This window comes from Gadus morhua, chromosome 21, assembly GCF_902167405.1.
Source record: "Gadus morhua chromosome 21, gadMor3.0, whole genome shotgun sequence".
Lineage (NCBI taxonomy): Eukaryota > Metazoa > Chordata > Actinopteri > Gadiformes > Gadidae > Gadus > Gadus morhua.
In genome coordinates, this window is record NC_044068.1 from 2,400,600 (window position 1) to 2,471,281 (window position 70,682).

Here is a 70,682-nt window from a genome sequence, read left to right on the forward strand (position 1 = left end):
AATCGACGTTCAGAAGACCGTCCTTACTTAACCACCTCAGATGACCTGAATCAAATGACGTGTCAATAACCTACCGGCCGGGCGCCGTTAATAAATATTAGAAATAAATATATAAACGTCACATTTAACGTCACAGTACACCTTCAACCTAAGGATTTGCGGTGAAATGTTAAAACAATTATTAAACAATTATTAAAAGCACTGCTGCTGCGGCTCCCCGTTTAGCGCCATTGCTTCCACTGTTCTTTTGAATAGACGCAGTGCATTCTGGGGCAGTTGAGTACGTCTAGTAAGCTAGCGATGCTTACTCAAAATCTTTCCGGAAGTAGAAGACATTCGGATACTACTCGCTTACCTAAACTCGCTTACTAAGTTCTCGCTTACTCAATTTGACGTCATAGTTAGTAGGAGTAGTAAGCAAGTACGCGGTTTCGAACACACCCCTTATATATCCATGCAGCAAACAGACAGGTCTGTCGGCCAATAAGGTCATTCGGTCCGAAGAATTTTATTGGTTGAAGTTTTCACTAAATATTATGAGAGTAAAATAATTGTTTGTTTTTACTCCTGGTTGGTCTGTCTTGCATATTAGAGTGTTATTACCTTATTAATACCAATTTAACCTTATCCAAAAAAAGTGTAAAAATGCAACAAAGGTAAGAGTCCCTTTAAGGTAATGCTATAATGAAAACTGCTGGCAACAGATTTCAAATGCAAGACTGTTTATTCAAGTACCTAAGAAACAACAACCAAAAAAGTCAAATAAAAAGGGAGCCCTCTTTCTTAAGTAAACTTGCTTCAATGGCTCATCAGCATCAAAATAATTGCACTTTTGTAAAAAAAAAACAAAAAAAATATTATAAAAAAAAACAAAAAAAAAAAAACGCAGCTTTGACGATCCCAAAATCGTAATGCCTGAGATCGCGATTTTCGGTCGAAAACGATAGATCGTTCAGCCCTATCAGAAACCCACTCATATTTTTGAATGGTCGTGCATCATTCCCTTATTTTGTGGAGAGATCCGTATCGATCTCCAACACTTCCTGTTTAAGAGGACGCAATATGACGATTTTTGCGTAGAAGTAAATAGGAAGTGTAAGAGGGGAGGATTCTCGTAAGACTACAACAACTAGTCCCACCCCACTATAGGGGGTGGGACCCACTGACTCTACCGACCTATTAGAGCAGTGCCAGTGGGTGGGACTTCACCAGCAGAAACTAACCTCCACAGCGTCTGAAGCTAAGCTAACGGAGGCTGTTGATAAAACTGAAGTACAATGGCGGAGGGAACTGGATCTTACATAGAAGATGGCACCATGCAAAAGTTCACCATATCGAAAGAAATTCAAACGAGGACTACCGTATTTTACGCACTATAAAGGTGCGGCCACACCAGACGCGTAACTATGTTACTATTTCCACACAGAATAAAGAATGATGTCGGCCGTATGCTTCTGTCCAAGCTCACTACTCTCTGCCAGTGACGTCGGGTCAAGCTCAACGCTGATTGGGCAACGCGTGTTAAGGGAGCTGGAGGTACAAGCAGGCAGGTAGGACCCAAACGCAGACGGTATTGAGGGAAACGGCACTTTAATCAAACCTAAAGGCTAAGGCACAGGAATCAGGGAACTCGGGAGACAACAGGGAACTCGAGAGGGAACAAGGAACACGGAACACGGAACACGCAGGACTAACAACCAACACTAACCACAGCAAACCACAATGACAGCACACCGAACAAAGGAAAGACGAGGGCTTAAATAACAAACACAACGAGGAACAGCTGAGACACATTAGGGGAGGGAACAGTAATCAACACAGGAGGGAAACACAGGGAGACAGCCACACCCTGACAGTACCCCCCCTTAAGGGTCGACTCCCAGGCGACCCACGACAAGCAAAAAACAAAGAAAGTCAAACCCAAAACGGGTGGGTGGAGGGGCGCCAGGAGGGGGAATCAAAAAAAATGGACTGCGGCAGAGAGGGACGTCAGGCGGGCGGCCAGAAAACTGCCCCAGGGCATGGCAGGGAGCCTCAGGCGGACGGCCTGGGGGCAAGCAGAGGCAGAGTGAAGGCGGAACCCTTCAGGAGGCCGGCGGCAAGGACGATGAGGGCTCAGTCCCTCAGGAGACCTGCAGTGGCACAGAACCCCCTCAGAAGGCCGGCAGCGGTGAAGGCGGAACCCTTCAGGAGGCCGGCGAAGGCGAGGTAGAGGGCGGGTCCCCTCAAGAGGAAGGCCAGGTAGAGGGCGGGTCCCCTCAGGAGGCAGGCCAGGTAGAGGGCGGGTCCCCTCAGGAGGCAGGCCAGGCAGAGGGCGGGTCCCCTCAGGAGGAGGGCCAGGCAGAGGGCGGGTCCCCTCTGGTGGAAGGCCAGGTAGGGGGCGGGTCCCCTCTGGTGGACAGGGTAGAGGGCGGGTCCCCTCTGGTGGAAGGCCAGGCAGAGGGCGGGTCCCCTCTGGTGGAAGGCCAGGTAGGGGGTGGGTCCCCTCTGGTGGACAGGGTAGAGGGCGGGTCCCCTCTGGTGGAAGGCCAGGCAGAGGGCGGGTCCCCTCTGGTGGAAGGCCAGGTAGGGGTGGGTCCCCTCTGGTGGACAGGGTAGAGGGCGGGTCCCCTCTGGTGGAAGGCCAGGTAGAGGGCGTGCCTCCCCTGGACGGTCTGGAGGGCGGATCCCCTCCGGTGGAAGCAGAGGCCGGTCCTCCTCTGGAAGGAGCAGGGGGCAGAACCCCTCAGGCAGGAGCGAAGACCGGTACCCCTCTGGAAGGAGCAGGGGGCGGGCCCCCTCAGGCAGGAGCGGAGGACGGACCACCTCAAGCAGGCGACGAGGCCGGTACCACTCTGGAAGGCGAGGAGTGGGCTCAGGAACCGGACAGGGCCCGGGGACCGGAGTCAGTGCGGGAGCTGGAGTACCAGGAGGAACCGGGTGGTTCCCCACACCCTCCCAGCGCTCCATTGTCTTATTTATTTTGGCTAGTAAATCCTCCAACTTACGGCTAAATTGAGCGTCCGCTGGGTCCAATAGGGGTGCTGTCATTCTGTTAAGGGAGCTGGAGGTGCAAGCAGGCAGGTAGGACCCAAACGCAGACGGTATTGAGGGAAACGGCACTTTAATCAAACCTAAAGGCTAAGGCACAGGAATCAGGGAACTCGGGAGACAACAGGGAACTCGAGAGGGAACAAGGAACACGGAACACAGAACACGCAACACGCAGGACTAACAACCAACACTAACCACAGCAAACCACAATGACAGCACACCGAACAAAGGAAAGACGAGGGCTTAAATAACAAACACAACGAGGAACAGCTGAGACACATTAGGGGAGGGAACAGTAATCAACACAGGAGGGAAACACAGGGAGACACCCACACCCTGACAACGCGGCTAATCGTCAGACGCGTATCTCGCGTACTTCGCGTAAAAAGTTCAATTTTTTGAACTCTTGAAATGTACGCGATATACGCGCGTATAGCGCGTATTGCGCGTAAATATACGCGCCACATACGCGCTATACGCGCGTAAAATGTTGCTTATACGCGTGAAACGCGTAATACGCGCGTAAACCAATGGTTCCCTATGGAAAAAATGGCGATTTTATACGCGAAGTACGCGAGATACGCGTCTGGTGTGGCCGCACCTTAAGGCGCACCGGATTATAAGGCACATAGAATAGAAGATACTGCAGTCAAACGTTTGACTGGGGTTGCGTTATGCATCGACTAGATGGAGCTGTGCTAAAGGGAATGTCAACAAAACAGTCAGATAAAGTCAAACTTTATAAGCGTTCTGACAACTCCGTTCACTCCCATGGTAACGATATTCAAACGTTAATGTGCATATTATTAACAATATCTCCCAGCCTTGTTCAGTTGTAAACACGTAAAAGAAACAGTCTGATACCGCTAATCCAAACGTTAGTGCATAACTCAACATTGTTCAGTTACGTATAACACGTAAAGCTCACTTTTTCAGTTCATTCCCCGTCCACAAATCCCTCGAATTCTTCTTCTTCAGTGTCCGAATTGAACAGTTCGGCGAGTACGGCATCCAACATGCCCGGCTCCCTCTCGTCATTATCCGAGTCAGTGTCGCTGCTGTTGCCTGGCAGTTCAGTGATTATTCCTGCCTTCGTGAAAGCTGGACCACAGTTGAGACTGATATATCAGCCCAGGCATTCACGATCCATTGGCAGATAGTGGCGTAAGTCGCCCGGCGCCGTCTCCCCGTGGTGAACGTGTGTTCGCCTTCTAAAGCCCCGTCCCCAAAGCCGATTTTTGGGTGAAACCGCATAAGTCTTGTCCGTTCGGCCGACCGTCCAGACGGAGCCGGCGAATCCGGTGCCCGAAACCGCACATTTCTGAAACCACCCCGGAGGTGGTTTCAAATCTATCCGGACCTATGCGGTTTCGTGTTAGGATTCGTGTGGACGTCTGAAACGCTTGATGGCAGTGGCTCCTCACCAGCTGGGGGACGTCAGAGTTGCGTTGAATTTTTTATTTATTATTTTATTTGTATTCTTTTTGTAGCTTTAAATAAAGCCCCTTGATAAATGTAATTACTAACTGTACATTAAAAAGTATTTCTGCTCAATTTAAAAGGTTGAATCTCCTCGTGACTAAAAGTTTGTATACAGCGCGCAGGCTTGATGCGCTCCACTTTTTTCCGTGGAGAACCGGCACCTTGAATATTTACTACAGCATTTCTACAGCTCGATGCGGTTTCGAAATGACTCCGTGTTTACGGAGATATCCCTGAACCGCATAAAACGAAATCGAATCGTTTTCACCCACTAATACTCTTCACTAGAAATGTTGTGTGAATTTGTGAAATGATTTTCAAGCAGTCTTGCCGTATCAGCTTGGTAGATAGAACAGCGAGGTGTCCGATAGGCGGGGATCTAGATCAGCGGGAGTGGCCAGCGAAGCTGTGCATCGTGGTGCATGGTGGGAGTTGTTGTCTTCAATCCACAAGCGCCAATAGGTCACTTTCTGCCTTTTCTCGGTCAAGACGGCACCAAATTAGAATTTTATTTTATTATTCGACGACATATAGGACCCGATTTCAATTCATGCCTCCACCGGTGAAATGCTCCTTTAAGAGGTTGACCCTCAATGTGCCAAATGGGGATGGTTTCCACTGCTTGGGGCACAGATCCAACACGCTCCCTCCGCTCCACTCACTCCAACCTCCTCCACACACCCAGAACCAAACTTAGGACCATGGGAGATACGGCCTTCAGTGCTGCCGCCCGACGCCTGTAGAACGCCCTCCCTGACACCTTGAGGGCACCACAATCCACTGATTGCTTTAAAAAAGGTCTTAAAAAAATTATTTTTAAAAAAACCTTTGTCTCCCACTCTTAGATGTTTGTAAACCCCCTTTTTATTTTATTTTTTGCTTTTTTTTTGTAGCCCTTTGAGATCTTCGGATGAAAAGGGCACTATAAATTAAATGTATTATTATTATTATTATCCCCTACGCTGGTACCGTCCACGGAGGGTAAATCCACCACACCCCAAACAGTCTGGGTGAACCGATCGGGGACGTAACCGACAGTACGTCCATATTTTTTGCACTCCACGTTATACAAAATATGGGCCTAGCATCGGAGATATCTCCGTAGCGAAACAGGAGACAAGGCGTAACTGTGGTCTCACCTCAGGAGTCCTGTCGTAGCGTATTATGACTGCTGGGACAACATTAGTTCACTTTCAGCAGTTTTAAACTTATCTGATGCTAGTTATCATCCATCTGGTAAAGGTGAGCACTTATCTAATGCTTTGATGGTACCTGGTAGCACTTATAGGTAGATTTATATGAATGCTAGTTAGCTATCTGATGCGATTTATGACTTAGCTGATGCTAGTTAGCTATATGTTGCTAGTTATGACTTTTGATATTGATTAGTCATATGATGCTAGTTACCCAAGTGTTATATTTCACACATCACCGGGAGAGAGAATAGATAGTTTATTAATCTCCAAAGGGAAATTACGTTGTAACAGCAGCACAGATTCTAAAATAAAATATAAATAAAAACGTATATATAAAAAGGTAATAATCAAGAATATGATTAAATTCAATTTGACTGTGTTGCCATGGCGACGTCAGTTGGGTGTGGCCGTGGCAACTTCAGGTGGGTGTTGCCTTGGTGACGTCAGGTGCGTGTGCTGTGTTGACGTCATTGGGTGTTGCTGTGGCGACGTCAGGTGGGTGTTGCAGTGGTGACGTCAGGTCGGTGTTGCCGTGGTGTTGTCAGGTGGGTGTTTCGATGGCAACGTCAGCTGGGTGTTGCCATGGTGACGTCAGGTGGTTCTTGCCAATGTCATTACAGTGGCAACGTTGAGGGTTTTTTTTCACGTTTCAATTAATTTATCCAAAGTTAATATCGAGGTGACTGACAGTGAGTTCAGATCCAGGAAGTGGTCAGGGGCCCTCATCGATCAGGGGGCCTCACCCTCTACAGGTGAGGGGGCCTCACCCTCTACAGGTGAGGGGCCCTCACCCTCCAGGGAGGCTCCGCTCTCCAGCCCCCGCTCTGCCTCTGAGCCCTCTGTGGAGGGGGGTGTCGGTGAGTTAAGGGTCCCAGTCTGGTCCTGACTCCACCGACACCAGAACCGGTCCCTGATCGGTCCGTAGAGCGGGTCCTCGGTGGGGGGTGGGCGGCCCCCGGGGAGTCACCACCCCGGGGTCTCGCGGCTCTACTTGTCGAAGGAGAAGTGCTGGTACTTCTCGGTGGTGACCTGCTGCAGGGTGAGCCCGCCGCCGTCGGAGCTCAGCTCCAGCGCGCAGCAGCACGTCGAACAGCAGCAGGTACAGCACCGCCAACACCGTGATGCTCAGCGCTGCGCCCACACGCACGTAGCCCGGGACCCCTGTGGCCGGGGGGGGGGACCCCACCCCGGGCACCAGCGGGGGGGCGCTGGGCCCTGCCCCTTCGCTGGTGCCCGGGGTGGGGTCGGTGGGTTTGGCGTAGTCATAGTCTAACCGGACGCACAGCGGGGGAGCGCTTTGCTCGTCGTCGACGACATAGCCCATCGGGCAGCGACACTGGGACCGCCCCTTGGCGTCCATCACGCAGTGGGCGGGGCAATCGGGCCTGTCGCAGTGGGGGTCGCAGCGGGTGGCGTTCTCCTGGGACACCACGAACCCGTCCATGCACGAGCAGTCGGACCCGCCCCCGTCCAGCCGCTCCCGGCACTGCACGTGCTCCCCCGTGCAGTCCGCGGTGTCGGAGCATTCGCGCTCGTCGACGCACGTGACGTTGTTTGCGTGCAGCTTCAGTCCGTCGGGGCACGTGCAGATGCTGTTCACGCAGGTGTGGGAGCAGCCGCCAGTCTCCACCTCGCAGAACCACGGCGCGCGCCACCACTTGCCGTGCCCGCACAGCCATTTGGAGTCGATGTAGCGCGAGCCCTTCTCCCCTCGGGTTGTCCACAGGGTTCCACCTGGGGTCCTCTGCGCGTGCGTTGAACCGTTTAACGCGGAGTGCTCTCCCGGTTCGGCCGGCCGGTCCGCGACGCGACACCAGCCGAACGGCGCGGAGCACAGGAACCCGTCCAGAGTCCCCTCGCACGACTCCTGCTGCCACGCGCCGTCCGTCGACACGGACACGCACTTGCGGTCACATCTGTCCGGGACCCCCGGCCAGTTTGAGGAGATTCCAGCGGCGGCCTCGGTCACCCACTCGTAGCCGTAATTTGCCGAGTCGTTGGTGGGACACCGGCCTTCCGCGAGGGTCAGGCCGATCCAGAACCTCCCGATGCCCGCGCGCAGCAGTAACTCCTGGACCCTGCGCGCCTCCGCCGCCGACGGCAGTGTCGCGAGAATGCCGCCCTCCGCACGGCAGGCGTCCCGAGCGTCCGCGAAGTCGTGCGCCCCGGGGAACAGGAGGAAGCAAGTGTTGTCGTCGCAGTCCTCCAGGTAAGCGAGCGGCGGTCTGCCTCCATGCGCGAGCCTGGCGGCCAACAGGGACAAGAGCGCAAGGAGGCGCGCAACACAGAAGAGAACTTCCTTCATCTCGGGTTGTGAACCACGGCGCGGAGATCTACCGTGGACGGTGGTGGTCGTCCTACTGGTGGTCGTACTGGCGGTGCTGGTGCTCGTAATGGTGGTGCTGGTCGTCTTTCTGGTGGTCCTGGTGGTCGTACTGGTACTGGTACTGGTCTGTGTGGCGTGGAAACCTCCTCAGGGTTTAAGAGGGTTTTGTTGCTGGACGTAAGTTCCCCCCGGCGGGGGGTTTATTCAACCTTATCTCGGGGTCTGTCCCCTTACGTGCACACGCATACGCGCGGGCACGCACACCCGGTTTGTAATAAAAACACAGAAATACTCGCGTAATTTACATCCTATAATTTCTTTCTCTAGAGCGCTTGATAAACTTTCTGAACCCATTCTCTCTCTCTCTCTCGCTCTCGCTCTCGCTCTCTCTCTCGGAAGGAGTTTGTCTGCGGAGCGCGTGTGAGAGCGATATTGTAGGTTTGTTCATAACTTTTTTTCTTAGTGTATTTGTATAATTGGGTTTAATGTAGGTGAAGCTGTTGTAAAGGTTTTGTTGTGGGGTTTTGTGTTATTTGCTCGGTGCGCCTGATGCATGGTGGCGATCTGAGCCGAATGCTCGGTTGAGGACTGCGGTTTGGCAGTAGGAGAGGCGGTCGGATAGCAGTATTATGTCCGCTGCTCGGATGAACGGAGCAGTCGTGATTTTTGTTGACAGCGTAGCGAAGGAAAACAAAGAAGTGGAGACCGGCATCGTGGTTAAGAATTCCTTTGTGTCAGTATCTCCGCTAACTACACCTGCGGCAAGTGTCACCATCTCCAACATCCCCCCGTTTATCGGGGAGGAAGTGTTGATCAGGGAGTTGTCAAGGCACGGGAAAATTGTGTCGGCTATAAGGAAGTTGCCGTCGGGTTTCAAGTCTCCTTTGATGATACATGTCGTGGGTTACAGGCGGCAGGTTCATATGATTTAAAAAAAAGAAAGATGCTGAACTGAATTTAGTTTTCAGTATAAAAGTGAATGATTTTGATTATGCAGTGTTTGTCAACTCTGGCACTCTGAAATGTTTTGGAGGCGGGAGGGAGGGGCATCTCGTGAGAACCCGTAGAAAACCCCTGGAAAACGGGCCGAGCATGATGACAGCAGGGACCTCAACCAATGTTAAAACGGTGGAAAAATCACATTTAAAGTGTTACAAATGTTGAAGGGAAAAAACAAAATGTTGAAGATGGAAAGGAGTGTGGTGAAAATCCTGGAGATACAATTCTGGGTGTTGAAAATGAAAGGCAGAGTGAATGTATTGTTCAGGAGGAGGGGAATAATGCCAAAGCCAAGAAATCAGCGGCTAGTAAGGCGGAGCAGACAGAGTCACTGTCAAATGAGGAAGAGCAGGTGAGAGTCTAGTGAGGAGGAGGAGATGTAGGACGGTGCCGCAGACAATCAGCCCCTCACACTCACCGCTGTTTTCTGCTTCTCAGTTGGATGAGTTGTACACAGTACGTAGTATACAAATGTTCCTTCAAAAAATATGAAGAATGTCCAGTTTGATGAGTATTTTGCAGATAAGAAAATTCTGTTGCTAACTTGCTATCAGTCAAGTCTCAGACGAGCATCAGAGGGTTAGGAGGGTTCTCTGAGCAAGAAGTCTACAGATTCAAGAAGAATGCTCTGAGACTCGAGAATCTAACGAGAGCTTAACAATGATGAAGACTCTGAATATTTGTAGAGCAGTTGGACTGCTGTTTCTTAGCATCTGTGTGCCTCTCCTCACATCAAAGGCAATTAGTTATTTTATGGTTTCCACTCTTAATTTAAACGGAGCTAGAGATGTGAGGAAGAGAGCTTGCCTGTTTGAAACTTTCAACCTTAAAAAAATTGATATAATGATGCTCCAGGAGACTCACAGTGATGTTTTTAATGAAACAGACGGGAGGAGGGAGTTTGAGGGCACTTATCCAATGTGGTGGAAGAGCGGGTGAAGGGGAGACCCTGGTAGTTAAGTGCAAAATATGGGTGTTTTAATATTGTATTTATTAATGTATCCGCTCCAAATTCAGGCCCTGACCGAGTTCAGTTTTTAAATTAACTTAGTTTGGTTTTAAGTCAGTGTGTGCCAGAAGATTATTTGTTTTTGGCAGGGGATTTTAACTGCACAGCTGATGATAACGACAGGAGTCACACAGAACCTCATGCACCCTCTCGGAAGGCAACGCTAACACTCATGGAAAATCACAGTTTGAGTTACGTATGGAGGAAAATCCACCACAATGTAAAACAATATACTTAGGTCCACAGCAGGGAACTTGTTTTATCTTTAGCTAGGTTAGTTTTATTCTTTTACGCATCATTTTAGCATTTTTAAAGGGAGTAATATATGTCCAGTAGGCTTCTCGGACCATTCAATGGTTATGTGCGAGGTTTTTATTGCAAATATGAAGAGTAAGTCTGCATATTGGCATTTTAACACCGCTTTGCTTTTGGATGCGCATTTTAGAGAGGTTTTTATTTATTTTTGGAAAGGGTTTAGGGAGAGGAAGGGGGATTTTATGTGTTTCAAACAATTGTGGGATCATGGCAAAATACAGACAAAGCAGCTTTGTCAACAGTACACTCTCAATAATAATAATAATAATACATTTAATTTAGAGGCGCCTTTCAAGACACCCAAGGTCACCTATTATGTCTCTCGTAACATCACCAGATCTATGCAAGATCTGGAGGTAGATATAGTGGAGCTCCAGAGTACTGCACAGTCCACAGGAAATGGAGGCTGTGTTGAGAACCTCAAATCTAAAAAAGACGTGCTGGCAGACCTGCTGGGCTCCAGAGCGCAAGGGGCGCTAGTCCGCTCACGTTTTCAGAGCGTTTCTTTAATGGATTCCCCGTCCAAGTTGTTCTTCAGTCTTGAGAAGAAGAACGGACAGAGTACAGACAGATCCATGCGCTGCGGTCAGAGGACGGACACCAGCTCACAGACATGGCAGAGATCAGGAACAGCGCGGTGGATTTTTATGTGAAGCTTTATAGCAGTGAGTACCAGGAGGATGATGCTGTTTTTGACTCGTTCTGTGAGAACCCGCACACAGTGTCAGAGGAGACCAACAGGGAGCTGGAGGGGCCCTTGACTGAGGAGGATGTGTTTGCAGAGTTTACAGGGGGGGCATCGATGGGTTGCCCTCTGAATTCCACAGAGTTTTCTGGGTTGAACTTAAGGAAGACATGCTGGGGGTTTTCTCAGAGAGCTTTGAGGACTCCTTTCTAGGGCTGTCGCAATAATCGCAAAAATGAAATATCGCGATATTTAGAGCACACCGCGGTAGATAATGGGCCATCGCGATCACCGCATATGACCTGGTGCGGGTTGCGCGTTCATGAAACTGACCGTGGAATTCTAGAATGAAACGTGCGTTGCCATGATACCCATTCATTAACGTTCATTCATTTAGTTACGCAGTGATGTTGCTAGGTACGCGTCCTGCGTCGCTGACGCATTACAATCTGAAAGGACGCACTAAACTCACTATCCATGCGTCCCGGGGACGCATCTCATTTTCCCCATGAAAAACGATACATTGTGAACATTAAACAACTCGTGTTTAATCACAGTAACTGGCCAAAGAAACCTTCTTGTGAGCAGACCGGACAAGCGCTGTTTCAACCCTCTGCGCATCTACTCGGCGCAGACGTGATCCCCTGTACAAAGTATCGCGACATGCTAATTTAGCCGCTACCAAAACAACTAGCTCGTCACCGCTGATTTCATTTCAACAATTAAAAATACGAACTTCATAGTAAATAAACCCACGTTTCCACTGCTTGATGCTGTGCTCATTCGTGTCGATTATGTTGTAACGTTTAGGGGACGTGCTGTAATGAAATAAATGAAACATAATCCGGTGGTGGTGATAACTACATTGAACGGCAGCCGCCATATTGTTATGCCCAAACGGCGCCTGCGCATACATCGCGCTTCTAACAAGATTTTTTAATAACCTTTTTTAAATTAAGCAATAAGCCCCAAGAGGCCGTGCTTTGCGCTGATTTTAGAACAGGTAAGGGGAGTTGTTCGGCACTACACAAAGTAAAGTAATATAAATATAAATTTAGTAACAAACGTACTGTTGGCAAAGTGGTGACGTATTCTCCATGGCAACTGGTTCCACACAAACCTTCAGCTCCGTTGTGTCCGAAAAGTTTGCTGACAAAACTCCGGTTACGGGTGTTTTTTGAATTTAAATGTGCATTATCTCGCTTAAACAGCATTTAAAAAAATTGTGCAATAATATTGCATACCGCGATATTGCGCCCCCTGTTTTCACCGCGGTGAAAATTCCTCAACCGTGACAGCCCTACTCCTTTCTCCCACAGAGCTGCAGGAGGGCTGTGCTCACTCTGCTGCCCAAGAAAGGAGACCTGCAGGAGATCAAGAACTGGGGGCCTGTCTCACTTCTGTGCGTAGATTATAAGCTGCTTTCAAAAGTCCTGTCCAACCGGCTGAAGAAGGTGATGGACCAGCTCATTCACCGGTCTCAGACTTACTGTGTGCCCGGCAGGTCCATTGTTGACAATGTGTCACTTATAAGAGATATTTTGGTAGTCTCCGGTTCTTTGGGTTTAGATACTGGTCTGGTTTCTTTAGACCAGGAAAAAGCTTTTGATCGGGTTGAGAACGCTACCTTTGGAAAGTCTTACAAAGGTACGGCCTCAGCCCGGGTCTGATAGCTAAGATGAAGGTCCTGTATGAGGACATTGAGAGTGTGCTAAAGATAAATGGTGGCCTGTGTAAGCCTTTTAAAACAGAAAGAGGTATTCGACAAGGCTGCTCCATGTCTGGTATGTTGTATTCACTGTCTATAGAACCCATGTTGCACAATGTTCGTGTTTTCATTGATGGCCTGTTTTTACCTGATATTAGTTCACATTTTATTTCATCAGCCTATGCAGATGACATCATCAATTTTATTACAAATCAGGAGGACATTAATAAGCGCAAGATTGTTGATACTTTTGGGAAGATCTCAGCTGCCAAAGTGAACTGGGCCAAGAGTGAAGCGCTGGCAGTTGGGAGGTGGTCTGCGGGTCTGCCCCAGCTGCCGGGGGGGGCTGAACTGGAAGAGGGGGGGGTTTAAATACCTGGGGGTTCATCTGGGGTTGAACAGAGTGAAAGGAAGAACTGGGAGGGTGTGTTGGAGAAGGTGGAGGGGAAGCTGGCTAAGTGGAGGTGGCTGCTTGCTTCCACGCATGTCCTACAGAGGAAGGCTCCTAATTATTAATAATCTTGTAGCGTCCACCTTGTGGCACAGACTGAAATGTTTAGAACCCCCTGCTGGGCTCTTGCAAAAAGTGCAAATGGTAATTTTAAACTTTTTATGGGATAAGTTGCATTGGGTTCCTCAGTGTGTATTATATCTTCCAAAAGAAGAGGGGGGCCAGGGGTTAATTCACCTGGGGAGCACAGCGGCGGCTTTCAGGCTGCAGTTCATCCAGTGGTACCTCTTGGGGCACGATGATGTCGTCTGGAGACAGGTAACAGGCATCATTTTAAGGAAGATGGCTGGCCTCTCTTTAGACAAACCTTTGTCTTCTCTCTTTTTTTTCGTGTGTGTAGTTTGCCTCCTTTTTATCATGGTGTTTTCAAAGCATGGACTCTATTTAAATGGGACAGACTGGGGCCCGCTGTGTCTCTGTTCTGGCTCCTGGAGGAGCCCCTGGTGTGCGGGGCTCAGCTAGACGTGCAAGATGGCAGCAGACCTGGCCTCACTCAGCGCCTGCGCTCCACTGGGGTGGTCAAGCTGAGGCTGGTGGTGGACGTGGCAGGGCCTGGGCTCCACAACACTGAGGCTGTGGCTTCTCTCCTGGGTCTGAGGTCTAGCTGGCACACCAGAGACATCATGAACCAATGGATTAGCAGACTGACCAGTGAGGGGCGAGAGATGCTGAGGGACTACTTCAGCGGGGCGGATGTACCAGACGAAGGGGATCCGTTTCCAGAGCTCGGACTGTCGGTGGACCAGACCGGACTGGCCCAAAAACCTTTGAGCCTTTCCAAGTCCAGGATGGATTTACAGTTACTTTCAGGGAAAAGCATATATAAGTACTGTGTGGTGGCTACACACAAACACAAACTGAGCAATAGGAGGGACACGGTCTGGAAGGAGAGGCTGCAGGGTCGTGTTCCTGTGTAGAGGCTCCTTTACAAGCCATCCCTAATCAAAAGAACAGGAAACCTGCAGTGGAGGATCCTGCAGGGGGCTCTGCACGATGTCCGAGAACTGTCCATTCTGTGAAAAAACTGAGACTAAAGTCCATTGCTATTTGGAATGTAACAGACTAAGAGCCCTTTTCCATATTTTAAAAACAGTGTTTTTGAATTGTTGAGAGGTTTGGTCAGAATCTGCTTTGATTATTTTTTTAGGTTACGATATGGAAAATGACAAAAAAATGGTGTTTGTTGAATTTTGTGGTCGGGCAAGCCAAAATGGCTGTTTACAAAAGCAGGAAGAACCAGGTAGAGGGGGAGGCAGGCCTTGGGCTGGCAGATATGTTTGGGGTCCTGGTGAAGGCCAGAGTCAGGGTGGACTTTAGGTACCTCTCATTAATGGGAACAATCGAAGAGTTCAGGGACTTATGGTGATTCGCCTCAGCAGTATACACTGTGCAGGACGGGAAGCTCCTTTTTAACTGAGTGTTTATTCATTTAATTAGGGGTCCAAGCCAACAGGTTGGATCCCTATTGTTTTTGTAAGGATTCTTCTTTTTATACTTCCCGCGCTAAAAGTGGGCCCACAGCCCAAACCGTAAATGGTGCACACGCGCCAATTACATGACTAGAACCAGGTCCGGCACCGCTACTCAGATAACCAAATCCAGACATGCCGGCCACTAGGTGGCGCTATACCAAGGAGAAACACGTTTGGGGCAATAGCTCCCACACCGAACCTCCCAGAGTCCAAAAACTTGTACACACAGATGCACTGGAGTCTGCTGCATCTTTTGGCCTAGGCCACGCCCATTTGCGTCTAGAAATTTTTTTCGCTAAATCGCAAAGACCGCAAAACTGTTTTTTCGCTACTCCTCCCACATTTCTCGACCAATCAACACCAAACTTTGCACACGACATCTTCAGACGCACACGCAAAGAATGCACGAAACACTTTTTTGATGCGACCTTTGACGACGAAACGGTAGCGTTTTGAATATTGGTTTATTAGCTAAATTAGACGTGGAATATCAAAAATCCAAAGAAATCCAAAATTAGACATCGGATCAAGCCCAAATTGTACACACATGTTGGTGTTAACCTTAACGTCGTTCGATAAAAAATTCGGAAAAATTCGCCTTTAGGGGGCGCAATAAACGAAGAAATTGTATATCGTCTGCAAAATTTCGCCGCGAAAACGCTACACTGACTTCTCGCTACTCCTACCACAGTCAAATCCTTTGTATCCACAGGTTCAGGGTAGCGTTTTCAACACATGCTTCGCGTTGTGCCGGCGAAACGCACATTTCTTGTCGCGTTGTGCCGGCGAAATGCACACTTCTTGGACCCCTGCATAACTGCTTGCAGTTCTAGTTTTTAATTATTGCTGTATAATCTAAAGGTTTTTTTCAAGTTTAAGTATCAAGCCGTTAACACCCTTTACCTTGAGTGACGAGGCGCCGCTCCTGTCACCTAGCAACCCTGACAGCTGCGGTTCAAGGCGGAGGTGTAATATGGAGCCGTTATATAATAATTAGATTAAATCGAACGTTAATTAGTTTATCGTCAGATGGCTCGTGTAAATGTCATTGAACTTTGACAATAAAGTTACAAATTTAAACTCAACTTAATTTTAATATAAATTGTCATTAGATATGTAATTTGCTGCAACTGCCGCTTCCACTCTCTCCCGACGCCATTTCTGAAAAAAATCCAACACGCAATGAATCTTGGGATACGTAGGGCCGTGAAGGATCCAGCCGGTGAACCCTTCAAAACTGGAAAAATTAAGGCTGTATTTCGAAATGGGACTGCCTTGACTCGCCTTGACAGCCTTTGAAGGATTCTCTTTCTGCCTGTGTGTGTGTGTGTGTGTGTGTGTGTGTGTGTGTGTGTGTGTGTGTGTGTGTGTGTGTGTGTGTGTGTGTGTGTGTGTGTGTGTGTGTGTGTGTGTGTGTGTGTGTGTTAGGGATGAGTCGGTCGCGACCGATTCGTTCACAACGAACGAATCCCGAACGTGAACGAAAAGAACTGGTTCCCCAAAACAAGAAGAACTGGTTCTTTGATTCTTTTCTTTTAACATTAAACAAAAATATGGTCACGTAAATAAAATATACAAACGAACAGAGCTTCGTCTCCCCGCGACTTATATTGATTGAGTCTACAACGTTCTCAAAGATTTCGGCCAATGAGAGGTAGCAATGGTGTTGCAATGGCACCTGGGTAAACAAATGACAAGGTGGTACCGTCGAATATGCGTGCTTTCTCTGTCTGACGTATCTTGGGTCATACCATTCGACGTGGGGCCACTCAAATATCCCCCTACATATCCGAAAATAGACTTGACCTCCATCTGTTTATTGGATAAACGCATTTCCCAATCCCAGGAGTCTTTGCTCCATTCTACGTCAATTCAAGAGCAAACAAAGAAATTAAACTGCAGTTCGTATTTTTTATTTATGACCATGAAAGTTCTGTAATGCCTGAATAATGAAGAATTAAATGTATAGTAAAAAAAAATTAGAAATATAAAACCATGAATGACATATAGAGAGTAAAGCAAGTGGTATAAATATTGGTGGGACGTTTGGTTACTACCGATATCTTGTCGATTTTCACGGGGGGTAGAGCCTAGAAGTCGCTTAAATTTAGCTCAGGGCCGTCTCGCGGCGGGGGGGGGGGGGGCAGACACCTGTGAGATTCCCTGTCAAATTACGTAATCTGACGTAACAAACTAATCAAAACGAACGAATCAAACAAACAAATCGTTATAGTGACCCGAACTGAAAGAACTAGTTCCCGGAAAATAGGATGGATGGATGCTGTGCACTAATGCACAGGCTCAAATGGGATAGTGAAATCGAGCGCAACCTTCCTGCAAGAATCTCTTACCTCTGATTGGTGGGTGGGCGTCTCCTGTTTGACAAAACCAAAAATGCAGCACGAGCGCACCTAACATGGTTTCTGCTGTTTTGTCTGTCAAAGAGGCTTGCTATCTGTCTTTATCAGGAAATCCACGATTTCCAGCTATGTTATAACATGACCAGGTAATAATAATAAGAATCATTTTAAAACCTTGACATAATCTGTCAGATGTCTATTATATGACAGTTGACCACAAGGCGATTTCTATCTATGCCTCTTCTTGAATTGCTTCATGTTTATTCGGCAGAGGCTTGTAAGTGGCAACTGGTCATTAGGGGCAAGTGGGGCTAGGCCCCACCTACTCTCACAAGAAAAAAATGAAAAAATAAAAATATAAAAAAGATTATATATGATTTTTTTAATGTGTATATATATATATATTTTTTTTTTTAAATCTCCCCAGAAAGTACCTTAAAATAATAAGTTTGGCGCTTTTAGTTCATTTTTAGTCAACCCTAGCTTGCTTCTTCAGACTGAGTTCGTCTGGAGGGGCAAGAGTGGTTCGAGCCCCACCAGCCCAATGTAATGGGCATTTGACTTGAAAAATTGAAATGCGCATGCTCAGAATGATGTTTGTCTGTTGAAGTGAACGGAGATTATTTTACTTCTGGTGGGGCTGGCCCCACAGGGACCGCCATGGACATATATGGTTCGTTCCACTACAGCGTAATTTCATTTTTCACCGTTCATTGGCTGTAGTGTGTGGCGTGATGAGTCATGACTCGAGTGACCTCCCACCTCACCTCACGTGCCGTGCGGGAGAAGTCCGGTAGCGGAGAAGAGAAGGAGAAGGATAACTTTGCTAACAAACATGTCGGAGGCACACAAACGAAAACGAGTCGACAACATGAATGAGGTAGATCATCTATTGGAGCACAGAGTTGAGACCCTTAGTCTGGAGGAAATATTAGAGGTAAAACGCCTTATGTCTTGTGCTTTTCAGTCTATTTGTGTTTTTCCCGTCTTATATGTTCCCATTCCTGGCCTGCACCTTGTCGTGGTGAGTGGGCTTTAAACCAAGACAGGCCATTCTGAATCTTTTCTTTCACAGCTATTATCTTTGATTTCTCCTCCAGGACACTGCCTAGGCCTATGGGAGTTGTACTCGGTAAAATGATATTGGGTTCTTATAGTAGCTCTTGCAGCTGTTTGCAGTAGTATCATTTTTTTCTGAGGTTCACGGAAGCTTAGTTTAAAGTTTAAAAACTTTTAAAAACTATACTTTCATTATTGCAATGTTTTGATGTCAGCAATAAAAGATTAAAAGCTGCACTAATGTACTTTATTAATTATATATATATATATATATATATATATATATATATATATATTAGAGCTGTCAGTTAAACGCGTTATTAACGGCGTTAACGCAAACCAAATTTAACGGCGTTAATTTTTTTTATCGCGCGATTAACGCAATTATTTTATAAAAAAAAAAAAAAAATTTTTTTTTTTTTTTTTTGGCTCAAAACAAAGAAGCAGTAGCCTGACTGCTATGTTCAAATGACATTTGTTTAAAGCAGTCGTTTAATTGACCTATAGGCTCTTTTTTTGTATCGTCCTGTTTTGATCAGTGTATATTAGGGCTGTCAAAACGAACTTCGCTATTCGAATATAATTCAAATTTTTAAAAAAGGAGAACATTCGAGTGCGGCAACTAACGTTCGAACTCAAGAATTACATTTAACTTTTGCCTAGCAACGACGCAAATCAAAGTCAACGTCGTGCGTCGTGACGTTCGGCATTGTATGCTTACAAGATGGTGGGAAGCAGCGCGCGAGCAGACACAGAGATGGAAAGCATAACTTTCGGATTTCCATCGAGAAACGGGAAGATTACGTCCAGAGAAACCGTCATTTGCAAATTATGCTGTAAATCGTTAAAGTACCACTCGACTACGAGCAACGTGAGCGCACACCTCCATTCAGTGCATTACTCGGAGTACGCAGAACAGTTAGCGGCTGAGGAAGAGCCACGGTCAAAACAGTCAAGAATAACATCGTAAAATAGCAGTGTGTGTGTGTATTTGAATGATTGAACATCAGCTTCTTCATTAAACATCATTGCTTGAATATTTCTGGCGTTATATCTTACCTATTTATATAAGTTTTGTATTGATTTGGTAAAACTTGTTGTAAATGTTACATAACAGATTTGGTTGACGCGCCCTCTAGTGGACGCGGGACGTAGGCCTAATAATAAGATGGTATCGGTGTATATAATGATATAATAAAAAAAAAAAAAAAAACATTAAAATATTCGAATATTATTCGAATATTCAACATAAGAAGCATTATAAATTCGAATATGATTTGAGGGAGGATTGACAGCCCTAGTGTATATGCCAATGTTGTTATCAATAAAAAAACATTTGCAAGCCGACAATTAAATATTTTAATCGCTTGACAGCTCTAATATATATATATATATATATATATTAGAGCTGTCAAGCGATTAAAATATTTAATCGTGATTAATCGCATTAATGTCATAGTTAACTCTAATTAATCGCGATTAATTGCAAATTATTTTCTATGCTAAATATCCCTTGATTTTTTTGTCCCATAATTCTTCTCATTTTAATTCTCTTATCAACATGGTGAAGTGCATCGGCTTGCCTTGTGCAAATGATTTTTTATTGATAACAACATTGGCATATACACTGATCAAAACAGGACGATACAAAAAAAGAGCCTATAGTGCAATTAAACGACTGCTTTGAACAAATGTCATTTGAACATAGCAGTCAGGCTACTGCTTCTTTGTTTTGAGCCAAAGAAAACAAAAAAAATAATTAGGTTAATCGCGCGATAAAAAATTTAACGCCGTTAAATTTGGTTTGAGTTAACGCCGTTAATAACGCGTTTAACTGACAGCTCTAATATATATATATGATACATGGAGAACAGTCACTTAGTTCAAAAACAAAAAGCCCAGCATACTGAATAGTGTTAGAGAGGACCTATTATGCTTTTTCGACTTTTATGACCTATGAACGTTGTTATAAAGATTGATAGTCATGTTTAACAATACACAAAAAACGATGGGCGCTTTCAGCCTCCTCTGTCAACCCTCGGTTTCGTCCATCTCCGCCCCCCTTCTTCCAACCCAACTCCGTTGTGATTGGTCACCTTCCTTGAAGCGCGCGCGCGGGCAGATTTGACCCGGCATATGGGGGCGCGGCAGGAGTGCCTCTACGTAGATGATTTCCCCGGAAATGTGAACAAGTGAATCGCAAACGTTGTCCCGAGTGTTTAGCACTCTGCACAGCCACCCCAGACTGTCAGCAGGGAATACGTCGAAATGCATATGTCATTATTAGACACTTTAGTATGGTTAAACATGACTATCAATCATTATAACAACGTTTATAGGTCGTAAAAGTCGAAAAAGCATAATAGGTCCCCTTTAAAGTATATTTTTATTTGTAATGGTTATGATGGCCCCAATGACTGCCTGCTGTCCTGGCAGGTGCTTGTTGGTGGAGCTGAGGGCTGAATAGAGAATGGGAAACACCTAGCCAGGGCTACAAACAGCATGGTGGGACACTGACACCAATGAAGGAAGCTCAATCTCTATTTTGAAATACTTTTGCATTTTTATGAAAATTACCGTTTTTATTTGCAATATAGGTTATTAGGGCTGTAACTTCTTCCAAAAATGAATTTCAAACAAAATTAAAATGCCCTGTAATTTGTTTGGATGGATCTCTGTATGCCTACAAAGATTTCAGCAGTTTAGACGCTGTTTAGCGTCAGATGTTGAACTAGATTTTTACTAGGTATGCACCGAAATAAAAATTCTTGGACGGAAACCGAAAACCGAAAATGAGGAAACCAAGGCCGAAAACCGAAACACCGAAAGAAATTATTATGACAATTATTAGTACCATTTAGGGTTGCCGCGGTATACGGTATTAGGTTAAAAGTTCGGCAGTTTGACTTTGCACTGTTTTATTTTTGATGTGTTTTTTCCTAAAAAAAAAAATTAGATGCAAACCTAATAGATAGGCTACCTAATAAAGCGTTGGAACACGCAAGACCGGTAAACAAACCCTGCAAAGCCCAATCCCTACGAAAGCTCCCCGCGCTACGGCCATCCGGAGGCGCACAGAGCTTTTTGCCGTGATATTTTATATAAAATGATATTATACTATTATATAAAGAACGTTATAAGACGCTGTCACCGAGAATTGGCGCGCTGTCACCGAGTGTGAGAGGAGAGTGGACGGAGATGATGGCGGTTGACCTAGTTTCAGAGTTTATACCGTTTATTATCGGTAATGCAACCCTAGTACCATTGCATTTATGGCTATGACTGTGTACTAACTTCATTAAAATCAAGGCGTTGCAATTTTTGCAAATCACTATATGTGGGTCTTTCTTAGAAACATTGAAAAACGTCCACACCGCAGACATATTGGTGCTTAACCAGACAAGCGTGTGCTGGCCGCGCTTTTTGTTTGCGTCATCACAAATTTCTGTTTCGGCCGTGTTGTTTCGGTGATAAAAGTATTTCGGCCGAAAACCAAAAATGCACTTTTGGGCCATTTTCGGCCAAAAATTCGGTGCATCCCTAATTTTTACATACAGTCCTGTGTTGTGCAGAATAGCCGGGAGCAGGCGGAGTCAACGTCTACAAAGATCGGCATGACTGTGAAAACAAACTGGTGACGTCACGGACACTGGTTCGTAAAAAATATTAGCCTAGCCCCGGCTGTTATTTACATAGATATTCACTGGTAATGGTGCGTAGCATGATAAGCATGATAAGGTGCAAGGAGCAGAAAAAGTGGACATGAGTGCCAATTTTCAGTTGAAAAAACCCGCTGGCAGCTGAGGGCGTTTTCATTGCCAACGAACGTGAGCTAATCAACAAGTACAACATGTTCTAATACTATGAGACTCATGAAAACGCCCTCAGTTGATAGAAGGGGTCAGGGGGGGCTCGAGAGGCAGAGGGGACTTAGTGTCTTATTTATTTATTTATTTATTTATTTAAGTTACATATTTTATTTTATTTCAATTTTAAATAAACATAATACCAAGGGTCAGAAGTTTGACCAGAATTTTGTTCTTACAAAGTCATGACAGAGGGACTTGGTGTCTTTATTCACGCTTGAAACATGAACACATATTATTTTGTTTGAAAGGGAATAAACTGATGAAGCTAACAAGTTACCAATGTTTACTGTTTGAATTAAATTTAAACCCCAGTGAATCATTTGCTCTTGTTTCTGTTTTGAGATTCACACAGACTTAGCAGTCTTGTTTAAATGTTAAAAATTAAGTTAATAAACTGAACCTGGAAAAAATGTCTGTCTCCTAGGGAGGGATTGACAGAAAATAATTTAGAACCACTGAACATGTTGTACTTGTTGACTAGCTCACATTGTTATGGCAATGTAATTGCCCTCAGCTGATGTGAGACAACATAGTTTAGTGCTCCCGAAATAGTGTTCTGTTTCTCATAGTATTAGGCTAGTACATGTTGTACTTGTTGATTTGTTATTTGCATCACAAGTTTTATAAAAATGTATGTTGATAAAATGTATAAAATTGTATGGGTCCATGAAAGTGAGGCGACATCATTTAGTGCTCCCGAAATAGTGGTCTGTTTCTCATATTATTAATATAGTACATGTTCTACCAATGTGTATCAGTAACTGTGAATTAAAAAAAAGGGGGAAATATGGTCATTTTTTAGTGAAACTTACACAAAGGAAATTTAATACACCTCAAATTTGCTATTACGGTTCACATCCATTTGATTATTCCTTCATCCAGTCTTTAGTGCTTTAGTGGTTTAGAACTGCATTATTTAGCTGACACTGCCAGCTATTGGCTTAGACATACAACAGCACAGTAACTAATAAAATAAAGGTCTTGGAATCAAAAAATCTTGGACAGGACGAAATAAAGATAATGGATAATGTAATACTACATAATACTACATTTTACAAAAGTTGTCTATAACAGATAAAAGAGTTAAGTTATAAACAATTTATTTCTTCTTTAAGAGCTAGAGACTAGCAAACGTGTTTAATCCTTTCCTCTGGGATGAAATACTCATTGGTATTATGAGTTTAACTGAGGTTAAGCTGTTACGAAAGGTCTGTGGCCCCCCCAAAAGTCAGTCAGTGTCTCTCTCTCTCTCTCTCTCTCTCTCTCTCTCTCTCTCTCTCTCTCTCTCTCTCTCTCTCTCTCTCTCTCTCTCTCTCTCTCTCTCTCTCTCTCTCTCTCTCTCTCTCTCTCTCTCTCTCTCTCTCTCTCTCTCTCTCTCTGATGTGTGAGGTCACTTCCTGTTCACACCTGTATCCCCGGTACTGTAGTCCTGACGTGTGTTTGATTGACAGCTACGCGGAGCTGATAGCTGATTGGCCGGTGGTGGTGCTGGGTGTGTGCACGGTGCTCATCGTGATCTGCGCTCTGATTGGCGTGCTGGTCCCGGACCTGCCCGACTTCTCAGACCCCCTGCTGGTGAGGAGGGGGGCCACTAGACTAGGACCAGGACATGTTTGGTTAGACTGGATTAGATTAGACTAGGTTAGGTTAGACTAGACTAGGTTAGATTACACTAGCATAGATTAGACTAGGTTGGATTATACTAGGTAGGCCTGGCCCCGCCCTCTGTAGGCCTTGCCCCTCCCTCTCTAAGCCTGACCACGCCCTCTGTAGGCCTTGCCCCTCCCTCTGTAGGCCTGGCCCTCCTTCTCTAGGACTGGCCCCTCTTCTGCAAGCCAGGGCAGGGTCAGTACAGATTACAGATTGGACTGTTTAGTTGATTTACTTAAGAAGGAACGCAGAAGAAGGATCACTCCTTGCAGGGACGGTTAGGAAGGCAACAGGTGCTGAAAGGACAGATACGCTGGCATAAACCAGTTGTAGGGTTGGTACAAAGCAACCTGTTGTGGTTCTGATTCTGATTCTGGTTCTGGTTCCGGTTCCAGGTGGACGAGTGGATCAGCGAGGAGCTGCTCAGCGCCCCGGCCGGCCTCCGTCACGGCTGGTTCATCAGCAACCTGGAGTTCTATGACCTCCAGGACAGCCTGTCGGGGGGCACCCTGATCGCCATGGCGCTGTCGGTGGGCGTGGCCTTCGGCGTGATGCTGCTGACCACATGATGCTGCTGACCACGAGCTGGAGCCGCCAGCGGCTCCAGCTCGTGGTCAGCAGCATCACGTGGTCGACGTGGCGACGTTCTATACCTTATCCCACTTAATACACGGCTACTTGCCGAAACGAAAAAATTACTCCACACTGTGCGTTCTTTCACAATTTATTTGTTACCAGCGTTCATACTGTTTATCAGCAGAGGAATAGTCTGCCAAATACATTGGCAAAAAACTGTTTTTTTTAAGTTTAAACTACCCTTCTAACTCAGTGCTGTGGAACGCTCCGTTCACTTGCATTGGCCTTAAATCACCGTTGCTGAGCATATAATGGCCGCTGTCAAGGAAAGTGGATTTTTTTGCTGTCTTTCGTATCCCTCCGCAGGTAGTCCGGTAACTTATCAACCCCAGCGTACTCGGTTGCTAAGCGACGTCAACGTATTTGGCAGACTATTTCTCTGCTGAACAACACTACGGATGCTGGTAACAAATAAATTGTAAAAAAACATACTGTGTGAGGTTATTTGTTCGTTTTGGCAAGTAGCCGTGTAATAATGTACAGAACGTTGCCGGTCATTATCGAAAATAAGCCCAGTTCAGGGCGAAGCAATACACCTCCTCTTCGCGTCAGTGTCCTTTTCGCCCTGTCGGGGCTTACTTTTCCGATGATGTACGGCGTTCTATACATTATCCCTTACATAACTAACCGTTAGAGCAGGGGTTGGCAACTAAGTTTGGCCTCGGGACAATTCTTTTTCCAGCCAGTAGGTGGCGGGCCAGAACATTATCAAAGGCTAGTTCAAGGAATTGATTAATGAAAGTGCATCTGGAACTGTGACGCAGGCCCGTCAGCTGGCTTAGTCACATGCCTACCATGCCCTAGATGACTCTTTAAAGACGTACATATAAACAACTGTATGCCCTAATCACGTAAATGTCATACCTGATCACGTCGGGTAGGGGTGTTGCTGCACTAACTCCACAGAGACAACGCAGACATATCATCATAAGCAGTTCTAACTGGAGAGAAAGTGAAATCTGCGAGCTGCTGATCATGTGAGAGAAGGTGATGCAGTCATATTAAGCAAAGTGATCTACGAGAGAGACGCAGAGGAACTGTCCTTACGAGGCTTTTATCGGGATAAAAAACCCTAACCCGTCCCTAACCCAAAAGTGGTCAGCAAAATCAAGAATATGTTGGCGTTTTTGCACTTGTAAATAGTTAATCGCGTTTGTAGCCTACACTCAGACGTGAACTCATTCTTGAGTGGGACTCTAACCTTCCGAGAGTAGTAGCAGGATTTGATACAATTACATTCAAAAACGGTTATGAAAGAAAAAAAGGTTCACTGTATCCGGCCCTTTACATTTTAAGCTAACAGATATGCGATATTCCAAAAAAATAAAATAAAAAATAATTATAACTTCATAATAATCTGGCGGGCCAGATATTATATCTGGCGGGCCAGTTACGGCCCGCGGGCCGCCAGTTGCCGACCCCCGCGTTAGAGGGTCTCCGCGACCCTCAGGACACGAAGCCTCACCTGACGTAGCGTTATAAAAAGGGTCCAATGGGGTGTTATTAGGAGGAAACTTTTGAATAAGTTGACTTATCACTGAAAGTTGTTGGTTCTAGGCGCGTTTCCACTGCAGGGTGCGGAACAGATCGGACCGCAAAGGTGCGGGTCGGGTCGCGTTTCCACCGCCAAAAGTGGGCGTGACCCGGACTTTGCCGTACCCGTTCCGGCCCCATTCTCGGGACTCCTCCGTTGCGGTACCCAAAACGAGACCAGACGCCTGAAAGGGTCCCATGAAATTCTAGCTACATCTCCCCTCCGTTGATTGGTCGACAGAATCGTCACTTCCGGGTGACGCGGGGATAAAAACAAACAAACAGTAGCCTCGAGGTATTATTCTTAACAATTAACATGTCGCGTAAAAAGCTTGCTTGGGCGATCAAGGAGGTGGAGACGTTCGTCTGCATTCTTGGGGAGGAAGACGTTGTTTACGATGTTTACGTAGCTGCCGCGGCGATCGACATCCGGCCTACCACCAAGGGGGGTAGAGCGAGTACGGTTGAGACACTTTTGGCTTTTTACAGTAGGCCTACTGCACAAAAACTAGACACTGAAAATAAGTGATATTTGATATGCTGTTCCCTTTGATTGTATACTAAAATAGAATCAATCAATAATACCCCTAACCAATTTAATTTATTCATAATTTGCTCATATACATGAGGTGCGATTTTGTCTCAACCGTACCCATGGTGAGTACAGTTGAGACGGTACCCGGGTACAGTTGAGACACCCATTTAAACCCATTGATGGTGACTGACCAAGCATTGAAAAAACTTTAAACTTTATTATAAAAGAACTGGACAAAATATTTAAGCAAGAAATTCATTTATTTAATTCATTTATTCACTTCATTATCTCACTCCTCACAGTGATGACAAACATACTGTTTGTCACCAGTGGTGCTTATATAGACCCCAAGATAAATAATTCTTACTATTTCCATGTTTGAAAGGACATCCATTAATAAAGAACAGTTCGAATATCCAAAATATAAAATTTTATTTTAATTTGTTTGTTTTGTTGTCCAACTTTGACTTCTAACCTGTCGTTAAACTGCACAACGTAACTCCATGTTATGTAATGGTATGCGATCGCGGGTACAGTTGAGACATTGTGTCTCAACTGTACCCGTCCGACCACCTCACGCTTTTCGCTAGATTATGCAGTGACCTTGATTGACATGATAGCATGAATTATGTATATTTATAGTGCACAGAATAACGTTTGTAATGATGTAAATTGCGTTTGTTGATCACCTATGGTTAATAACATATTCATTGTAGAAGGGACATGTAAAATCAAGATCTTACCTTGCTAAAAAAAACTTTCGCCGATATCTTCGTAGCGGAGCTGAGTATGTTGCTCAAATTTCCCGGGGTAGAAGAGGATGTTAGTACGCATGTGCAAACTAAAAATCACGGCTCAGGATCATTGCGCACGCAAGTTATGCAGGGTGTCTCAACTGTACTCATGTCTCAACCGTACTCACTCTACCCTACTGTCGGCGGTGGAAACGCGACCTCGGAACTGAGCTGGGCTATACCGCCCCCTCCCTACCGCACCTTTGCGATCCGATCCGTTCCGCACCCTGCAGTGGAAACGCGGCATATATGTAGCCTAGACCTATAATAAATGCTTTCTGATCGGATTGGTTAAACTTGTACCGTGGCCTTGTATTAATGAGACAATATCGCCATCTAGTGGCGACTTATTGAAACGTCAAAAGAGGCGGATCGATTAAGGTCAGTCTGACCTCATGCGGTGCTCCCGCATGAGGTCGAGCGTTAACGCGACAGTATGGACGAAGTGCAGGAGGCCTTTACTTTATTCTGGTCTTCTTACGAGGGATTTATCAAACTAATCAGTTTGACTGCGTGCCTCTCATTATCGGTAGGGCCTTCCATGTTATTTAATCTGTAGGATTCTTGCAAATATGAAAAACAATGATGTTTAAATTTACAAGAACCCTACACACATATATTTGTAAATGTGTATTATAAATTAACAAATATATCTATACATAGTTTTAAATATAAGGCCTATAATTCATTCTGTTTTTTCTGAATTGAGGTTACTTAATGTTAAGTGAACTGAAAAGGGCAGATTTTGCATGTTGTGTTCGACTTTGCGCATGGTTCAAACTCTCCAAGCCTCCAGGCCACCATCACTAACATATTCAGGGTAGACAGTTACAAAGTACATTTACTTGAGTACTGTACATTTTTCTTGAATCTGTACGTTACTTGAGTATTCATTTTTTAGAAAACGTATGACTTTTACTCCGCTACATTTGATAGACAAATATAGTACTTTAGACTCCAATACATTTCTGGGAAGGTTCCCGTTACTCGTTACTTTGAACAATAGCTTTAAAATCAACAGGTTCACTTTCTTTTCTTTCCTAAAATGCGAATGGCCAGACACTGTGCTCTTCACAGGAGGAACCAATCACGGCAAACGACGCCTCCTACCTGTCAGTCCGGTTCAGAGTGCTGCAGGAAGGGTCGGAACCCAAGAGATGGAGACTCCTCACCTCCAGAGCACTCAAGATCTCAAGTCCATGTTGGAGGCGTCTGAAGGGAAGTGTGATTCATTTAGTTTAAATATTGACCCTGCACTCAATGCCTTCAGTGGGCTTCAGAGTCATTCTGTATCGCACTGTGGCAACAATTCAACAATGAGTTGAAATTAGAAAGAAACTACTTTTAAATACTATAGTATATTGAGTAATATTTGACCAGGAAGATCTATAGCTTGACTGAAGTGATGGAGTTGTATACTTTGTCCGCCACTCGTTTTAAATCGGTCTGACACTTTCAGTGCTCCAGAAGCCAGTTTGGACCAAGTGCAGCAGGACTTTATTCAGGTTTTCATATGAGGAATTTATCAAACTAATCAGTTTGATGCGAGTTGTTCTTTATCGGTCGGCCTAGCATATTATATTATGTGTAGGATTCTTGCAAATTGAAACAAGAAATACATTAAAAAAATATATATAAATATCAGGCCTACATTTAATTAAGGCTTTTCTGAATTTAGGTTATTACATATTATGTGACCGAAAATATGTCTATATAGGCCTACGGTATTCTACTTTTCTCATTGTTAAACTCTCAGCCTCCAGGCCAACACGGCTGATCACACTAACGTGTTGTGATCAACAGTTCTCCTGCTGGCTGCAGTGCGCCTTCTGTCCAGTGGGTGTCAGTGTTGTATGACAAGAAACATGAGCGGTTGACGTACAGGAAATATTCACTTTGCATTTTTTACACTTCAGCTTTTTATTTGTATAACATTTGAGACATTTACATTTTACGTTTGACATTCTAGCGGTGCATTTCCAGTTTATTTGTCGGTCTAGTAGAACCCTTTCCTTTGGCCCCACTGACCCACATGTCCCCGCTCCTTAGCGTCGCCATGCGTTCACTCCCCCAGGGCCGGCGCTTTCTCGATCAGGCCCGAGGCCACTTGCTCCAGGCTGTGCGCTCCTGCCCCCCCGGGGCTCGCGGCCCGCCCTTCGCTGCGTCGGGTGGCGAAGTGATACACGAGAATCATCGCCAGGAATACCACCACGGCCACGGCCACCACCACGGCCACCAGCCCCCCTGCAGAGAGCCGAGCCGTTTTGGGCGGGGCGGGGTCAGAGGTCGGGACGTAGCTTAAGGTGAAGCTCTCGGTCACCGTTCCCAGCACACACTCGTGGCCCTCGACCAATGAGAAGCCAGGGAGGCAGCTGCAGGTGTAGTTGCCATAGGAGTTTTTGCAGAGCTGATCGCAGTAATAGTTGTTGCACTCGTCCAGGTCCATGCAGACTCCGCCCTCCTTCCGAACGTCCAGGATGTAGCCCATGGGGCAGCGGCAATCCTCGGGGTCGTTGGGGTCGCACTCGGCCGGGCACTCTGCGAGCCCGCAGTAGGCCTGGCAGCGCTGCGGGAACCCGGGGTCCTGCCGGTAGCCATCGAAGCAGGAGCAGGTGAAGCTGCCGCGCGTGTTGGTGCATTGATGCTCGCAGGGCGCGTCCTGGCACTCGTCCACGTCTACGCAGTCGTCTGCCACCGTGGAGCGGTACCCCCGGTCGCAGTCCCGCAGGCCCCTGGGGGCCGGCCCCGCCTCCCGGCACGATCGGCCGTCCCCGCCCAGGAGGAACCCGGGGCGGCAGGCGCACGCCGGAGGGGCCCCCCCGCAGCCGTGGGCGCAGCCCAGGGCCCGGCAGGAGTCCCCCCCCCGGAACGGGGCGCAGACAGCCGGGTCCTCCCCGCTCGGCGCCCGCCCCGGGGGGCACAGACACACCGGGTGGTCCTCGGTCCCGCCGCACTCGAACTCGCACCCGCCCCCCTTCATCCCACAGGGCCACGGCGTGCGCACCCACTCCCCGGACAGACACATGGACGTGGCGCCGTCGGAGTCACGTGTGAAGATGGTGCCGTGGGGCCGCGGCTCTGCGTCGCCGCTCCGTCCTGCGTAAGGAGGGCGCGTGTAGGTCCCCAACGCACCAGGCGGCTCGCACGCGTCTCTGCGGCGGTACTCACACAGAAACCCCGCGGCGCGCGCGTCGCAGGAACCAACGGACCACTTGAAACCGTCCTCGCTCGAGACCGAAACGCATCGGCGCGCGCAGCCCGAGCGGTCTGCAGCCGCCGCGGTCCCGTTGGAGAAGTCTGAGCCGTGTCGCCCGTGTCCCAGCGGAACCCCCGCAGCGGGCCGCCTCTTCCTGACACACCGGCGGCCCGGGACAGGCCCACCCATGCGGCCCGGACCCCGCGCAACAGCCCCGCAGCACGGCGTTGGATGTCAGCGGTCTGGACCGTCATTAGGTGTCCCGCAAACTCGGACACTGGTCCCCGCGCCCGTTTGGAAAATCTAAAGGTTTTGAGAAAAACCGCGAAGCAGAGCGTGCCATCGCAGTGTCCGTCATCTGCCGCGAGGTCCCCGTCACCAGCGGCGAGCACCACCAAGAAGCAGGAGAGGCGAGCAGCGGGAACATGGTGCCTTAAGGTGGTGGCCGAATGAGGTTCAGCCCGGGCATAGCTCCATGCCGCAGCGCTCTGACTCCCAGGCGAGGAAGGAAGTCTCCTTTTATCGCTCTCCAGCTCTCCATTACGCACGCTCTGTCTTTAGGGCCACATGCACGCAGCCCACCCCTCTATTGGTCATATTAGCCCCTCCCCCCTCTGTGTGTGGGTGTGGGTGTGGGTGTGTGTGTGTGTGTGTGTGTTTATGTGTGTTAATTACTGTGTGACTAATAACGGAATATTCTTAATAGTGAGGCTCCAGGGGGAGGGGTACAGCTAGGGGGGGGGGGGGGGGGGGGGGGGGGGGGGGGGGGGGGGGGGGGGGGGGGGGGGGGGGGGGGGGGGGGGGGGGGGGGGGGGGGGGGTGAGACTAAAACAGTTTCAGCTTGAAAACCACAGCAAATCGCACGTTCAATCGATTGAATGATGACGCAGAACTGGTTCCGCAAAACCTATGTTGTAATATTTATGCACAACTTTTTGTTTTCTGGTGGAAGGAAACCACCGTCACTTATTTCATACAAAAAAAGTTTTACAACCATGAGGACATATTTTCCTTTTTTCCAAAACCAGGGTATTGTTAAAATATACATAGCCACTAATTAGCCATCGTGATGAAATTCTGAACTTGATGGTCGATTTATGTTTATTAGGACACTAGGGTCCACCTTATGTTCTTACAAAGAGCAATATGCCTTCCAGTTGTTAATTGTTGATGCATTGAGGGCAGTGTGTAGAATCAAGCCGCAAGTATGAATTTGGTTGAAACTGAATATAATATTCATCAGATTTTTTTAATTCGAGTACTAGCATCCCCACCGATGAATGGTACAGACTTAAACTGATGGTTTTTCTTGATTTATTGAAATCCTTCTTTAGTCAACCAATAAACCATCGTAAGAGCTTGTGCCTCTTCGGCGGGTGCTAAATCAATTCAATATTTAAAGGTTGGGTATGGAATTCGCGTTTTTGGCCATTTTTGCAGAATTACTTGAAATCCTTATCATAACCCACTTACAGCCACTGAGTTAGAAGTACTGACATGAAAATCAAACAAGTCAATCATCTGTGGAATGGGCAGGGCTCGAAAAACTCCAGCCAATGATTTCCAGAGCCACCGAGTTGCATTGGACAGTTGCATTGGACAAGTACGTCAATCAAACGGTCGTACTGCACTCCCCCTCCCCCGCGCCCCGCGCGCGACCCCTTCGTGCAGTACTCGTGACCCAGAGCTCGTGACCCAGAGCAAGCTCCTGTTTGTTGTTATCCTGCGGTAGCTACTGGAAATCCACATTTGGACCTAGCAGTAGAACACAATTTCCATGGCAGACAAGACGCCACCATCCCCATGTTGTTTTTTTAATGTTGCCATGTTGTTTAACGAAAACCTACGCTAGCCTGGCTCGCTCTCGCGCATCTGTGTTCGCGCTCGTGCATGATTGCGCGTCCAGGTACTTGGAATCGGTGGAGTCAGAGTCAGCGTTGAAGGAGAGGGGGTAGGACTATTTGAGTTGTGTATTTTCAAAATCTGCTGGCGTTTCGCAAATCCCATACCCAACCTTTAACCTTACCTATAGGGGTGCACATAACTGGTACGCATGCGCGGCCATAACCGGGGATGCGTAACGTCACTTGTGTCACTACATCGCTTTTGCGTAACTTAAGGCCGATTTATGCTCAGTTACGTAAGCGTAAGCGCAAGCGCAAGAGGCCCTTGCGCGCCCTTGCGCACCCCTTGCGCGACTTCTCACGTCTTGCGTGCGTCGGGCGATTTTTCTAGACTTGCGTAATTTTTTAACGTAAGCTTTTACGCGAGCCGCGCAGCCTGCAAGGCTGTGATTGGTCTGCTCGTCTGGTTACTACTTCCTGTCTGGAGTATCACATTTCCTGTTTTCATACCGCCACCTACCACCCGATCTGGCACATAATTATGCGAACCCTTTATGCGAACCCTTCCACAGGGGCAAAGTGCTATTTTGATGCGCGACATCAAACAGCTGATGCGGGATTGTGAGCCATTTTAATGATCTTGTCACCCGATATTCGTTCTATTAGGCCTACTGGCCTTATTTGTTTAAAGGTTGTATAGGTGATTTGCTTTTTTGGCCATTTTTGCAAAATTACTTGAAATCCTTATCATAACCCGCTTACAGCCACTGAGTTAGAAGTACTGACATGAAAATTAAACAAGTCAATCATGTGTGGAACGGGCAGGGCTCGAAAAACTCCAGCCAATCATTTCCATTGCCACCGAGTTGCATTGGACAGTAAGTACGTCAATCAAACGGTCGTACTGCACTCCCCCTCCCCCGCGCCCCGCGCGCGACCCCTTCGTGCAGTACTCGTGACCCAGAGCTCGTGACCCAGAGCAAGCTCCTGTTTGTTGTTAACCTGCGGTAGCTACTGGAACTAGTTAATCCACATTTGGACCTAGCAGTAGAAGACAATTTCCATGGCAGACAAGACGCCACCATCCCCACCACCACCAGCAAAGAGAAGGAAAACTCTTTTTCAGAGAGTAATTGATAATAAAAACGCTGAAAGAGAAAAACTGAAATCAAGAATAATCCTAGGCGCTGCTTTCGAACGTTGGCGGCAACTGAAGGACGAGAAGGGTCTAAAAACCGATGCTTGTGTGGCGGTTGACCTAGTTTCAAAGTTTATACCGTTTATACTCGGTAATACCGGTGTGGAGACGAGTGTATTACTCGGTGTGAAAATGTCCACACCGCGGCAACCCTAGTGAAAACCAGGACTTCCAATACAATTATATGAAACAAACATACATTTTCTAAAAATAGTAATGATTTATGTGACCGTTTAATGTTTATAACATCTGGTCCAACCATTGCAGCGAGAACGTATTCTCAGCAGGGGGTGCTGGGAAAAAAAAAAACTCAGCCTGCACTAGACTCGCAACTCGTTACATTGATAAAAAAAGATGTATAGCAGCGCAGCTCAATTACACCAGTGCATGCGCGGACAGTTGAAAATCGATCGTTCACATCCAGCTGCTCACAGAACAAGTTTAGCGCACCACCGCTACCCTCACACTTTTTCATATAACCTTCAGCACTAGGTCATATGAGCATTAAATAAATGCTGCGTCTCAAAATGCCTTGGACAGCAGCGAGGATGACTCGCTTTGCCACGGGCCGAAACAGTTCGGAGCGACCACAGCCAGAGCGAACACAGCGGGGCAGAGGAGTGTCAGGAATAGTCTTTGGTGTACACATCAGTACGGCCTATTTGCACTACTGTTTAGTGGCAATGCAGTGTTTTATTCGATGCCTTTTTATTTTCGTATATTATTTCAATGAATACAATTTATTTATTCATAAAAAACGGATCTGGTCTTCAAATCTTTTTTCCAAATATAGGACGTCTTACAATGGGGTTTGTGTTTATATTCGGACCAATACGGACAGCGGGCGCTCACATGACGTTAAGCATTTCCTGGTGCATAATGTGACGCTTCAGAACCTAAAATCCCGTTTCTCCCCGTTGACACGACAACACATAACCGGCGTTTTCAGAAATCTCCACTTTGGCCGGAGTTTTTAGAAATGATCGTTTTCTGTGATAAGACAGGGCCTCGGACAGGGGGTGTTGCAGCACCCCCAGCACTCCTACTTCCCGCGGTACTGGGTGCAACTTACAGCTGAATGTAGTGCCATGTTGTTAAACGAAAACCTACGCTAGCCTGGCTCGCTCTCGCGAATCTCTGTTCGCGCTCGTGCATGATTGCGCGTCCAGGTACTTGGAATGGGTGGAGTCAGAGTCAGCGTTGAAGGAGAGGGGGTAGGACCATTTGAGTTGTGTATTTTCAAAATCTGCTGGCGTTTCGCAAATCACCTACCCAACCTTTAAGTGTTAGCCTATTTGAATTAATTACGTAATGTTTTGTGTGAACATGAACACATAAGTGTTCATGTTCTGTGTGAAACATAAGTTCAGTAGCCTCTTTGAGTGAATGAAATTTGAAAGCGTGAGTGTGTAGTGAATGAAAAATGTGTGCGTGTATGGTGGGACTATTTTCTGTATTTGATAAATAAATCCCTTTTCTCTAATAATGCTGCCTACCATATCATTTATGTGGACATTATGCGCTATAGCTTAAAGCCTTTGGCTATAGGCCTACACTTAAATAATTCATTCATCTGTCAAGGCAGTAGCTGTTGTATAAACATTTTATATGGATATGAATTAATGAGTTTGACGTAAACCAAATTAGGTAACTTGTGTAACATGATAACTAATGAATCAAAAGTCATGCTTCCAAGTGACCAATGTATATATATTTATTGGTCAGTGCGCATACCCAATCGTAGCACATTGTACTGGTGGGGAAACACGCCAGCATCTGACAAAAAATAATCTGCCAGCTGCTCCCTGACAAGGGCCGGTTTTGGTGAGAGTCGGTAAGATATCGGATGACTCGCGAAAGGAGATCATCAAACTTTGGCACATAAACAAACCAACGACTCCCACAGACAAAGACGTCATTCTCGAGGTCGTCTTCAACGAAAAACTTTACTCCACATATTACTCCACCTACTGTTCTGGCGGTAAATTGCTTGGCAACACGCGCAACACGCGCAACCTAAAAGGGAGCATGAATTGCTTTGAGTAAATTTTGCGCAACAACGTAACACCAACGCTGAAGCATGCAGCCGCCTTTACGGGAGATCGAAAAAAAAAAACGAAACAACAAAATACATTGAGCAGCTACTTGTGCGTTCGCCGCCTGCAAAGAAAAGGGAAATGGAGCCGGAGCAGAAGAAAATGTTTTTTTTTCGAAAAAGTGGCACCAAGATGTGCCGTGGCTCGAAACGAATCATAAGCGAAATGAATTGTGCGCTCATGTGCGCTGTGCACCGCGCACACACTGGAGAACTGCGCAACATCAGCTGATCGCAACGTTCCTTTTGTCAGATAATCAAACGCTCCGTGGTCGAGCTGCTGCAGTTTGATTAAAAAAAAAAGGTGACGCAAAAAACCTCTGTGAAACTGGGTATGTTTCATAAGATCTGATGTTACGTGTGGAGCTATGTCTGTGGTGCGTACCAAACACCATCTCCTGGTACTCAACTGAGTAACTCTATAAAGAAGTTATGTGCACTGCACCCCTGACTATATCGCTATCTTTATTTCCCTGTTTACCTTTCTGTTGTGTTCTGTTCCTCTCCCTCGTTCGAGCCAGAAACTCACCCTCCACACGGCACACTATATCAAAACAAAAGTCTACAAGGCTGAATATAAGTCAATATAAATTCACCAATAAAATAACAATAATAGCTCGTGACTACTCAACAGTGCTGTGTACTCCCTAGAACCAACCCAGAAATTGGGTCCTTTACAAGTATAATCCCAAGAAAATAATAATCGATTTGTTTGCATTACACTAAAAGAAGCAAAAATGTAAATATATATAAATTAGTGCTGTCAAGCGATTAAAATATTGAATCGCGATTAATCACATTAATGTCATAGTTAACTCACGATGATCGCAATTGTTTTTCTTTGATAAATATCCCTTAATTTCTTTGTCCCATTATTTTTTCTAATTTTAATGCTCTTATCAACATGGAGAAGTGCATCGGCTTGCCTTGCCGGCTTGCAAATGTTTTTTTATTGATAAAAACATTGGGATATACTGATCAAAACAGGACGATACAAAAAAAAAGCCTATAGTGCAATTAAACGATGAACATAAAAACATACTGCCTTGAACATAGTAGTCAGGCTACTGCTTCTTTGTTTTGAGGCAAAGAAAAAAAAATTAATGCCGTTAATATTGGTTTGCGTTAACGCCGTTAATAACGCGTTTAACTGTCAGCACTAATGTAAATCTATCAAGGTACCTGACCGCATTTTGGAAATACCTAGCCGCTCCTCAGGGGCTTCAGGTGGCTGCAATATGCGTCCTCACCACTAGATACCACTAAATCCTACACACAGCACCTTAAGGAGGAGGCCATAATTTTTCATTTTTCACCTAAAGGGATATTTCACATCACCTGAAGTTATGAATGATCGATTATATATTCAACACAATGTAAAAATCAAGTTAAAACATAAATAGCCTTCATCTGATTCTAGCTAGCACCTCTCTGAACAGGCACGTGCCAGGTGTCCATATGGGCATGTGGGGCAGCAAACTACTTGCAAAAGCAATTGCTCCCAAAAATATAGTTCCTCAGTAAATCATTGCTCCGAGTATATTTTTGATAATGTGATTGTCACATTAACTATCTATAGTTTCTGTAGGCTCTCCGACCATTTTTGGTCTGTTGACATCAAATTTTGGATGATGATGGGCGGCGATTCTAGCTGAGTTTAACGTGCCTTGCAATGTTGTGGCAGGGCAGGGCAACGTTGTGCAATCCTGAAGGCTGCATTAAGAATTGCAATCCGCGAAAAAAGACGCCTATATGGTCATAAAGTATATTGCCCCATGGTCATGTTCTGGAACAGTTGTTTTTTAACTAAAATTATTCTCCCAGTATCTTTCGTTGTTTCTATATCAGATGCAGATATGACGAGTGGTGTTGCAACAGTGATTAACAGTGTTGAGTGTCTGTTAAAAAAAAACATTTGAGATGTTAAAATTGAAAGAGAAGTTAGCCATCAATCAACGTGGCCAAGACAGACCGGACCAACAAATGAAGGATAGGGAGAAAACTTACAACAGAACTTTCTAAAGAGAAACACTGTTTTGTTTACCATGTCTTACTTTTTGCGAGCAAATGTACCGTAGGAAAAGGGGTTGTATGCACCATGGGTGTGGGTGATGTGAAGCATCTATATATATATATATATATATATATATATATATACATATATATATATATACATATATATATATATATATATATATATATATATATATATGCAACTGTAACGCTACTGTATCTGAAGCATTTTATGACCATAGATGGTATTACCCACATAGTAAGTGTACGTTGCACCACGTTTAATAATAATAAAATAATTCAGGGAATTTGTATAGCGTTTTTATTATTTTGGTGGAAACTCAAAGCACTTACAGTGAAGGGAGGGACCTCGCTAACCACAACCAATGAGTCGCACCCATGGGTGATGCACCAATCAGCGCCAGAACGTTCACCACACACTGGCTTGAGGTGGAGAGTGAGGGAATTAATGAATCAGACAATTATACAGGGGGATGATTAGGGTGCCAGATTGAATGAGCCTGGTTGGGCATTTTTAGCAAGGACAACGGGAAACCCCCGCCTCTTTGAGATAAATGCCCAGCTCAGCTTAGACACTTTACACTTTTTTAATTCACTTGTTTATTCTCTGATGTGTGTGGTTTGTGAATATGTGATGCACAGTAACTCGAACCATGTGAACTCAAATGCCAACGGGAATATCAAGTTACGTTAGTTTAAGTGAATTTAAAGGCCATTTGGACGTGTAGCCTCTGTGAAGTCAGACTTATACCGACAGAACCATCGATGTCAGCAACCATCTGCAGGAAACGGTTCTTATTTAAGGGCGGGGCTTCGTTATAGTTTACGACCAAAACGAATTCATTTACTAAGGTTATAATTTCTTGACGACATAAAACCAGCGAATGGGACCTCACAAAATACAACATATGGCGACACTAAGCTTCTAACTGAAAAAAAAAGAAATGATCGGCTTTGTATCACCTGAAGGAAATCATATTTTTCACGTGTCTTAATTGAACGGATCTTTTTGTGTCCAAACGCCACAAACAGTTATGAGCTAGGCTACATGCCTACATGACGTCATCTCCGCCAAAGCTCCACTAACAGCAGTAATGGCTGTGTGTAGTAAGGACTTATATGATGCTATATGATGCCTACGTATATGATGCTAGTGAGGACTTATTTGATACAAATTAACTATCTGATACTATGAATTAGCTAATTCTGGCAAACTCTTCTGATGCTACTACATTAACAATCTTAAATCTTCGACCCATCATGTTGCATGATACTTTTTTTATTTTTTTGGTAAGGATCTCAGAGGCTCCATATTATTATGTATTTTGTCACGTTTGACAGTAATTTGATTATTAATGTATTCAGGATGGAATATTAATGAGTGACATACACTGACCACTGTGTGGTGGCCATGAAAGACCCTCAATGTGCCAAATGGGTTAGGTTTCCACTGCTTGGGGAAAAGATCCCCTACGATGGTGCCGTCCATGGAGGGTAAATCCACACCCCAAATAGTCTGGGTGAACCGATCAGGGACGTCACCGACAGTATGTCCACATTTCTTGCACTCCGTGTTATACAAAATATGGACCTAGCATCGGAGATATCTCCGGAGCGAAACAGGAGACAAGGCGTAACTGTCGTCTCACCTCAGGAGTTCTGTCGTAGCGTATTATGACTGCTGGGACAACATAAGTTCACTTTCAGCACTTTTAAAACTTATCTGATGCTAGTTATCATTCATCTGGTAAAGGTGAGCACTTATCTAATGCATTGATGGTACCTGGTAGCACTTCAGATGCTAGCACCTGGTAGCACTTATCAGATGCTAGTCTGGATTTATATGAATGCTAGATAGCTATCTGATGTGATTTATGACTTAGCTGATGCTAGTTAGCTATATGTTGCTAGCTATAACTTCTGATATTGATTAGCCATATGATGCTAGTTACCCAAGTGTTAAACTTCACACATCACAGGGAGAGAGGAAAGATAGTTTATTAATCTCCAAAGGGAAATTACGTTGTAACAGCAGCACAGATTCTAAAATAAAATATAAATAAAATAAAAAATATAAAAACAAAGGTAATAGTCAAAAATATGATTAAATTCAATTTGACTTCTCACAATACAACACAAAATTATCCATAAATAGTAAATACTAATGCAAACCAAACAATACTACTAATACTGTATTACAATATAGTTAGATCCTGGTGATATACATTCATGTTGCCGTGGTAATGTCAGGTTTACGTTCCTGTTGCCATCGGGACGTCATGTTTACATTCACATTGTCGTAGTGATGTGGTTGGGTTGCCGTAGTGATGTCAGGTGGGTGTTGCCGTAGTGATGTCAGGTGGGTGTTGCCTGGCAACGTCAGGTGGGTTTGGCCGTGGTGACGTCAGGTGGCTGTTGCTGTGGTGAAGTCAGGTGGGTGTTGCCATGGCGATGTCAGGTGGGTGTGGCCGTGGCAACGTCAGGTGGGTGTTGCTGTGTTGACGTCAGGTGGGTGTTGCCGTGGTGACGTCAGGTGGGTGTTACCGTGGTGATGTCAGGTGGGTGATGTCAGGTGGGTGTTGCCGTGGTGACGTCAGGTGGGTGTTGCCGTGGTGACGTCAGGTGGGTGTTGCCGTGGCGACGTCAGGTGGGTGTTGCCCTGGTGACGTCAGGTGGTTCTTGCCAATGTCAATACAGTGGCAACGTTGAGGGTTTTTTCACGTTTCAATTAATTTATCAGAAGTTAAAGGTTGGGTATGGGATTTGCGAAACGCCAGCAGATTTTGAAAATACACAACTCAAATGATCCTAACCCCTCTCCTTCAACGCTGACAGCGCGAAGGAGTGCTAGGTCTTCTAGTGCTAGGTCCAAATGTGGATTAGCTAGTTAGCTAGCTCCAGTAGCTTCCGCAGGATAACAACAAGCAGAAGCTTGCTCTGGGTCACGAGCTTTGAGTACGTGCAGGAAGGGGCCACGCGCGGGGGAGGGGGAGTGCAGTACGACCGTTTGATTGACGTACTTACTGTCCAATGCCACTCGGTGGTTCTGGAAATCATTGGCTGGAGTTTTCCGAGCCCTGCCCGTTCCACAGATGATTGACTTGTTTAATTTTCATGTCAGTACTTCTAACTCAGTGGCTGTAAGTGGGTTATGATAAGGATTTCAAGTAATTTTGCAAAAATGGCCAAAATAGAGAATTCCATACCCAACCTTTAATATCGAGGTGACTGACAGTGAGTTCAGATCCAGGAAGCGGTGAGGGCCCCTCACCCTCTACAGGTGAGGGGCCCTCACCCTCTACAGATGAGGGGCCCTCACCCTCCAGGGAGGCTCCAGCCCCCGCTCTGCCTCTGAGCCCCCTGTGGAGGGGGGTGTCGGTGAGTTAAGGGTCCCAGTCTGGTCCTGGCTCCACCGCACACCAGAGCCGGTCCCTGATCGGATCCGTAGAGCGGGTCTCGGTGGCGGGTTGGGCGGCCCCCGGGGAGTCACCACCCGGGGGTCTCGCGGCTCTGCTTGTCGAAGGAGAAGCGCTGGTACTTCTCGGTGGTGACCTGCTGCAAGGGTGAGCCCGCCGCCGTCGGGGCTCAGCTCCAGCGTGCCGCTGGCGCGCCGCAGCGCACAGCGCAGCGGAAGGTACAGGCAACCGCCATGGCCGCCGCCACGAACGCCGTGATGCCCAGGGCTGCGCCCACCCGCACGTAGCCCGGGACCCCTGTGGCCGGGAGGGCAGGCGGGGGGCCGCTGGGCCCCACCACTTCGCTGGGGCCCGGCCCCTCGCTGGTGCCCGGGGTGGGGTCGGTGGGATTTGAGTAGTTGTCGTATTCGTCAATCCGTACGCACAGCGGGGCAGCGCTTAGCTCTTCGTCGACGACATAGCCCGACGGGCAGCGGCACTGGGACCGCCCCTTGGTGTCCACCACGCAGTGGGCGGGGCAATCGGGCCTGTCGCAGTGGGGGTCGCAGCGGGTGGCGTTCTCCTGGGACACCACGAACCCGGAGCGGCACGTGCATACCTTAGCCCCTTCCACCGTGGGGCACAACATGTGCTCGCAGAGCTCGCAGATCTTAACGTCCATGCACGCCCCGTCCTCCATGGCGTAGCCGTCCATGCACGAGCACTCGGACCCGCCCCCCTCCAGCCGCTCCCGGCACTGCACGTGCTCCCCAGTGCAGTCCGCGGTGTCGGAGCATTCGCGCTCGTCGACGCACGTGACGTTGTTCGAGTGCAGCTTCAGTCCGTCGGGGCACGTGCACATGCTGTTCACGCAGGTGTGGGAGCAGCCGCCGGTCTCCACCTCGCAGAACCACGGCGCGCGCCACCACTTGCCGTGCCCGCACAGCCACTTGGAGTCGAAGTAGCGCGAGCCCTTCTCCCCTCGGGTCATCCACAGGGTTCCACCTGGGGTTTTCCCGCGCGTGCGTTGAAACCGTTTAACGCGAAGTGCTCTCCCGGTTCGGCCGACCGGTCCGCGACGCGACACCAGCCGAACGGCGCGGAGCACAGGAACCCGTCCAGAGTCCCCTCGCACGACTCCTGCTGCCACGCGCCGTCCGTCGAGACGGACACGCACTTGCGGTCACATCTGTCCGGGACCCCCGTCCAGTTTGAGGAGATTCCAGCAGCGGCCTCGGTCACCCACTCGTAGCCGTAATTTGCCGAGTCGTTAGTGGGACACCGGCCTTCCGCGAGGGTCAGGCCGATCCAGAACCTCCCGATGCCCGCGCGCAGCAGTAACTCCTGGACCCTGCGCGCCTCCGCCGCCGACGGCAGCGTCGCGAGAATGCCGCCCTCCGCAAGGCAGGCGTCCCGAGCGCCCGCGAAGTCGTGTGCTCCGGGGAACAGGAGGAAGCAAGTGTTGTCGTCGCAGTCCTCCAGGTAAGCGAGCGGCGGTCTGCCTCCATGCGCGAGCCTGGCGGCCAACAGGGACAAGAGCACAAGGAGGCGCGCAACGCAGAAGAGAACTTCCTTCATCTCGGGTTGTGAACCACGGCGCGGAGATCTACCGTGGACGGTGGTGGTCGTACTGGTGGTCGTACTGGCGGTGCTGGTGCTCGTAATGGTGGTGCTGGTCGTCGTACTGGTGGTGCTGGTGGTTGTACTGGTGCTGGTACTGGTCTGTGTGGAGCGGAGACCTCCTCCGGGTTTAAGAGGGTTTTGTTGCTGGACGTAAGTTCCGCTCGGCGGGGGGTTTATTCAACCTTATCTCGGGGTCTGCCCCCTCACGTGCACACGCATACGCGCGGGCACGCACACCCGGTTTGTAATAAAAACATAGAAATACTCACGCAACTCCAATCCTATAATTTCTCTCTCTAGATTGCTTGATACACTTTCTGAACCCATATGCTCTCTCTCTCTCTCTCTCTCTCTCTCTCTCTCTCTCTCTCTCTCTCTCTCTCTCTCTCTCTCTCTCTCTCTCTCTCTCTCTCTCTCACCTTCTCTCGCTCTCCCTCTCTACCTCTCACCTTCTCTCTGTCTGTCTGTCAGTCTGTCTCTCTCACTCTCACCTTCTCTCTCGCACTCTAACTTTTCTCTTTCTCACCTTTGCTCTCTCTCTCACTCACCTTCTGTCACTCTCTCACTCTCAACTTCTCTCTCTCTCTGTCAGTCTCTGTCTGTCTGTCTGTCTGTCTGTCTGTCTGTCTGTCTGTCTGTCTGTCTGTCTGTCTGTCTGTTTGTCTGTCTTCCTCTCTCTCTCTCTCTCTCTCTCTCTCTCTCTCTCTCTCTCTCTCTCTCTCTCTCTCTCTCTCTCTCTCTCTCTCTCTCTCTCTCTCTCTCTGGTCCCTCTCTATCTCTCAAATCAAATTCAACAAAGCTTTATTGGCATGAGAAATATACATTTGCATTGCAAAAGCAGGTGAACAATAAAATAAACAGCGTTATAAAATAAAAAGTAAAAAGGTAAGGTATATAGTATGATATATAATATAATAAGTAAACCGTTAAATAAAAAATATCTGTACATATCAAATGTTATACTGTGATATTATAAAAATTACAAAAATTACAATCTCTCCAATCTCTCTGTATATATATATATATATGTATCATATATTATAATATATATTTATGTGTTTGTATTTGTTCTTGTAAAGCAGTCGTTCCTCAGAAGAGACAGTTTAATAAAAAATCTAATAACTGATGACTCAATTTTCACGTTCCTTAACAACCATTCATATTAGAGCAATAATAATCTGTGAAATAATATCTCATCTCCTGTCCTCCCCTCTCCTCCTCACCCATCTCCTGTCTACTCCTCTCCTATCCTCTCCTCTCCCCTCTCCTCCTCCTCCTCCTCTCATCTCCTTTTCTCCTCTCCTCCTCTCCTCTTCTCTCTAGTGATTAAGTGTTTCTACAGGAAGTGGTGTGGCTGTATTTCAGGTGGGACTTCCTGTGTGGACCTCCAGTAGTGCCCATCAGGTTAACCATGTGACTCACCCTCCTGAACCTCTTCCTAAACCCCTCCTCCTCATTCAGTATTCATTCATCAGGAGAGCCTCCATTGGCTGGGAGCTGGCCAGGAAGTGCCTGCCGCTCAGACAGGAAGTGGGGAAGGAAGGCTTGGGAACACCTCAGCGAGCCTCAGAGGACTTCTGACATTCTTGATGCCAGCTCGACTGAGAGGGAGGGGCCCCACCTCGCGCGCGCGCGCGCGCACACACACACACACACACACACACACACACACACACACACACACACACACACACACACACACACACACACACACACACACACACACACACACACACACACACACACACACCAAGGGGTGAGTCAGAAGTCCGGTGGTGGGGGTGGGGGGGATGAATCCTTTGTTGTCGTTGTGGAAACAAGCGTTTTGTGTTTTCATTGGATTAGCTGACAATTTGGTTTGGACAGAAATGTTGGCAGAGTCCAGACACACACACAGACACACAAATGCACACCCACACACACACACACACCCACCCTGCCACACAGACGCACACAGTGACCAACCCAAACACACAGAGACACACACACAGACACACACACACACACAGCCCAGCCTAGTGTGTAGGTCTTAGGTTCGTCGTGTGTCCTAAATCGTATTACGTTTTCCAGAAGCGTTTACGAAAGCATCCGGACCGAAGTCCGAACGGAGGAAAGGTGGCGCCAACCACAGACAGACAGACAGACAGACAGACAGACAGACAGACAGACAGACAGACAGACAGACAGACAGACAACACAGACGCTATAGACTGACAGAATGACACACTACAGAGTGACTGACATTATAGAATGACAGACAACACAGACGCTATGGACTGACAGACTGACACACGTGACTGACATTTTAGACTGACAGACAACACAGACGCTATAGACTGACAGACAGACACACCACAGAGTGACTGACATTATAGACTGACACACTACAGAGGCTCCAGAGGCCGTTCGGACTGAGATCTGAACTGACACGTCTCAACCTTATCAATGAGCTCTCCAAATTTAGACAGGCCAGGCAGCCCAACTTTGTGTCTGTCTGCCTGTCTGTCAATCTGCCTGTCTGTCAATCTGTCTGTCTGCCTGCCTGCCTGTCTGTCTGCCTGCCTGTCGATCTGTCTGTCTGTTCGACTTCTTGGATAATATTATGAGTAATTGTTCTTTGAATAGAACATAAATACACATACAATTGTGTGTGTGTGTGTGTGTGTGTGTGTGTGTGTGTGTGTGTGTGTGTCTTGGTGACTAGCAGGAAGTGTTCTCCCTACAATGGATCTCAATCCCCAGCTCTGCAGCCTCTCGGAGGAGGTAAAGACAGCCTGGCCTCCTTCTCTACTCTCTCCTCTTCCTCCTCTCCTGGCCTCCTTCTCTAATCTCTCCTCCTCATCCTCCTCTCCTCTCTCCTCCTCTCCTGGCCTCCTTCTCTCCTCTCTCCTCCTCCCCTGGCCTCCTTATCTCCTTCTCTCCTCTCTCCTCTCTCCTCCTCTCCTCTCCTCTCTCCTCATCTCCTGGCCTCCTTTTCTCCTCTCTCCTCCTCCTCCTCCTCCTCTCCTCTCCTCTCTCCACCTCCCCTGGTCCCCTTCTCTCCTTCTCTCCTCCTCCTCTACACCCTCCTACTCCCCTCCCCTCCTACTCCCTAACGGTGGTTTCCTCCCCTCTTAATGTAGGAGTTTAACGAGCTACCTTCGCGTAGTTTAGCATATCTTTGAATGCACTTTGTGAAAAAACTGCCAAAACGCAGTGCACTGGAAGTACCTCGGTGGCGCACTCAAAACAATCTAAAACTTGAGTGTGGACCAATGGACACTTTCCACCCTCAACGGCCACCATCTTGTCTACATAGCGGAGGGGGTGGGAACTTAATTTTTTTTTTGAGTTGATTAGTACTATACAGCGCTAAAATAAATACAGATAAAATCAATAGAAATTGATTGATTTTAATTGTAATTGATAGCTATTAAAAAGATGGGCGAATTATGGAAATGATCAAGCAGAAACAAAAATACCACAGAAGAAGAAACGTCAAACTGCAAACTCATTTCTGGTAGGCAAGGCAACTTTATTTATATAGCACTTTTCATACACGAGGCAGACTCAAAGTGCTTCACATATAAACATTGTCATACAATAAAATAAAATAATTGATGAATAAAAGAAATCATATGCAAAGAAATGGGTAAAATAGAAAGTTAAAAAGGCATTTTAGTGTTAAAATAGAAAATAAAGGCAAAGTTAAAAAAGCTTTTTAGAAAGTGCAAAGTATTTAAGATTTAGCAGAAAGCTAAAGCAAACATAAAAGTCTTCAGTCTTGTTTTAAAGGTGCTCAGAGTTGGGGCAAGTCTTAAATCCTCTGGGATTTTATTCCAGCTATTTGTTGCATAGTAACTAAATCCCATGTTTCGTGTTTACTCTGGGGATAATTAACAGATTGGCCTCAGAGGATCTTAGTGGTCTAGAAGGCTTTTCTAGTTGAAGCATATCAGTTAAATATTTTGGTCCTAAACCCAAAATATTTTTGGGTTCAGGTGCGCAAAGGCTGTTTTGACGGTGCACTGTATAAATGAGAGCACTGCGCCTATAAGTGAGTGTACTGTAGGGATAATGAAGTGCACTCAATGTAAGTTCCCTTACGTAAGTTCGCGATTTCAGACCCAGCACTGGTCTACTGTTCTGCAAACATTCCCCTGGTCAATGAGATGTCTGGCCTTGAACCCCCACCCTACAGGAAGTGAAGGTCTTTGTTCTCACCGCTGGGCGGGCCGTGGAGCGTTAGCGCTGTAGCGCCGCTGATGGATGGGCTAACACCAGCGCAAACACCCGCGCTAACACCAAGGCTAACACCCGCGCTAACACCAGCGCGAGCCCCTTCCTGCTATTGTCCGGTGGCGCGGGACCCACAGGTACACCGGGGAACTAGTAGCCCGCTGTTATCTCCATGGAGACGGGGTCAGGCTAGGGTTACTAACCACTCTTTGAACTACTCTTAACCACTCTGCAAACTACTAGTAAACACCCTGTGAACTACTACTAATCCCTCTGTGAACTACTACTAACCACTCTGTGAACTACTACTAACCACATAGTGACCTACTACGAATCCCTGTGAACTACTACTTATCACTTGGTTAATTTCTACTAATCACTTGGTGAAGTACTGCAATCACACATTGATATAAAAGGGTTTGGGTTAAGTGATGTGTGGAAGCAGTTGTAAATGTAAAGGGGTCATCAAGTTCTCAGACCTGAAACCGGGGTCACCGGTCAAGGAAGGTTGGCAGCCCCTGCCCTGGAGCAAGGCATTCTGGGAACGCCGCTGTTCTGCAGGCCCCCCTGGAGCTGGGGACAGGAAGCCAGGCGGTAGCTGCTTCCTGTCGGCTGCAGGAGCTGATTTACAGGTCGGTTCTACACCTCCGTCCCTCAGCACCACCTCTTCCTCTGGGCTGATGAACCCCACAAACCCCACCTGTGTGTGTGTGTGTGTGTGTGCAGGGGCGGACTGGCCATCGGGAATACCGGGGACATCCCCGGTGGGCCGATGGCCGAAAATATAATCCCACCGGCCCATCATCGCATCAGCCGAAATGATTAACACAGCGGCACGGTAATTTTCTCCAAGAGATACACCTATCTTAATTGCACTGACTGACTGACTGACTGACTGAGTTTTATACTGCTACTCGCAATCGGTCTTCACACTCATGGTGACTATTTTTCGATTTTTTTTTAAGTGTCTTCTAATATGTGTTTTACAGACTTCGGAAGTCCAAAGTAAGAAAAGATCTCCACCTTATTAATAAACACCTCTAAATTGGTTCTTACACAGCCGAAGTGTTCTCAACTGTGCGGATTGAGGTAGAGAATTTGGATTTGCATACATACACGCAACGCGGCACCCAGTTCTACGCATGCGCTCATGAGGCCCAGTGATGCTGGTGGCGATACGATACAACGACCTACGGAAGCTTACTGATCATGAATTAAAACGTCTCTAAAATATGTTTGATTTAGGACCTATGTTCTATGGCCAAGTTCGTTTGCATTGTAAATACAAGAAAAGTCTGTAGCTGTTGCTAGCCCTCAGCCTACTCTACTCTGAAACAGCCAGCCGTTAGCCTACACTCTAATGTTGTGTGTTTGAGTGGTGGGCTAGCCCGTTAGCCCATTAGTGCGCGGTCCAGATACCGAATTATGATAGCCCTATACTCCGACAACAAGAAAGTCATTAGTCCGACAGCCCACCGCCCAAGATAGGGTGGTGTCATTTATGTGCCATGGTGTACTGTATGATGATGTTATGATGTTCATTTATGAAGACGTGAAAACAGTGGTAGCACTGGCGTGCGAAGTGCTGCAAGATGCGGCGGGAACCACACCACCTCCACCACAAAAAATGAATTCAGTTCACAATTTAGTGGGTACTACTCTTGATACAGTAGAGTAACATCTGATCCATCATTTATTCTCTTTTCTATTCTTTGTCTTTGTCTTCTATTTTTTGTCTCTCTCTTCTATTAAACGCAGGTACACACCCAGTCGGATGAACTCTACCCATTACTGTGATGGACGTGGAGTATACTTTTTTTGTTAATAAATAACACCTTTTGGAAGTGTATAATGCGTCCACTCTCACTGATTGCTATTAACTCATTGCATGGCTTAAGAGGTATGTGGAAAATAGTTGCACAGTTGGAGTCAGGCTTTTAGCTAGGATTTTTTGTACAGCACTTGATCGTTTTTAGGTAATATTGCAATTACACTGATTTATTTATATGTTTAGTAATTTAATACATAATAACAGTGAGTGTAACTGAAACTAGGTAACAAGGTACAAAATTCAAGTAACAACTTTAACAAAAAGAAACAACTTTCTACACAACTTTAAAGTGTATGATGTATATTGTATTGTATTGAATTTAGATTAATTAAGATCACCACCTTAACACACAAACTCTTGTTGAACTCATAAAGTAGTAGGTTCAGTGACGTGCGGTGAGACAGCTGTCTTCTGTAGCTTCTGCAAGCCCGTGAATCAATGTTTCGTTGGAATCATGATGTAACGTTGTTGTAGCGGGAATACAGCAATGCTATTTTCTAATTGGCAGGGCATATGTATGATTCTAGACTTCGCTAAGCACTGAAGCGACTGAAACTGTGAATTTTGATCACATTCAGCGAAGTTAACAGGTAAAACGGGAGAAAAATAGGGCGTCTTTAGGCCGTCCTGCCTAAAAGTAGGGCGTCCCATTTCTTCTTATTTTTTAGTAGACTATAGGGCAGACGCCCTGCTAGCTAAAAGCCTGGTTGGTGTAGACATTCGAGAGACCAAAAAGACTGAAAAGGTGTGTTATCGAATTTAGTGGGCCGGTCTGGTTCAAAATGCCCGGGCCGATTTTTTGTCCCAGTCCGCCCCTGTGTGTGTGTGTGTGTGTTTGTGTGCGTATGTGCTTGGTGTGTGCATGTGTTTATGTGTGTTTGTGTGTGTGTGAGTGAGTTTGCGAGTGTGTTTGTGTGTGTGTGTTTGTGCGTGTTTGTGCGCGTTTGTGTGTGTGTGTGAGGAGTCCAGGAAATTAGACACATCAGCAGCATGCATGAGTAATAATAGCACACGTAGGAATTTGGTTATTAATAAAGCATATGCACACTCACAGACGCACACACAGAAACACAGAAACACACACACATACACAAACACACACACACACACACACGCGTGACTCAGGAGGTTTCTCCAGAATCCTCAGCAGCGGGTTGAGATCCAGATTTAACGAGCGTTAATCACTCACTCACTCCTCATTGGCCGATGGGTTACCAGCGTCAGGTGGAGAGATCGAGTCCACATGGTCCTCGTACCGCCAGCTTTAGATTCAGCTGCTAACCGGGAGCGGGAAGTTAGCCTAATAAACTATTTACAAGAGCTAGAAGACACACACACACACACACACACACACACACACACACACACACACACACACACACACACACACACACACCCTAGCGTGTGTCGAGCGCAGGTCGTTATCACCCTTACGAGCTTAACGAGGTGTGAGGGGCGGAGCTGTAATAAACCCTGATCCTCCAGTGTGTGCGTGTGTTTGTGTGTGTGTGTGTGTGTGTGCGTGTGGAGTTTGTATCCGAGTGTCTGTCTATCTGTGTGTTTGTGTGTGTGTGTGTGTGTGGTGTGTGTGTGTGTGGTGTGTGTGTGTGTGTGTGTGTGTGTGTTGATTGTGTATCCGAGTGTCTGTCCAAGTGTGCGGGGTGTTTGTGTGTCTGAGTGTCTGGCGCTTGTGTGTGTTTGCTTGTGTGTGGAGAATGTCAGAGTCTGCGGCTGTGCTGATTGTGTGTTTGTGGAAAGTGTGTGGTGAGCGTGAGTGGATCGTGTGCGTGCATGCTGGGTTCGGTAGTATGAGTGTGTTCATGAGTTTGCATGAGTGTTTCTGTGCATGCGCATCTTGCGTGTGTATGTGTATATATGTGTGTGTGTGTGTGTGTGTGTGGTGTGTGTGCATGTGTGTGTGTGTGTACGTACTGTATTCAACCACAAGGACTGGCTGCTGGCCACAGGATATATCAGGATACATGAATATACTACGGGACATATGGAGAAACTACAGTGACATCACTTGTGACGACTCTTGTGACTTCTCTGGTGACATTACCAGTGACATCACTAGAGTCGTCACTAGTGAATCCCTCAGACGCACTTGCTCTGGTAACAGGATATACCAGCATAGTTCCTTAATCCGTCACAATCTCTCGTCCTGTGGGGAGTTCCCCTCTTGTAGAGCTCCTCACCAAACATCTGCTCCTCACCCACGGACTAGAACATCCACCTGGAGACTCACCAAACATCAGGATATATGAATAAACGACAGGATATATCCGGAAACATCATCATAGGTCATGAGGGTACTACGTGATCTATGATAGCATCCTCTTACATGATATTCCACGATATGGGACAATACAACGTTCTGTATCACCTCTATAGCGATGGCCTTCCAGCCATAGTGGCGGTACCGTGTGACCTCAGCCACAGGAAATGTTTGGACCCCTCTTTCAGATCTCCGTGAACACTGGATCAATGGCCGTCCCTGGATCAGTCCCTTGGTGTTACCAACGTCCATGGGTCCAGCAGCACCCCTTGGCACTGCAGGCCTCTGGCAGCCCCTTGTGTTGCGGTTGGCTGCGCCTCCGACCGTTAAAAAACACTAATATCCCCTCTGCTGCACTTGGGCGGCGGCCCTCTCAAGGGCAAAAGTTCCAAGGATGTTTACCCCAGGCTTGGAGGCTCGCCAGCTCCTGGTCACAAAGCAGCGACAATAATATTTCAATGCAGGTTAGTCGACGCACTCAAGGCCACAGGATATCCCTCCCTCCGCCACAGAGAACTCAGATCAACACGGAGAGCTCAGGTCCACACAGAGAACTCAGGTCAACACGGAGAACTCAGGTCCACACGGAGAACTCAGGTCGTCATGGAGAACTCAGGTCCACACGGAGAACTCAGGTCCACACGGAGAACTCAGGTCAACACGGCGAACTCAGGTCAACACGGGGAACTCAGGTGCACACGGAGACCTCAGGTCAACACGGAGAACTCAGGTCAACATGGAGAACTCAGGTCAACACGGCGAACTCAGGTCAACACGGGGAACTCAGGTGCACACGGAGACCTCAGGTCAATACGGAGAACTCAGGTCCACACAGAGAACGCAGGTCAACATGGAGAACTCAGGTCAACACGGAGAACTCAGGTCGTCATGGAGAACTCGGGTCAACACGGAGAACTCGGGTCAACACGGAGAACTCAGGTCGTCATGGAGGACTCAGGTCAACACGGAGAACTCAGGTCGTCATGGAGAACTCATGGACCCCTTCACCCGGGGCCTGGAGACCCTAGGAGGACGGGGTCCATGCTGAAGGGGCATGGACTCACAGTGCCCCCCCCCCCCCCCCCTAGGCCCCAGTGGGCCACCATGAGTCCATGTCCTCGAAGCACAATGGGTTTTTCTCCTAGGACCTTCGGGGCGTTAGTGATTTGTTTCTGTTGTCATGGCTACCACTGGTAACCCAAATTTAAACCTAAGTAGGGTGGCTTGTGACTCAGGGGATGGAGCGGGTTGGCTGGTAACCGGAAGGTTGCTAGTTCAAGCCCCAGCTCCTCCTAGCGGAGTGTCGAGGTGTGCCTGAGGGAAGACGCTTTGAGTGCGGCCACTGGTTAGAAAAGCGCAGTTTAAAAGCAGTCCAGTTACCGAACCTGAACCCAGACTGAACCCAGACTGGAGCCAGACTGGAGTCCCTTCACCTGGTGGACGTCACCTGGTCGACGTCACCTGGTGGACGTCGGTGAGCCCCGGGAACCCTGACTCCCGATCACCGGGTCTTCAGGATCTGGGGGGCTTTGGCAGAGTCGAGTGGTTGGGGGTTCGACTTCCAGCTGAGGGGTTCTACCTGCCGGCGTCCTTGAGCAAGATGACCCCTGACCCCCACCTAAACAGAAGTAAAATGGCTGCACTGAATACAGAAGACAGAACACATTCCCTGATCTTTGTTCAAGTAAGATCAGGGAACAAGTATAGTTTTACAAAACCGCCTTGGTTTCTATACCAAGCTCTGATTCTGACTTTCTGACTTGTCTTCTCAAAAGGGGAAGTAAAACAGGAAGTTAGTGTATCATTCCAGGAAGTAGTTTAGAGCTCCTAAGCACATGGTGTTTACGCTGATGCCTTGTCTCATAAATCACAATCAGACTGCTGTTTGGCTCCTCTGTCTCTTCTGTGTACTGAACCAGAAGGCAGACGGGAACAGGCTGAAGCTGGATCAGGACACCCTGGAGTGGCGCTGGTCTGTGGAGCCAAACCCTGCAGCCATAAACTACTGGTGAACCCTAAACTATTGATGAACCCTCAACTACTGGTCTGAACCCTAAACTACTGGTCTCTGAACCCTCAACTACTGGTGAACCCTAAACTACTGGTGAACCCTAAAATACTGGTCTGAACCCTAAACTACTGCTGAACCATAAACTACTGGTGAACCCTAAACTACTGGTGAACCCTAAACTACTGATGAACCCTAAACTACTGGTGAACCCTAAACTACTGCTGAATCCTAAACTACTGTCGAACCCCTAAACTACTGGTGAACCCTAAACTACTGCTGAACCCTAAACTACTGTTGAACCATAAAATACTGGTCTGAACCCTAAACTACTGCTGAACCATAAACTACTGGTGAACCCTAAACTACTGGTGAACCCTAAACTACTGATGAACCCTAAACTACTGGTGAATCCTAAACTACTGTCGAACCCCTAAACTACTGGTGAACCCTAAACTACTGTTGAACCATAAAATACTGGTCTGAACCCTAAACTACTGCTGAACCATAAACTACTGATGAACCCTAAACTACTGGTGAACCCTAAACTACTGTCAAACCCCTAAACTACTGGTGAACCCTAAACTACTGTTGAACCCTAAACTACTGCTGAACCCTAAACTACTGGTGAACCCTAAACTACTGCTGAACCCTAAACTACTGGTGAACCCTCAGCTACTGGTCTGAACCCTAAACTACTGTTGAACCCGAAACTACTGCTGAACCCTAAACTACTGTCGAAGCTTAAACTACTGGTGAACCCTCAGCTCGCTAAAGCTCCCCTGACTTTAATCAATCCCCATCTATCCCCATAATTAAACTAAATTAGACTTTGACAAAAGGAGACATATCATGGGCGTTAATTGATGGTCTTGTTATTGTTTTGTTTTGGCAATGTTAAGGAATGCGCTCTTCAGGCGAGAGAGAGAGTGAGAGAGAGAGCGAGAGAGAGAGAGAGAAAGAGAGAGAGAGAGAGTGAGAGAGAGAGAGAGAGAGAGAGAGGGGGGAGGGAAAGAGTGAGAGAGAGGGGGGAGGGAGAGAGAGAGAGAGAGAGAGAGAGAGAGAGAGAGAGAGAGAGAGACTCTGTGGGAGTCTGTTTAGAGAGAGAGAGTCTGTTTAGAGAGAGAGAGAGCGATAGATTGTTTAAGGGCAGGCCTCCCAACACTTCCTGCGTTGGTCGGAGCCCTGCGTGGCTGCTCTGGTTACTGCGGAGGACAAAGAGTCAGAATACATAGGAACCAGCTGTGGCCTATAGAGGGGGGGAGGCAGGGAGGAGAGAGTTGAACCTCAGAAGAAGAAGATAGCTTAGTAAAATCACTATGACTTTAATCACTTTAGTTTTACTATTACTACTTAGCCTAGAAATCTAGTCGCCCCTAGTGGCAGCAAATTTAATTTGCAGCCAGGGAGGTCTAGCCTTCCGTCGTCGTTTTTCGCCGCTGGAAGCAGAAAATGGGACAGGCCAATCAGATCGTGAGGGGCGGTACTGAGCCGAATGACGACAGAGCTGCGACGGTTCCGTGTTAAAGGTAAACAATAATGGCTGCTGCTGCTGGCGAACAGCTGTCTTTGGACTCGGCTTCGGCCGCGACTCTTCAAGACTTGAAGTTATCATTTTCTTTGAGAAATGAACAAAGAACTGCACTGAAGTCTTTCCTGGAAAAGAAAGATGTATTCAGAGTTTTGCCGACCGGATACGGTAAAAGTTTCGTTGTTGGTCTCCGTTCCCTCAATCCACCATTCACAACACTTCCCCATGGAAATTTCCGTCGCTCTGACTACGTCACCTTCTTCGTTGCTCTGATTGGTTGTAGCGCTATCCTATTGCGTGCAGAGGGAACTTGAAAGACAACCGTTTATCCCGCCCACAGTGCCACTGTACGAGACCAGACCCAATATCTTTCCGATATGGGTCTGGCTTGCCAGGCTAACTACTACTACTACTTAGCTAAGCTAAGCCGGTCATTATAACATTAATTAAATCTCACACAGGTAAAACAATTATCCCCGCTTACAATGCAAATGTGACCCAGCAAAAACAACAACATAGCTAGCCCAGCTTACCTTAAGCTAGGCCTCTGCCTCATATCTCCTTGATTGAAGTCGGTGTCTCCCTCCTTTGGGAGTAGCAGATCCACATTCTTCTCCACCAACACTCCTGAAATAAACGTGTTTTATGAATGTACTAAGCTTTGCTAAGAGCCCACCTCCTATCCTCCTGTTACACGACTACAGGGAGTATTACTACAGGGAGTAGCTCCAGACCCTGTAACATGACTAGAGACTGTAGTTCGAGTTCTAATGTAACATGTCCAGAGTCTGTAGTTAGAGCTCTACAAACAAATCTAAACTAAACTCCAACAATCTCCATATTTTATGGCAGGAAACATCAGACAGCGGCTAGCACGCTAATCTGAAGGCTTTAACCTCTGACCTCTCTGACCTCTATCCATTGTGGTCTCTCTCTCACACGCAAACACTCTTACACACGCACACACACGCACACGCACGCACGCGCACGCACGCACGCGCACACACGCACACACGCACACACACACACACACACACACACACACACACACACACACACACACACACACACACAGGCTGTGTTCTGATATTTCCTCAGTAATCCCTCTGAGCTAAACAGGCTGTGGTCTAATATTTCACGTGTTTTACGTAATACTACATTCTACATATCTTCTTCTGCAGTGTAATGTAATGCTCTCAGTAACGCTGGGGGGGGGGGGGGGGCGTCCAGATGTGTGCAGGGTCCCAGGCAGAGACGGCTCTCCGCCTCCAAAGTAAAAGTGACCCTCCACATCTGGAGCGGATAACACCAGGGGGGCTTTTACTTTGGAGGCGCCCTCAGCCCCCATGTCCCCTGGATCTGTCTGGGACAAGCTTTACAATAGAAACCAGTACAGACCAGTATATACTAATGTAAGTAGATACAATAGAATCCAGTACAGACCGGTATATACTAATGTAAGTAGATACAATAGAAACCAGTACAGACCAGTATACTAATGTAAGTAGATACAATAGAAACCAGTACAGACCAGTATATACTAATGTAAGTAGATACAATAGAAACTAGTACAGACCAGTATACTAATGTAAGTAGATACAATAGAAACCAGTACAGACCCGTATATACTAATGTAAATAGATACAATAGAAACCAGTACAGACCAGTATACTAATGTAAGTAGATACAATAGAAACCAGTACAGACCCGTATATACTAATGTAAATAGATACAATAGAAACCAGTACAGACCAGTATATACTAATGTAAATAGATACAATAGAAACCAGTACAGACCAGTAGCTCATTATGTAAAGTGATGCTCCAGTAGAAACCAGTACAGACCATTGGATCCTAATGTAAAGTGATGCTCCAGTAGTAACCAGTACAGACCAGTGGGTCCTAATGTAAAGTGATGCTCCAGTAGAAACCAGTACAGACCAGTGGGTCCTAATCTAAAGTGATGCTCCAGTAGAAACCAGTACAGACCAGTGGATCCTAATGTAAAGTGATGCTCGAGTAGAAACCAGTACAGACCAGTGGGTCCTAATGTAAAGTGATGCTCCAGTAGAAACCAGTACAGACCAGTGGATCCTAATGTAAAGTGATGCTCGAGTAGAAACCAGTACAGACCAGTGGGTCCTAATGTAAAGTGATGCTCCAGTAGAAACCAGTACAGACCAGTGGGTCCTAATGTAAAGTGATGCTCCAGTCGAAACCAGTACAGACCAGTGGGTCCTGATGTCAAGTGATCACTTCACTAGAAACCGTCCAGTAGATCCAGTCTTCCTCTGGAGTCTCTGAGGGGAGTCTCTGGAGTTGAGCTGAAGGTCATCCCCCCCCCCCCCCCCCCCCCCCCCCCCCCCCTCTGGGAGACCCCTCAACACGGGGGGTGACGCACACGGAGCAGGCCTGTGTGCGTGTGTGTGTGCGTGTGTGTGTATTTGTGTGCGTGTTTGTGTGTGTGTGTGTGTGTGTGTGTGTGTGTGTGTGTGTGTGTGTGTGTGTGTGTGTGTGTGTGTGTGTGTGTGTGTGTGTGCGTTTTCAGAGGGCTCAGACCAAGAGTGAAGATAAGAACATGAACAAGATGTTGTAAAAACACACACACGCACACATACGCTCATGCACACACACACACACACACACACACGCATTCCTTCCATTCCTGGCTAAGTTGACTGGCAACCTGACTGTCATCTGCTTTCACTTAACTTTCTCTCTCTCTGTCTCGGTCTGTCTCTGTCTGTCTCTCCCTCTCTCTCTCTCTCTCTCTCTCTCTCGCTCTCGCTTTCGCTCTTGCTCTCTCTCTCTCTCTCTCTCTCTCTCAGCTGGTCCCGTGACCTGTAACCATGGTTACCCGGATGCGTTGGGTGGAACACAACATTGGCGGTTGATATCAAAGGGCTGATTGGTTCCATGGCACAGTCGTCATGGTAAACGTTGTTAAGCATGTGGTTACCATCTTCTTTGTGTTTAATGCTAACGCTATAATAGTGTGTAGCATAGTGTGTAGTATAATGTTTGGTATAGTGTGTAGTATAGTGTGTAGTGTAGTGTGAAGTACAATGTGTAGTATAATGTGACGTATAGTGTGTAGTATTGTGTGTAGTACAGTGTGTAGTATAGTGCGAACTGCGAAGTGGTGTGTAGAATATCTATAGTGTAATAGTGTCATAGTATTATAGTGTGTAGTATAGCTATACTATAATAGTATCGTAGAGTATAGTTTGTAGCGTCAGGGTGTGTAAATACGGTGTGTGTGTGTGTGTGTGTGTGTGTGTGTGTGTGTGTGTGTGTGTGCCTATGCGTTGTGTTAAGTGCATACATTGTGTGTACTGTGACTATGTATTTTGTGCGTTGCGTGTGTGTTCATTATCAACAGAAGAAGTATAATTCAGATCCTGGTGGATAAATGTTTGAAGGCCGATGAGTTGATTCCTGCGTCACAGTTTGTGTCACGACCCGATTCAACTTCAGTGTCGGGAAACGGCCTGACACTGAAGTTGGAGTGCTGACACTGGGATGAGTGCCCTGGCCCACGTCAGGACCGGGACCATGGATACCCCTCTGTACCAGTCCCTGACGCAGGCTAGGGCCCCAGCCAGGGCCCAGGTCCAGGGCCCAGGTCCAGGGCTCCGGTCCAGGGTGACTAATACGGTCTGGACCAGTCCCTGAGTGGGGCTTCATCCCAGAGTCAACATCGTCTGACCAGCCCCTGCGTCAGGAGCTGGAATCAGAGTGATGATGGGCACTCTGATTCAGGGAGGAGGAGGAGGAAGAGGAGGAGGAGGAGGAGGAGGAGGAGGAGGAAGAAGAGGAGGAGGAGGAGTAGGAGGAGGAGAATGAGAAGGAGGAGGAGGAAGAGGAGGAGGAGGCGGAGGAGGAGGAGGGTGGTCCATCCGTTTGTTTTGAGCAAACTACGATGATAGCAACATAGGGACACACAAATACAAGATAAACACACACACACACACACGCACAGACACACACACACACACACACACACACACACACACACACACACACAGACACACACACACACACACACACACACACACTGTGTATTGTGTACATATTAGAATGGAATTAAAGAGGTTTTCTTTCTGGGCGTTTTGCAGTGAAGTCATAGTTTGTGTTGTAATCTGTGACTCATACCACTCAACCATCTCCAAATACTAAAATAATTAAATGCCAAACCCATTTCTGGAGTATGTCTGTTCCACACCCTTGTTGACCTGCCCTTGAGCAAGACGCTGGGCTTCCACACTGAACCAGAACGAGACGTTGTGAGTATTGTCCTGTTCCTCAGGTCACACACCATCTGTAAAGACATTAAACTCACATGTCTTTCTATCTGTGTATCTATCTGCTGTGTGTCTATCTATCTAATGTGTATCCATCTACTGCATATATAAATGCATGTCTATCTGTAGTATGTCTGTCTATATACTGCATGGATATAAATACAGTATATATAATATGTGTATATATATATATATATATATATATATATATATATATATAGGCATATTTCTGTCTAATATCCATCTATCTCCTGTCTCTCCATCTCCTGCAATTTTCTTCATGTCTATCTGTTTTTTTAATCCAACAGGCCACGACGATTGCACCGGGGGGTGGCTGCTCCTAGCGGCCCGCCCCTCTCACTGCACCCGCCAGCCCTCTGGCGGCTGTTGGCGGCTCTCCGGTCGCTGCTTCAGCCAACCGGCCCCAGAGATTGGTTTCACATTCTTCTTGTTTACAGACATGAGAACATTTTGTTCCCTTCGCGCAGATGTGAATATTAAAACCTTTCTCATTGGACCTTGGAGTGACATATGATTTCATCAATACCGAAACACGTTAGTTAGACCCCTAAATAGATCTAACCTAACATCTACTAACCATCTCTAACGTTACACCTAAACTAACCATCTCGAACCTAACTCCTAAACTAACCATCTCAAACCTTGCACCTAAACTAACCATCTCGAACCTAACAACTAAACTAACCATATCTAACTTAAGACCTAAACGTAACCGTCTGTAGTGTAAAATCATGTGTAAGCGTGTGACCTCATTCCTCAGACCTCTCGCTGTTCATCTCTAGTTACCGCCGAGGGCGCAGCGGTATATCGCGTCATTCTGGATACTGCTGCCATCTAGCGATGGAAGAGAGGAACAACCAGAATATAGAGAGACCAACGAGCGTTATCTCTCTCTCTCTCTCTCTCTCTCTCTCTCTCTCTCTCTCTCTCTCTCTCTCTCTCTCTCTCTCTCTCTCTCTCTCTCTCTCTCTCTCTCTCTCTCTCTCTCTCTCTCTCTCTCTCTCTCTCTCTCTCTCTCTCTCTCTCTCTCTCTCTCTCTCTCTCTCTCTTGTCTCTCTCTCTCTCTCTTTGTGTGTGTTTGCGTGTTGTTGCCTAGCAGATCAGGTTGCAGACTGTTAGGTAGGTAGGTAGAACGGTAGGTAGGTAGACAGACAGGTAGGTTGACAGACAGGGTTAGGGTTAGCCTAACCCTAACCCATATTTACGAAATTTACACTCATGTTTATTTCTGCTTTAGGGTTCAGGTTTAATCCAAGGGATTTGTTTCTTGTGAAGCAGAGGAACACCCTCAAGACTGACAGGATGTGGAGAAGATCGACAGGATATCCTGTCCCTTCTACAAGGACATATAGCAGCCCAGAGTACAGCTCCTGTGTGTGTGTGTGTGTGTGTGTGTGTGTGTGTGTGTGTGTGTGTGTGTGTGTGTGTGTGTGTGTGTGTGTGTGTGTGTGTGTGTGTGTGTGTGTGTGTGTGTGTGTGTGTGTGTGTGTTTGGGCTCATGTGTACATGCGTTTATCCGTCAGAACTCTTATCTGCAGGAAGAGGTTGAGCTGAACCAACAGCTTCATGCAAATTCCCCGCAAACAGCCTCTACTGGCTCTCATGGACTTTCAGTCAACAGGCTGTCAGTTTCGTGCTCAGTTAGTCCAATTAGAATCTGTAGATTACTATCTTCTAAACCGTCCCGCTGAACATGATAAGTAAGGCACATTTATTGAAGCAGAACCCTCCGCAAAGGAGTCATTAAAACACTGTAAGAGAAACGTAAAGTAAAGGGGAAGAGGTGTCAGCAGAACAGCTGGACACGTGTCTGTCGGCTGGTGCGTGTCCCAGCTCTATAATAGCGAGACTGCAGCCAACGATTCGGCTTCTCTGAGGGGAAACTTCCTCAAGTATTTCCTGGAGCTCGTTTCATGTTGTCTGGCCTTCAGGACCTCCTCCAGCTCTCTACCTCCTGTCTGGTCCCAGACCAGCTGAGGGGTCTACCTCCTGTCTCAGACAAGCTGACCCTGGTCCCAGACCCAGACCCTGGTCCCAGTCCCAGACCCTGGTCCCAGACCCTGGTCCCAGTCCCAGACCCGGGTCCCGGAGGGGGGGGGGTGTCCACACTGAGCTGAGCGGAGGTGTCTGGTGCGTAAAGACACCTCCAGCCATGTGGACCTCAGCCCTGAGCCGGGCGGTCCAGGCCTAATGTAAACACGGCCCTGCGAGCGTCAACACACCAGATCAGCGCTCAAAGTCCGCCGCCGCCGCGCCGGCCCGAGGCGTCGGGGTGCTGCCTCAGATCAGCAGGTGACCTCCCTGGCCTCCGACGTTGGTTGCGGCCAGCGTCTTTGGTTACCACGACAACCTGGTCAACGCGGTTCCCTCAAAGACTCTAGAACGTTCCCCCGCCCGTTTGACCGACGTGGCCGCCGTGGACCAGAGACCAGAGGACCCAGATCTCCTCCAGGCTCTGCCCTTTGGGCAGCAGAGCAGCATGGGAATGTTATCGGCAGTCCCGGGATTTCTGGTTAATTACCGGTCATTATGGGGGTGGTGTGGGGGGAGGTGGTGTTTGAAACAGCCAAGGTGTTTTGATGCCAGATGTGGCTAAACACGTTTTGATTGGCCCAGGATACGGGAGGCCTATAGTCACGTTTATTCTGGGTTTTACATCGCACAAAACGTAAAAAAAAATAGAAGAATCCCACGATGCACTCTGACTCGTTTGTTTAGTTACTTATTAAGTGACTAATTGACTGAACTCGAAGCCTGCAGGCCGAATACATCTGGGTTACTGGGTCTAGTCCAACCGGCAACTCAGTTTCACCACCACCGCTCACAGTTCACTTTACATCACCAACACTTACGGCTTAATCCCAGAAACACTAACCCTAAGACACTTTACATGACATCACTTGCACTAACACTAACGCTAACAATAACCCTGTCATGCAGCACTGAGACGCAGGATTTGCGTGAGTGTGAAAAAACGAAGCCTTCTGGCAATCCTTGGTTTGTTTAGTTCTGTTGACTCGGCCGGGAGTCAGCCCCGCGTTCCCGATACCTCACGGGAGGAGGGGAGGAGGGGGGTGGGGGAGGAGGGTAGAAGGTAGGTGGTGGGAGGGTAGGTGAGTAGGAGGTAGCAGAGTAGGAGGGTCGGAGGGTCGGACCAGCGGCTCGCTCGCCTCCCGTTGGCTGCTTTGTACACGTCAGCAGTCGGCGTGCTTCCTGCTGAAGATGGGTCGGACTCCTTCCATCCTCTTCCTGGTTTCCACTTCTCGCTCGTCACACGTCTTTTCGGTGAGTTCAAACTCCGGTAAACATGCTCATGGAGTTACCTTACTACCACTGCTCACCAACACCGCGGACCGGGTTTGTATCACAGGAATCGCACCGCAGAGCAGAAGGAGACGGACCGCTGTGGACCGGCTGGTGAGACGCTGTGGAGCCCGCGTCGCTGCTGTCATTCCTGCCTCAGAACTCGGGTGACACAACGTGACCAAGACGGCAAGTTTACCATGAATACCATGAACACGATGTCGATACGAGGGTGAAGCCGAGCCGACAGTCGTGTGTTTAGACCCGGTCTCTGCTGGTCCTCGGCGGTCATGAGGTTCCGTATGGTGCGGCGCAAGGCGCTGGCGCTGCTGGGGGTCTCGCTGGTCATCGGGACGCTGCTGTTCTCCACCCGGGTGCTGTTTCTGTCCGACCCGGAGACAACTGACCCCATCAGCTTCAGAGACAGCCACGTCTCGCAGTCCGAAGAGATGGTCAAACTGAACTTCGCCTCCCCGTCTGAATTGGCTGAGTCTGTTTTGAACGCGGATTACCAGCAGTTCGTTTTGAACGCAGACCGGTTCCCGGAGGAGCCCCAGCTGGTGCTGGTGGTCCAGGTCCACAACCGGCCGGACTACCTGCGCCTGCTGGTCAGGTCTCTGGAGAGTGCCGCAGAGGTCCAGGGCTTCCTGGTCATCTTCAGCCACGACTACTTCTCCGAGGAGATCAACTCCATCGTGCAAGGGATCACTTTCTGCAAGGTCGTCCAGATCTACTTCCCCTACAGCACCCAGCTCTACCCCGACTCCTTCCCCGGCCACGATCCCAAGGACTGCCCCCGGGACGCGGCCCGGGACCAGGCCGTGAGGTCGGGCTGCCTGAACGCGGAGCACCCCGACTCCTACGGCCACTACCGCGAGGCGGCCATCACTCAGACCAAGCACCACTGGTGGTGGAAGATGCACTTTGTGTGGGAGCGGGTGGGCGCCGTGCAGGGCTACCACGGCTTCGCCGTGTTCCTGGAGGAGGACCACTACCTGCTGCCCGACTTCTACCACCACTACCGCGCCATGGCGGCCTACCGCGCCGCCAGCTGCCCCGACTGCGACGTGCTGGCGCTGGGGAACCACAAGGTGCCGGACGGCGGCTTCGGGGGCCACTCGGACCGGCTGCAGACGGCCAGCTGGGAGTCCACCAAGCACAACATGGGCCTGGCGCTTTCCCGCGAGGTGTACTACAAGCTGATGGGCTGCAACGAGGCCTTCTGCACCTACGACGACTACAACTGGGACTGGACCCTGCAGCACCTGTCGGGGACCTGCATCGCCAAGCCCCTGAAGGTGCTGGCGGCCCTGGGCTCCCGCGTACTCCACACCGGGGACTGCGGCCTCCACCAGAAGAAGGAGGAGTGCAGGCCGGAGCTGGCGGCGCGGCGGGTGGAGGAGGTCCTGCAGCGGGTGAAGGGGAGCCTGTTCCCCGCCTCGCTCTCGCTCAGCGGGGGGGAGAAGGTGGAGCACCGGCCCCACGTCAAGAACGGAGGCTGGGGGGACCTCCGCGACCACGGGCTCTGCAAGAACTACGCCCGGCGCCTCTGAGAACCGCACTCACCTCCACGTGCACGGCCCACCTCCACGTGCACGGCCCACCTCCACGTGCACAAGGTGGACATCAGGAGGAGGTTCAGCTTCTGACTGAAAGTCCTCCAGGGGTCAGACCACCAGTTGTTGTCGTGTGTGTGTGTGTGTGTGTGTGTGTGTGTGTGTGTGTGTGTGTGTGTGTGTGTGTGTGTGTGTGTGTGTGTGTGTGTGTGTGTGTGTGTGTGTGCGTGTGCGTGCCTGCCTGTGCGCGTGTGTGTGTTATAGAGCTAGATTCCTAGCTTGAGTTTTAGCATCTTTCTTAAAACACCAAAGGGGCGCGATTGCCAAAGACTTCTCTTGATTACATTATAGGCCATTTAGTTGTGTTTGATCAGGTTTGGGATGATTTCAAAAGTGTGCGTGTGTGTGTGTGTGGGATGCAACTTGAGATTAAACAGCGGATGCCTGTGACAATGCAAATTTATTATTTTGTTATGCAGAAGATGTCCACAATGCGTTCTATTGTGATCCAAAGATAAGTAAATGTTGCTGAACGTGAGAACAATCTTCAACATGTCCTACTGCGTTACGTGGACGCTGTACACAATCGCTTTGGAGAAGATATTAATTTAAGAATGTCTGTTTTGGAATGCTTGGCATCAGACCAGAAATACCTGAACCGCCTCCAAACATTGACAAACTATTTTCAGCCTATGGGGTAAAGTTTCTCGAAGCGTTTGAATAATTCACCAAACGTGCCTTTGTTTGTTGAGGATTAATTACTGTGCCTTAAACTCTTGCTGAGCCATTGAGGGGATGAAAAGTATGCTGACATGTTGACCCACCTTGGGTGAAGTTCTAATCAATCGATTGTTTACACCAAACACTTTGGATCGCTTCTGCATTCCATAAAAGATTATATATATATATATATATATATATATATATATATATATATATATATATATATATATATATATATATATTTATCTATATATTTATATATACATACATACATACATACATATATATATATATATATATATATATATATATATATATATATATATATATATATATATATATATATATATATATATATATAAATGAAATGAACAATGATAAAATGAGTTTATTGACTAAAGAAACATATTCTTCCAACCAAATTTGTTTATCTTTCTAAGAAAATATTTTTGCAAAGCACAATCGTTGTATGTAAACTTTGAGGTTCTGGGGACACTTTGCCTTAGTTGGAGAAGATCCATGATGTCTGGTAGATTGAACAACTGGGTCAAACAAGTTCTCTTTACTTCTGTTCGTCACTAGAATTACATTTTTGCTGCTCTGTTCATGCAATGCTTGTCAAAGTGGGAAAATTAAAATGATTTATTGATATCTGAGTGTGTTTGTCTCATTGGTGTGTACATGCACACATGTTGTTCGATGTCTTTATTACGGGCTTGTCTCTCACAAACAAAGGGAGCGGGTCGGATCCCAGATCCGTTCATCCCGTCCTTACAGTCAAGTATGTTACTGACAGAACCGTCGGGGCTGATCTCAGAGCGTGGTATATATACGGCTTCGACGTCATCTGACCAAACGATCGGCTCTTATTGGTCGAACTCTCTCTTAGCTTTCACTTCCTGATGCGCTCCTATTGGCCAGAGGCTGCCTTTGGTTTATTTCCGGAAGTGAGTTGTTGTTGCTGTCAGACTTCCCGAAGAACCTCTCCGTCTCAGACCCCAGTTTCAAGGTAACGACGACCACCTCCACCTCCACCTCCCGACACATCCAACCCCCGACCACCTCTACCTCAAGTTTACCGCCTTTAATCCCGCGGTTTCACTTCTTCTCGTGTTTTCATCGCGTTGACGTCTCGAGACGAAGCTAACGCTAGCTATCGCTATAGACTACGTCACGGAGCTCCTCTCCTCCTCCTCCTCCGAACCTCAAGCCTTCAGACACAACGAGCCTCTCTTTAAGATCAGACACAGCGACCCTCCTCTTAACATCTTGACATGCCCATCCGAGTCGGTCGACAGGGTGGCAGTGAGAGAGGAGCCGTGTCTCCACCGAGCTCCTCTGAACACCGCCTCACTGAATAACTAGTTTAGGACCAAGTCGCCTCAAAGTATTCATGTCCTGCTGTATCTTTAACAAATCCTTGTATACATTCAACCCACGACGACCGTAGGTCCCCGCTAACACTAGCTGTCAATCACAGAGTATATATAGAGCAGGCGGGGTCGGGATGGCCGGGGAGGAATGCACCTGCCGTCCCGTAAGCAGCGGGTCATGTGATGGTGTCATGGGGTGATGATGATGTTCTGTGATGGTGTCATGGGGTGTTGTCCAGTGATGATGATGTTCTGTGATGGTGTCCTGTGTTGACGTCCTGTGATGTTCTGGTCCGTAGAGCCCAGTCCAGGATGGCCCACTGGTTCCACCGAAACCCCCTGAAGGCGACGGCCCCGGTCTCCTTCAACTTCTACGGGGTGGCCGGCAGCCCTGCCGCCAACAAGATCTGCAAGTAGGTGACCAGACGGGAGGGTTGGTCCAGGGCCATGGACGGGGAGTGGAGACTGCTCTGGTGGTTCACTAGTCGCTGGGTTCAGCTGCTGCTGGACCACAGGGACTCCAAGGCCTTAAGGCTGGTCTCTGGATCTGAACCCCCTATCCATCATCTGTCCCTGTGTCACCTCCCTTGTAACCCTAAGCTCCTTAGCTCCTACCCTCCTAGCCTCCTAACCCTACCCTCCTACCATAATAACCCTAACCTCCTTACCTCCTACCCTCCTTACCTCCTCACCTCCTACCCTCCTAACCCTACCTACCTACCATAATAACCCTAACCTCCTTACCTCCTCTCCTCCCCTCCTACCCTCCTACCCTCCTCACCTCCTAACCCTACCATCCTACCATAATAACCCTAACCTCCTCCCCTCCTGACCTCCTCCCCTCCTGATCTCCTACCCTCCTCACCTCCCACCCTCCTCACCTCCTACCCTCCTCACCTCCTACCCCTCCCCTCTGATCTCTGGCCCACTAACCCAGGGCTCACCGTATCAGGCGTTGTTCTTCCAGGGCGGCCCCGCCCTGCCGTGAAGGAGTGGTTTGAGTCCACAGCATGACGTCACACACGCCACAGGACACTCCCCAAGGGCCGCCGCAGCGCCTGATTGGTTCGAATGAGCCCTGAGAGGGAGGGGGGGAATGGCCTTCTTAGCTTCCTCTGGTCTTAATATTGAGTAGCTCCTCCCAGTCTTGAGTGTCTGCTCTCGGAGTGTGCTCAGACTAAGTGCTCAGACTAAGTACAGCAAGTACCGTCTTTCGGTACTTGCTGTCCATGTGGTTGATGAACGTTGTGGTCCGCAGCAACCTGAGGACGGACCGTGCGCGGCTGCTGGAGATGTTCACAGACGTCACCTGCAACCCGGACATGATGAAGAACGCCACCGACGCCTACTTCTCCCTGCTCCAAGGTAGAGGCGGGGGGGGGGGGGGGTCTCTACTGTAGATACTCTACTGTGACAGCAACCCTCTGCTGTCAATACAGTAGAGTATCTACAGTAGTCACTAGAGGGGTGTTACTAGAGTATCTACAGTAGTCACCAGAGGGGTGTTACAGTAGAGTATCTACAGTAGAGTACACAAGAGTTTGAGGATGTGTTCACTGACTGCTTGTGTATTTCATCACCAATACACTGATGCTTTAAGTTCCAAGGAGGTAGTTTAATGAACCTGTTTCTCTGTCTCCTTCCATGTGGATCAGTAATGGACCTGTTACTCTGTCTCCTGACATGTGGATCAGTAATGAACCTTTTTCTCTGTCTCCTAACATGTGATCAGTTGTTCTGCCACTAACCGCTGGAGGCTTCTTGCTACTCCCCAGGGTTCATCTCGTCTCTGGACGGGACCACACAGGAGAACAAGATGAGATTCATCCAGAACTTCAAGTGGACCGACACTCTGCAGGGGAACGTCCCAAGGTAGGCTCCTACAGAACCGGACTGTGGTTCTGTGACTCCCCTGAGAACCGGGCCCCCCATGCGTTGGTTCTACTGACCGCCAGAACGGGTCGAACCTGTCTCACCCCCCTCCTCTGAACCCCGTTTCCCACAGTGCGCAACAGGACGCCATCTTTGAGCTGATCTCCATGAGCTACAACGTGGCCATCTGGTACACCAAGTTCGCCTCCCGCATGGCGGGCAAGGAGAAGTAGGTCCTCCCGCCCTCGTATCACCGTTTATATATCATAACATCATCGTTTATCATAGTATCACTGTGTATATATCATAACATCATAGTTTATCATAGTATCACTGTGTATATATCATAACATCATCGTTTATCATAGTACCACTGTGTATATATCATAATAACATTGTTTATCATAGTATCACTGTGTATATATCATAACATCATTGTTTATCATAGTATCACTGTGTATATATCATAACATCATTGTTTATCATAGTATCACTGTGTATATCATAACATCGTTTATCATAGTATCACTGTGTTTATATCATAACATCATCGTTTATCATAGTATCCTCATGTATTTATCATAACATCATCTTTTATCATAGTATCCTCATGTATTTATCATAACATCATCTTTTATCATAGTATCCTCATCAATTATCACCAAATGTCATATCACCACATCTCATATCACCATGTAGCATATATACCATGATTGACAGCCTGGGATGTAATGGTTGGCAATTGTGACCTTGAAACCGTATTTGTGTTAACGTCTCTGATGTCTTGTGTCTTGTCTTGTGTCTTAGTGTAACGGAAGCGGAGGCTAAAGACGTCCATCGAAGCCTGAAGATGGCCGCCGGCATCTTTAAACACCTCAAGGTGAAGACCACTAGCAGTCATATCACATTAGCTTCATCTACAGTAAAGCTATTCTAGTGATAACTTATTTTAGCTACGGCTACAACAAAGATAGCCCAGTGATAGCTTCTTTTAGCTTCTTCTACAGCAAAGATAAGTTGACGAACAATAGCAGCCATTAGCTTACGCTACAGTATAGATAGCCTAGCTACAGCTTCTATAAGCCTCTCCTACAGTATAGTTAGGGTAACGTGCAACAGCACCTATTAGCTGCTACAGTAAAGATAGCCTAGCGATAGCTACTTTAGCGTCTCCTGCAGTGAGTGGGAGCTTCACTAAAGGGTTGGGTGTCTCAATTCGGGCCTTGGGGGTGCAGACCTCCTCGGTGTGGTGGCCTCAACGACCTCTGGGGGAGGGCAGGGGGGCAGCAGACAGGAAAAAACAGGACCATAACGCAGGTCAGAGGAAGAGTCTATAACGCTGCGCTGGTGTTTTCTACAGGAAGACCAGATCCCCCGCCTCATCACCCCTGCCGAGAAGGGGCGGGACCTGGAGGCCAGGGTGATTGACGCATACATCATCCAATGCCAGGCGGAGGCACAGGAAGGTAGCTAGCATGTTAGCATCATTAGGTTCGGTATTGGAGTTGGTCCATGGTCCTGGTGTGGTCACATGGGTCCATGGTCCTGGTGTGGTCACATGGGTCCATGGTCCTGCTGCTGGTCCATGGTCCTAACATGGTTCCCTGGTTCTCGTCTCACAGTGACCATCGCGCGGGCCATCGAGCTGAAGCACAACGCTACGCTGGTCGCCGCCCTGTCCTACGAGACGGCCAACTTCTACCAGAGAGCCAGTGAGTCACCTAACCTCTGACCCTTCTCCCTGGGGAATCGTGATTGGTCATCCCTCTCCGAGCTCCTGATTGGCCAGAGCAGAAGTCTGCAGTGGATCATGAGGCATTAGTCCAGCACCAAACGGGAACAGATGTTCCCATAAAACAAATTCAGATTCCATTCCGATTCCTGAACTTATGTTTCGACTTAAGAGTTCTCTTACGATGACAGCAATAAAGAGTCGGTTCACTTACTGTCTACAATTTTTACTGACGTTTGTAATCTATAATGATACATTTGTATTCTTCTAGTTAGCTCGAACACCCGTAGATCGGAGAAGGTGACGCGTTTCCCATTCCGACTTTGAACGCAAGCATAACACCGTCGTGTTTGTGATGTTGTTTGTGTAGTAAAGGGGTCATGTGTGTCGGATCAGTGCATAGACTTGCGTACTCCCCGTATCGGAAGAAATTCACAAACAGGGGCTCTCTCTGTGATATGAATACAATCCTTTTGGCCGCCCGCCTCCTGTGGGACTGCGGGCTGACCCCGCCCTCTAGTGGCCTCCTGTGGGACTGCGGGCTGACCCCGCCCTCTAGTGGCCTCCTGTGGGACTGCGGGCTGACCCCGCCCTCTAGTGGCCTCCTGTGGGACTGCGGGCTGACCCCGCCCTCTAGTGGCCTCCTGTGGGACTGCGGGCTGACCCCGCCCTCTAGTGGCCTCCTGTGGGACTGCGGGCTGACCCCGCCCTCTAGTGGCCTCCTGTGGGACTGCGGGCTGACCCCGCCCTCTAGTGGCCTCCTGTGGGACTGCGGGCTGACCCCGCCCTCTAGTGGCCTCCTGTGGGACTGCGGGCTGACCCCGCCCTCTAGTGGCCTCCTGTGGGACTGCGGGCTGACCCCGCCCTCTAGTGGCCTCCTGTGGGACCGCGGGCTGACCCCGCCCTCTAGTGGCCTCCTGTGGGACTGCGGGCTGACCCCGCCCTCTAGTGGCCTCCTGTGGGACTGCGGGCTGACCCTGTTAACCATGCTGCTCTGTTTTCTAGACCAGACGCTTCACACTTTGGAGCCAGAGTGCAGCAACAAGTGGAAGAAATACTTCCAGCTCAAGATGCACTTCTACATGGCTTACGTAAGTTATGGAACAGTTATAGTCCTCCTGTCAGTAGCACAACAATTAGTTAGTCTTAGTTAACCCTGTCTCAGTTAACCATGTCTTAGTTAACCCTGTCAGTAACACAACAGTAAGTTAACCCTGTCTTAGTTAACCCTGTCTTAGTTTACCGGTCGGTACCTCCTGAAGTGTGTTTGAGGGGTTTTAAACCTTCTGGTTGTGTGATTCCCTTGTGTAGCTCTTTGTGTGTCTATTTTGTGTCGCTCTTTTTGTGTGTGTGTTGTGACTAAAGTGTGCGTGTC

General features: G+C 47.6%; 6 protein-coding genes and 1 long non-coding RNA gene across 8 annotated transcripts in view; 4 read left to right on the top strand and 3 right to left on the bottom strand.

Moving 5' to 3' along the window:
• Positions 1-5,952: 5,952 nt before the first annotated feature.
• LOC115534571 (thrombomodulin-like) lies at positions 5,953-8,049 on the bottom strand. Its single transcript, XM_030345639.1, has one exon. It carries the CDS (start codon positions 8,014-8,016, stop codon positions 6,574-6,576), a length of 1,443 nt encoding a protein of 480 aa, XP_030201499.1. The 5' UTR covers positions 8,017-8,049; the 3' UTR covers positions 5,953-6,573.
• Positions 8,050-8,088: 39 nt separating this feature from the next.
• disp1 (dispatched homolog 1 (Drosophila)) lies at positions 8,089-25,853 on the top strand. Its single transcript, XM_030345642.1, has 3 exons — positions 8,089-8,214; positions 23,476-23,599; positions 24,070-25,853. The coding sequence occupies exons 1-3, from the start codon at positions 8,105-8,107 to the stop codon at positions 24,241-24,243; spliced, it is 408 nt and encodes a 135-aa protein (XP_030201502.1). The 5' UTR covers positions 8,089-8,104; the 3' UTR covers positions 24,244-25,853.
• A 3,220-nt stretch (positions 25,854-29,073) lies between these two features.
• Positions 29,074-30,947, bottom strand: LOC115534572 (thrombomodulin-like). The gene has a single exon (XM_030345640.1). It carries the CDS (start codon positions 30,555-30,557, stop codon positions 29,235-29,237), a length of 1,323 nt encoding a protein of 440 aa, XP_030201500.1. The 5' UTR covers positions 30,558-30,947; the 3' UTR covers positions 29,074-29,234.
• An 8,574-nt stretch (positions 30,948-39,521) lies between these two features.
• On the bottom strand, positions 39,522-42,823 carry LOC115534687 (thrombomodulin). Its single transcript, XM_030345843.1, has one exon. The coding sequence runs from the start codon at positions 41,923-41,925 to the stop codon at positions 41,125-41,127; it is 801 nt and encodes a 266-aa protein (XP_030201703.1). The 5' UTR covers positions 41,926-42,823; the 3' UTR covers positions 39,522-41,124.
• Positions 42,824-46,404: 3,581 nt separating this feature from the next.
• LOC115534688 (uncharacterized) lies at positions 46,405-48,594 on the top strand. Its single transcript, XR_003974356.1, has 3 exons — positions 46,405-47,407; positions 47,502-47,613; positions 48,534-48,594. It is a non-coding gene; the product is annotated as an uncharacterized LOC115534688 (long non-coding RNA).
• A 13,298-nt stretch (positions 48,595-61,892) lies between these two features.
• Positions 61,893-64,120, top strand: si:ch73-91k6.2 (alpha-1,6-mannosyl-glycoprotein 2-beta-N-acetylglucosaminyltransferase). Its single transcript, XM_030345551.1, has 2 exons — positions 61,893-62,033; positions 62,119-64,120. The coding sequence occupies exon 2, from the start codon at positions 62,342-62,344 to the stop codon at positions 63,602-63,604; it is 1,263 nt and encodes a 420-aa protein (XP_030201411.1). The 5' UTR covers positions 61,893-62,033; positions 62,119-62,341; the 3' UTR covers positions 63,605-64,120.
• A 1,104-nt stretch (positions 64,121-65,224) lies between these two features.
• brox (BRO1 domain and CAAX motif containing) overlaps positions 65,225-70,682 on the top strand; it is an 11,352-nt gene continuing 5,894 nt past the window's right edge. For both annotated transcript variants that reach the window (XM_030345379.1, XM_030345380.1), the window contains exons 1-9: positions 65,225-65,339; positions 66,003-66,116; positions 66,962-67,068; positions 67,479-67,575; positions 67,709-67,804; positions 68,383-68,455; positions 68,936-69,041; positions 69,198-69,287; positions 70,313-70,398. In XM_030345379.1, the coding sequence (XP_030201239.1) occupies positions 65,233-65,339; positions 66,003-66,116; positions 66,962-67,068; positions 67,479-67,575; positions 67,709-67,804; positions 68,383-68,455; positions 68,936-69,041; positions 69,198-69,287; positions 70,313-70,398 (876 nt within the window). In that variant the 5' untranslated portion in view covers positions 65,225-65,232. The remainder of the gene's footprint in view (positions 65,340-66,002; positions 66,117-66,961; positions 67,069-67,478; positions 67,576-67,708; positions 67,805-68,382; positions 68,456-68,935; positions 69,042-69,197; positions 69,288-70,312; positions 70,399-70,682) is intronic.

What these genes read in the sequence shown, in the direction of transcription:
- si:ch73-91k6.2 (XM_030345551.1), top strand. Translation starts at nt 62,342, where the DNA reads ATGAGGTTCCGTATGGTGCGGCGCAAGGCGCTGGCGCTGCTGGGGGTC.
- LOC115534687 (XM_030345843.1), bottom strand. Translation starts at nt 41,925, where the DNA reads ATGACCCGAGGGGAGAAGGGCTCGCGCTACTTCGACTCCAAGTGGCTG.
- LOC115534572 (XM_030345640.1), bottom strand. Translation starts at nt 30,557, where the DNA reads ATGGGTGGGCCTGTCCCGGGCCGCCGGTGTGTCAGGAAGAGGCGGCCC.
- LOC115534571 (XM_030345639.1), bottom strand. Translation starts at nt 8,016, where the DNA reads ATGAAGGAAGTTCTCTTCTGTGTTGCGCGCCTCCTTGCGCTCTTGTCC.
- disp1 (XM_030345642.1), top strand. Translation starts at nt 8,105, where the DNA reads ATGGTGGTGCTGGTCGTCTTTCTGGTGGTCCTGGTGGTCGTACTGGTA. An exon ending in AGAGGGTTTTGTTGCTGGAC is followed by an intron (nt 8,215 to 23,475) that starts GTAAGTTCCCCC and finishes TTTGATTGACAG; the next exon opens with CTACGCGGAGCTGATAGCTG. An exon ending in ACTTCTCAGACCCCCTGCTG is followed by an intron (nt 23,600 to 24,069) that starts GTGAGGAGGGGG and finishes TTCCGGTTCCAG; the next exon opens with GTGGACGAGTGGATCAGCGA.